This window comes from Pleurodeles waltl, chromosome 4_2 (genome assembly GCF_031143425.1).
Source record: "Pleurodeles waltl isolate 20211129_DDA chromosome 4_2, aPleWal1.hap1.20221129, whole genome shotgun sequence".
Lineage (NCBI taxonomy): Eukaryota > Metazoa > Chordata > Amphibia > Caudata > Salamandridae > Pleurodeles > Pleurodeles waltl.
The window spans coordinates 248,220,019-248,292,107 of NC_090443.1; positions in this window are offsets into that span (position 1 = coordinate 248,220,019).

The following is a 72,089-nucleotide window of genomic DNA, read 5'->3' on the forward strand; positions in this document are numbered from 1 at the left end:
GAGTGGTGTTTCTTCCCCAAGTACCTCCCCTCACTTGAAGAAGTGATTACAGCCATCAAGGCCAGCCCTCGTGGTAAAGCCCCTGGTCCAGACAAGGTCACTTTGGATCTATTTAAAAGCAATCTGACCCGATGGGCCCCTCTTGTTGCCAATGTCCTCAGAGCAGGAAGTTTCTGCACCAAGATTTCTTCTTGGTCTAACTTGCTCATTGTCCCTAAATTTAAGGAGGGCAATCGGGAGGATTTCAGCTGTTATCTTCCATTTCCCTCCTAGACTCCATTGTAAAGATGCTGGGCTCCTGACATTCCGTCTGGAGGCTTGGGCAGAGGAGAGCGGCTCTCTATTGGATATTCCATAGAGGTTCAGGAAAGGGATGGGGACCGAAAAGCAATGGATTAACCTCTGCCTCTTTCTGGGGAAATATACAGGGGGTCATTCTGACCTCGGCGGAAAAAGTCGCTTACCGCCGGCCAGAAGGCCGCCATAACACCGCCGCGGCCGCGGTAAACCGCCACGGTCATTCTGACCCGCAACTGGCAAACCGCAAAAAACCCGACATCCACAAAAGTCCGCCACACCAAAGGTCAGCGGGAAACTGGCGATGACCAAACCTCCACTGTCACGCCAACAGAAATACGCCCATACCATTCCGACCCACAAATCCCTGCAGCGGTCTTTCAACCGCGGTATTCCATTGGCGGTACACACCGCCGCGGTCAAAATACACACACCTTTACAAAACACAACCACATTGGATAATTCAAAATACACACACCTGAGACACATACACACACCACTCCCACACACCCAATTAAATATAAAACACACACCCACATCACCCACAAACCCTTACGACCACAATTGCGAGCGAAGGACAGAGAGAGAGAGAGCACAGCATAGAGTACACCATCACACAGAGGCAAATCACAACATTACCCACACAATTTCCACGCACAAAACACCATACACCACCACACTCACCACACTCTACAACACTTACACCACCCCTCACCTCATCCACACCACCCCATGGCACCCCAAAGACACCCCAGGTTATCTGATGCAGAACTCAGGGTCATGGTGGAGGAAATAGTTCGTGTAGAGCCCCAGCTCTTCGGGGCACAGGTGCAGCACACCACCATTGCCAAGAAGATGGAGCTATGGCAAAGAATAGTGGACAGGGTCAACGCTGTGGGACAGCATCCACGCAATCGGGACGACATCAGGAAGCGGTGGAACGACCTACGGGGAAGGTGCGTTCCATGGTATCAAGGCACAACATTGCAGTGCAGAAGACTGGCGGCGGACCCCCACCTACTCCCCCAGAATTCACAGCATGAGAGGAGGAAGTCTTGCACATCCTGCATCCTGAGGGCCTCGCAGGAGTAGGCGGAGGAATGGACTCTGGTAAGTCCAATCTTCACTACTCCATTCCCCCCACCCCACCTGCATGCCAAATCATACTCCCACCCTCACCCCCATCACACCAACTCCTTGCAAATGGCTCACCATCACATCCCACCCATCCCAAAACCTAGCCCTGCGTGCGTCCCCAAAGCATGGACACCCATCCCCAAAGCATGCCCACTGCACACACCCATCACCCCCACAAGCCACCGTCACAAAAGCCCCCACAAGGGAATGCCAGCACTGGGGGACACGGCCACCCACCCATTACACGAAATGCCACACACAGAAGCAATAACCATACTCTTATACCCCTGCAGGACCCGAACGCCACCACACCGCCACGGAGGGTCCAGAGATGTCCATCCCACCCCCAGAAGAGGCCCCCAGTGATGACAGCAGCTCTGTCTCCCTGGACCCTGATGACCAGCCCGGCCCATCGGGGACCTCGGGACAGTCGGTTCCCCACAGACAGCCACAGGCTACACCAGACCTAACCCCCTCTGGGAACACCAGCACAGCTCCCACCCAGCGGGCCCATGCCTCTGTCCCCAGGACACGTCAATCAGCGGTGTGTCCACCACTACAGGGCACCCAGGTTGACCCACCACCCCAACAACAACAGGGACCTGGGGGCAGTGGTAGTGGGCACACCGTCCAGGGGACAGAGGCCCAGGGAAACAGGGGAACTGGGAGGGCTGCTGTGCGACAGGGGGGGGACAGGCCCAGGGAACCGACTCTCCAAGAGGCCCTCTCCTCCATCATGGGAGCATACCATACCACCACTCCCAGGAGACGATGGCTACGGTACTGGCCAGGTTCCAGGAGATCCAGGTCATGCAGGAGCAACAGTACATGGGGTTCAGAGAGGAACTGAGGAACATTAGTTCCGCAATGGGGACCATCGTCGTGGCCCTAAACCAGATAGTCACCACATTGCGGGACCATGTGGCACCACAAAGGGCCCCTGTCACTAGCCTGGACCAGGAACAGCCTACCACCTCCGCCGGCGCTAGTGGACAGGAGGCCCCCACACAACGACAGGCCACCAGAACCCCACCTCCTGCAGAAGAAGAACCACCCCGCAAGCGGAACCTGAGATCTCACAAGAAGACAGAGTAGGATGCCAAGACCCCTGCCAGCAAACGATACCCCCTGATGTCATCTCACTGTCCCACATTGTCACCCTGTCCAACCTTGAACTGCCCCTGCTCCATCCTTCCACAGGCATATGGACAATGCACCTGTGCGACTGAGAACTGGACTCTGCCATGGACATTACTCCACCATCACCCATCCCCGTTTTACAATCATGTTCCTTAAATTTAGCACTTTAATTAAATCACTTCTTGCACTAAAAAAATCTGGAGTCTGCTTGTATTTTGAACAAATGTATTAGACATAACGGTGCCAAAATGTTCAGTTACATTGTGATGACAACATACCACTGTCACACAGCTGTAGTCCATGGGCAAACAAAGCAGAGGTCACGCAGTGGGGCCCACAGCTCTGAAAACGGAAGGGAAAGTCACAACTCAGTTAACAGGAACTGGGGGGGAACTCAGACAGTAGAGAGGCAGGAGACTTTAAGTAAATGTAAAATGGCGTGGTTGATTCGTACCTGTGTGCTACTGAAAATACTGTTGTATCACTGTGTCCCTGTTGTCTGCGTCGTCCCCGTCGCCCTCCTCCTCTTCACTCTCCACAGGCTCCACAGCTGCTACAACACCACCATCTGGACCATCCTCCTGCAGGAAAGGCACCTGGCGTCGCAAAGCCAGGTTATGAAGCATACAGCAGGCCACGATGATATGGCACACCTTCTTTGGTGAGTACATTAGGGATCCCCCTGTCATAGACGGTGCCTAGGAAGGACAACATGGAGCACAGAGTCAAGCAACCCACAGGTACGTAACCACAGCTTGCACAGTACACGATTCGCTATGCATTGAATGGCTTGTATGAGTGGCAATGCAAGGCCTAGGCCTTTGTGACGCCGTAGAAATTCAGCTATGTGGGCCCTTGAAATGGCGGCTGCCTGACCTGTGAAGTGTGACAATGGGATGTGAGGTCAATGCGCTGGCGTGGCACACCGTGGCGGTAGGCGGTCGAAGACCGCGGCGCAAAGCAGCATTGGTTAACATTGAACCCTATGGGTCTCAGGAGCCAATGACGTTGTGCGCCGGCGGTCGCGGTACGCACCGCCGCGGGCGTGACCGCCATTTTCTACTTGCTTAATCACTCGAGACCTGATCATCCACAGGAGAGGACCTATACTGCAAGTGCTGTTGTGAACTCGGTCTGGAAGAGACAATGGCTGCTGCGACTGGGGAAAGGGCCCCTGCCTTCACATCTGAGGAATTGGATAAACTTGTTGATGGGGTCCTCCCCCAGTATGCGCTACTCTACGGTCCTCCAGACCAACAGATAAGTACACTGGGAGCACGTAGTATGGGCTATGCCTGTGTTGAGTGGGGTGGATGTAAGATGGTGGGGAGGGGAGCGAATGAGGACTGCAACGCACAACAGATGAGAGCATGTGCCACATGGCAAGGTTGGGGAGGGGGGGCCGCGCACATTGACCATGCAGAAAAGTGATGATATTTATTTTTCAACCCTGTACATGTCACATAGGTCAGCGCCCATCAGAAGATCGACATTTGCCGTGCCATCGCCAAGGACGTCCGGGCCCTGGGGGTCCACAACAGACGGGGCACCCACTGCCGCAAGAGGTGGGAGGGCATCCGCCGCGGGAGCAGAAAGACCGCCGAGGCTCTGCTGGGGATGGCCTCCCAACGTAGGAAGGGTGCCAGTCGTCAATTGACCCCCCTGATGTCCCGGATCCTGGAGTTGACCTACCCCAATTTGGATGGGCGCGTGAGGACATCACAGCAGACACAAGGGGGTGAGTATCAGCACATTCCGCTATATTAGCGCACAGTGGAGGCATCTGGGTGGGGGAGGAGGGCTGTGGCTATCTCTAGGCCAGGGCGGTTTCTGTAGGCTAGGCCCCTCCATTAGACATGGCCCTGTGCCCCCGCCCCCCACCTCTGTAGGGTGCTAAGTACAGCTATCCATGGCTCGGGCTCACCTATGTGTGCATTTGTCGTCCATAGATTTGTAGGCCAAGTCACTATAATTGAGTAGTGTACCCCGAGTGCGCGGCGTAGTGCAGGGGGCTTCTGTGTCTGTCCTCTCCGCTAACGGTGCCGCCAATGCATGCACTCAACATGTCTTTCTTTCTTCTCCCCACCCCTTTTTTTTGGTTTTCCTGTTCATGTGTGCATTAGCATCATCAGGCGGAGGAGAAGTGGCATTGGCGCACGAGGGAGCTGCATCTCACATGGCCCCGGAGGGCCCTGCAACCAACTCGGAGTTAACCAGTGAGACGGAGGGCGAGGGGGGCTCCACAATGGGGACCCGTGGAGACGTCAGCAACACCGACACGTCCTCGGAAGGGATCTCCCTTGTGGTGGCGGCAACATCCGTGCCCACCGCAACAACAGGTACAGCTGCCACCCAGCGCACCAGCTCCGCCCTTCCAGCAGCCCTTCAGCTTTCGCCCCGTGCCCGCTCGGGCAGGAAGCCGCCCATCTCCTTCGCCCCTGGCACCTCAGGTCCTGCCCCAGTTACCCCTGCTGCCCTCAGTGCGGAGATCATTGACCTCCTCCAGACGCTCATTGTTGGGCAGTCTACCCTTTTGAATGCCATCCAGGGGGTAGAAAGGGAGGTGCATCGGAGCAATGCATACCTGGAGGGCATTCATTCGGGTCAGGCTGCCCATCAGCAATTGTCCCTGTCTCTAGCCTCCCCCCTCCAACTTCCTCAACCCAGTCCCACTCCCCTGTTCCTCTGCCTATCCCAGACACACCTACAGACCAGCCTGCACACACCTCAACACCCAAGGGCAGCTCATCCAGACATAAGCACCACAGATCACACAAGCATTCACCCAAGCAACATCCACATGCAGACATGCCAACAGCCACTGCCTCCTCTGTGTCCCCCTCCTCCTCGTCTCCCTCCTCCCTCCCTGTGACGTCTCCACTCACACCTGCATGCACACCACCATCAGCCACTACGTCCATCACCACCACACCCACCAGAACAGTCTGCACACGTGCAGTCACCACTCCCACTGCCATTTACACGTCCCCTGTGTCCTCTCCCAGTGTGTCTGTCACTCCCTCTTCCAAGCCACACAAACGCCGGCAGCCACCCACCCAACAGCCATCCACCTCACCACAGCCTCCAGCACAAGCACCTGCACCCAAAGACAGCACACTTGACTCTCCTACAACCACATCCTCTTCCTCCACTCCCATACCCACTGCACCTACCCTGCCCATTGCTCCTAAAAAGTTGTTCCTCTCCAAAATTAACCTCTTTGCATCACCTGACCCACCCCCTCCATCTCGTAAGAGTCCAAACAGCACCTCAGCCACCACAAGCCCTGCACCTACTAGGACCATCGTTCAGGGCTATTGGAGTCCACCAGCTCCTAGGGCAGGAACATCGGCCAGCAGCAAGGGGACAGCCAGCCCACCCCCTGGGAAAAGAAGCAAAAAAGGGAAGGGCCGGCGCGACAGGCCTGATACGGCTGCCCCCAAGGACACCACCCTTGCACCGTAACCTGGCCCATCCACAAAGGGAGGCAAGGGCCCCAGAGATTCGGCCAAGGGGGGCAAGGGCAGCAGGGCGGACAAGTCCGGCAGCAGGCGAGCTGCCCAGGAGGGCCCCACCAGCCCCATTTGGGGTGTGACGGAGGACACCCACGGGCCCAGGAGTCCAGCACAGGAGGGCCCCGCAAGCGATAGCTCAGATGGCGACTGAGCGGGAATAATTGCCCATATCTGGTTCCCTAGGAACACAAGACAAGCACCGCTGAACAGGGCCCCGCCGTGAGAAGCACCGCTGAACAGGGCCCCGCCAAGAGAAGCACCGCTGAACAGGGCCCCGCCGTGAGAAGCACCGCTGAACAGGGCTCCGCCGTGAGAAGCACCGCTGAACAGGGCCCGCCAAGAGAAGCACCGCTGAACAGGGCCCTGCCGTGAGAAGCACCGCTGAACAGGGCCCCGCCAAGAGAAGCACCGCTGAACAGGGCCCGCCGTCTCTGCACTGCTCCGCTGGGCCCTTCCTGTCAAGCACCGCTCCGCTGGGCCCTTCATCTCAAGCACTGCTCCGCTGGGCCCCGCCGTCTCTGCACCGCTCCACTGGGCCCCTCCTGTCAAGCACCGCTCCGCTGGGCCCTTCATCTCAAGCACCGCTGGCCCATTGGCAGGGCCGGATCTGTGTCGGGCAGGGCTTCACGAAGCACTCTGGGCACCATGCCTCCTCCATAACCAGTGGAGTCTGTAATCCACCTGATGGACTGTGGCTTTGCACTCCACAGGATGGTACAGTGGGCAATCCACCCACTCTAGAGACTTGAGAGACTGTGGCTTTGCACTCCCCAGGATGGTACAGTGGGCATGGAGGCCCCTCGTGGATCTGGTGTCGTGGACTCATGTGGCTGAGGTGCCCCCCCGTCCCTTCCCCCTGAGGTGCCTGTGGTTTTATTATCTGATGCCCCAGCAGTGTTCTCTCCAATGGAATCGGGTCTCGTGTGTGGGCTTTGCCCATGTGTTTATGCACATTGGCCCACGAACAATGGCATGTAGCCAATATGTGCCGGACTTTTGGACTATGTATACATTGTTCATGTTGTGATTTATTTATTTTATAAATGTCATATTTCACTTAAGTTCAAATATGCTTTAATATACTTCTATTTTAATGATCATTTTATTTTGTCTTTGAATTATTCCGGGGGGTTTGGGAGTGTAACTCTGACTTGTTGCTCTGCATTGGTGTATGGGGATTTGGGGGGGGGGCGGGTCGCGTATGTGTGTGCCCGTAATCTTTTCTCCTCCCCCCTCCCCTGTGTCGTAGGTGCAGTACTCACCGTTGTCTCCTGCGGCGGCGTTCGTGCTCCTGGTAGAGGAGCAGGTAGACAATCGCTGGTAGGATGTTTAATTCGGGTTCCATGCTGTCCAGATTCCTCATGGAGTGTATAGAGGTGAGCGTTTTCCCGTTCGTGGTCTGTTTCCGCCGTGTTTTTATCGGCGGGGCTCCCGCCCCAGAAAAGGTGGCGGATTGGTGGGTCGTAATAGGGTGGGTGGTACATTGTCTGCCGCCTGTCTGTTGGCGGTGACCGCCGCGCTGTTTGTTTGCCCCGCCGTGGCGGTCGGAGTGTTAAAGTGGCGGTCTGTGTTGGCGGTTCCCGCCAGGGTCAGAATTCCATTTTTTTTACCGCCTGCCTGTTGGCGGGTTGGCCGCCGCTTTAACACCGACCGCCAGGGTTGGAATGACCCCCACAATCTCCAAACAATGCACCCTCCACCTGGGCTTCATGGATTTGTCCAGTGCCTTCGATCGTGTATCCAATTCGAAACTGTCAGGTATTATGGAAGGGTTGGGCATGGATAGATCAGTCATTACCACAATTAGGAAAATGTATTGTGACTCTAGTGCAGTTGTTAGGCTCGGGGGAGGGATCAGAAACCTTTAGGGTGTGCAGGGGTGTTAGGCAAGGAAGCGTCCTTTCACTGTTCTTACCATAGAGGGATGGGGACATGCCCCAGATTGAAAATTGGCAGCTCTATTATACACTGACAATGCCATCATCATGAGTCACCCAAACGTAGCACTGCAGTGTCTCTTGGATGCTTTTACATCTTTCATGGAGCAGCTAGACATTAAGATTACAACTACCAAATCCTTTGTAATGTCTTGCAGTTATAGGCTGGGTCCCAGTTCTGTTTTTAAGCTTCAGGCCACCCCTATAAAGCATGTGACTAACTTCAAGTACTTGGGGGTAACCTTCAATTGCAGGTAGTCCTGGTCTCTACAGTGAGACAACAGAAGCAATCAGCTAGCAAGGAATATTAACACAGTTTTTTCCTCCGCTGCCAAACTGGGCAAAAGATAACTCACTCATATGCAGGTTATTTATGGTGCTAAATGTGTAGGGCTGGCTACCTACGGTGCAGGGGTCTGGGGCTCTCAGGCACTATCACCACTACAGATAACTGAAAATAAATGTTCACACCGCCATTTGGGTTTACTACCATCTATCACTCCTTTCTTCATGCATATGGAGTTAGGGTTTATCCATCTTCAGGATATCCTTAGAACCAACTCACTGCTATTATGAAGTAGGATTTGGGTTAATGAGGCCCTCTCCTTAAACAGACTGCTAATTAAGGACTGCCATCCCTCTTACGGTCCCAAGATATTCCCTGGTTCATGGGGCTTTAAGGGACTTGGTAGTAGCCCTGGGTAGGTGGGACTTTTTTGAGCCTCTGCAATCCTTGCCTATAACACCAAAAAGGACCCTGAGGGATGCATTCTATATGTTTTGGGAGGTAGAGACATGGGCCAAGGTGTCTCCACTTCCTTCTGTTATTCATTATTTGCTTCTTGACTCTCCCTAGGAGCATGCAACCATTCCTATCAAGTGGTGCACAGCACTATCAGCACTTGATTTTGCTCAGGTTTCGCCTTCACATATTTCACTGGCTAGTTACTTTTCCTCAGTACAATGACTGGTAGTGTATCCTCATTCCCAGCTCATGTGATCAGGTGTCAGCAGAAAACACTGTACTTGTACTGTTCTTCTGCACCTTTTATTCTGTTCACAGGGCCATGGTTCTCAAACCCATTGCAATTAAGCACTCCCTGTGTCACTGCACAGAAGCTTTGCACTTTTTACAATCTGTGGGATCAGAGGAGATTGCCTTTACAGTTTATTCTTTCTTGAGCTTCGTGCTCAAGATGACAAAATTGCATGCGGGTGGGCAGACTTTATACTCATTTTAGTCTTGTTTCCTGCAGCTTGTCTTTGGTCACATGACTGGGTGTAGTTTGCAGTTGGGATCTGTGTATTAATCCTACACAGTCACACACAATGGGAACTAAGGTGTGACTTGATGGGTTGTCCTGGGAAAGATGAGAGGGAGGAGATGGACACAGCCTCACTTACACCTGAATAGGATGTGTTCTGTCCACACACAACAGGATTAACAACCTTATATTTCACTCCACCCTGCGTGGAGCCAGGCCAGAGGAGGTAGGAAATTCCTTGCACTTCAAAGCCACAGTCTAGAGGCTTCTCCCACCTTCCAGATCCAGGGCACCAAAATATAAATACTCAACCTCAGGCACCACTATTTCAGCACACTTTGGATCTTTGGATGCTCTGCCAGGAAGAAAGATTGCTTTGCTGCTGAAAGACTACCAATCTGCCTGACTGCTGTTTTGCTGGACTGCTAATATGAGCTAATCTGCTGGCCTCATGCCTGGGTGAGAAGGGTTGGATTTGCATGTCTTGAGCGCATAACACAGAGTGACTCCAAGGGCTAGTTGGCTTGCCTCCTGGTCTGAAGTCTCAGGGACATTAAGGCCCAAATTTATACTTTTTGACACAAAACTGTGCCGTCGCAGTTTTGCGTCAAAAATATTACCGCCAGCTAACGCCATTTCTTTGCGCTGTGCGGGCGTCAAATTTATACTTTGACGCACGGTGGCGCAAACCACAGGTGTGAGTCCATTTTTTTTACTCAAACCACTGCGTCACGTCGTGAAGGAAAACAACGTTAACGTTGCGAAAATGACTGTGAACCGTTTTACGACGTTGCAAACCAGATACGCGACGTTTTTTTACACAATTGCTTCAAAAAGCGCTGCAAACACTGCAAAATGTGCATAGGAGAGCCTAAATGGATCCCAGATGCTTGCACAGACCCCAGGAAGATGACAACAGACCAGGAACCAGCCAGGAGGACCCACAAAAGACCCAGGACAGGGAGAAGAAGAAAATAGTTGCTTCAGTGCAGAGGAGCAAGAAATTCTGGTTAAAGAGGTGACAGAACACCAGAACCAACTGTTTGTCACCTCAAAGTTGCCAATAGGTAGGAGGGAGGCAATATGGCAACAAATTGTTTCAAGATCAACAGTGTGGCAGAAGTACAGAGAACAGTCATTGAGTGCAAGAAACGCTGGCATGACTGCAAGCGCAGGACCAAGGAAAAGATGGCCAGGAACAGGAAGGCAGCACTGCAGACTGGAGGTGGGAGTCCAGCACTGCAGGAGGCCCTGGACCACATGGAGGAGATGGTGGCAACCGTAATCCCTGAGGAGATCGTCACAGGGATTCAAGGACAGGACAGCACAGACTACAAGGAGACAACACACATGCAGGGTAAGTTGCATGGGGAATTAAAATGCACAAATGTTAACTGTAAGCAGGGGGGTGGACATACCTACTACACAATGCATGTAGGTCATGATATTCATGGAGTGGAATGGGTAAAGGGGCACGGCACGAGGGCACTGCCCGTTCTGAGGAAACCTGGGGCACAAGACTACACAACACCAACAACCTTTGCATGGAGGTATGCTGCCATGCCAAGGATGTTGCAACGGTAAAGCCAGGCTAGAGGGCAGGGTACAACGTAAAACTGGCAGCCCGTCACACGTCAGCCAGTATTCTCCCTACAGTAGCTAGGGCCCAATTAACAACCTCTGGCCATACCTGCAAGTGGAATGTAACATTGACAACAGTTGCCACTGCCACCTCTGCTGTGTGTGCAGGTCAAGTAGCTAATGGCAGTAACGTCCCCATGGATCAAACACACCCAAATTAGAGGGTTCAGGATGACAACGTTATCAATCCCCTGAAATCAAGACAAATGTCCTAATCCAGTCAAATGTGATTGTCCAAAGTTTCTACAAACATCAGCCATTGTCATTAACATTAGGAGGTACACAGCACTAATGCCATAGCCATGCTGCATATTTCAGGGTCCACCCTGTGCCTGGGTCACGATAGCTCCAATGACACCATGCAACATCCCAAATGTCACACTGCTCAGACAACAGCATTGAGGGGGAGGACACATGTAACTGGTTACAGAAATACACCTGCACAGTCAGAGGAGGAAATAGAACACTGCTACAACTATCACATTTTGGCCTGAACCAACACCTAGAGGATGTGATGCTGACAAGTCCACAAACTGACCACAATACATGTGACATGCAGGTGGGGCATAGGCCTGGGAGAATGCTAATATGAAAGACATGAACAATGAACAGGAACCAAGATCACAATGTTAAAATAATCGGAAGGCAGGCATGTCACATTACAAAGCCCACAACACAGACACACTAAATGTACCATATCTCATTGCAGAGGACGATGGCTCTCCTGCGTATATGCCTGTCCAGGACTACCCTGATGGCATGGATGACTAGCTGGCAAACATCAGCCAGCAGACCCTCCAAGATGTCCTTGGAACCCTTCAGACCCCACCTTCAGTCACAAGGAGGAGCACAGGTACAGCAGCCATCACAGAGGACCCACCCACCACCCCAATTGTACTACCTGCCAGCTCCAACACAGCTGAGGACCCTGACGACCCTGGCACCAGCTTTGAGCGAACTGTAGTTGGAGTATAGCGGGAGCTGGCCAAGGAGGTGCGGGTGGGATTGCAAACTATGGCAGCCAGCCTAGAGGGGGTGCGTTCGTGCATGATGTCAACTGAAGAACAGGCAGCAGCTATGCAGGGGCGAACAACAACCTTGCAGGAGGTTGAAAAAAGTTTGAAGTAAATCAGCACAGCTGTAACAGAGTTGACACAACACCTATAACAACAATCCTGCCAACGTGTGCACAAATGCAATTTGAACCCCTCAGGGCCGACCTGGCTGCCTACCACTATGATGTGGCTGCTATTCTTAAGAACCAGCAGCTCCTCCTTGCTGCAGTGCTGCCCTTAAGACCCCCACAGTTAGCAGCTACCGGGATGTCTGACTCCACGTCTTCAAACACTGAGGTGTGTGTTGCCCCTTCACAACCACCACCACCAAGGGAAGAGGACACTACACACACATCAGAAGATGAAGACGTGAAACAGATCACCTTCACCCGTAAGAGTACCCGGTAGCACTAGTCCCTGCCACATGGCCACCTATTACCAAGGTCCTGTGCTTTGTGACATGCCAGTCTTGCAACAACTGCACTCAAGCACTGTTCTTCAACCCACTGTTCATCTTGTCAGCCTGCCCTGTGATTGTCTCTCACTAACTGATCGGCAAATCCTGTCCCTCTGCACTGTCTGACACTTCACCCCAGCATGTCCAATGACATGTCCTTTTGCACTTGTGTAGGATCACAATGGAAGATGTCACACTAACGAACTCACAATCATGGACAAGGTACATATAGCACTACAGCACTTTTAAATAAATAGCACTTACACAACAACTTTGTCTCTGTGTATTGTGACACATCAACCCTGATGGCCATCAGTGATGTTAACCTCAGGTCAAGGATCATTGATTGTCTATACACCTGAACTGAACGAATCTTGGCTGATAACTATGCACAGTGGCCTGGATTGTACCATCATCTGCCCTCCCTGAGGGTTATTTCTGAGGAAAATATAAACTATACACCAAAATGCTGTGTTGTACAGAACAACACCTCCTCAAGGGCTGTCTAAGCCAGAAAATAGTGCCTTCAATTGTTACTGAAAGACAAAACTTACGTATGTTACATTTTTCCCAATTTTTACCTAACACACACAAAACAGCATGAAGGGATGTGTATGAGTTTCCATACAAATAAGTAACCGTGCTAATGATTGTTACAAATGATATGTGTGAGTTATGTATACCATACTACATGAGAGCATACTACCACTCACCTTATAAGGATTTGCTTGGACATCAGGCTGCAGCCAGACTTAACACAGTGTCCCCAATACCAAAGCTGGTAGCAAAGTATGTGACATTGAAAACATACAGCACAAAATAACCGCACTTTGGGATCTATAGTAATCGTGAGTGGTGGGTGCAATGGATGGCCGAATCTTAGCTAAGTTGCTTTGGTGTAGCTGCCAATGTAACAGCTCAGTTAGGATATGGTTGCAGCATGGGACACAAAATCTAATTCAAAAGAGCCACTGTTCACTCATGGCAAGGCCCTGATGTACAAGCATTTGACACATACTGTAAAGGGTTACCTAGATATTTATTAAACAGTAAAAACGGACCTAAAACCAGGGGAAACACCTTACCTAACCTAATCTACTCTAACTACACATGACCCACAACTGTCCCTGACTAACCTAAGCTAAACTTACTTAGCACATTTAACAAAACGATCTAAACATCAACCCCCTTAAAAGACGGGACACATGGAGGACAACAGATACTAACCTAAACACATACTATCTAATACTAAACAAATATATAAATATATATTTTGTTTATTTCTTTTTTTTTTTAAACCCCGACCATTGCCTAACGCACACATAATAAAAAACGGTTGAAAAAAGTATGAAACCCCCACCCACTACTACTAACTAAACTAACAGCCTATACTAACCTAACACTAAGCCCCCTAAACCCACTAAGTTAAACAACCAGGAAAGAGGAGGGAGGGAAGGGAATCCTGTCTCAGTATAAGCCTACAAGTTGGCCCTCCTCAGGGTCTTTTTGATGGCACACACCCTCCGGTTAACTTGTGCCACCTCCTGCTGCAGTCTGGTCATTTTCCGTAAGACACGGTCCAAGTTCCTTTGCATCTGGGCAAAAGCTGCAGGGCCTATGGCTGCAGCAGGGGTGGTCTGGGTGCCAGTGGATGAAGAATGGGCCCTTGTCGGTGCCAAGTTTGTAGGCTGAGGTGCAGGTGGTTCTGTGACTGGTCCTGGAGCTGTTGCTGTGGATAGTCCAGCAAAGGTCCCAGCTACTGTTGGTGTCACCTGGGTGGTAGTGGTGGTGCTGGTGGTGGTGGCTGTGGTGGACACGGAAGGGCCTCCTTGGGCAAATGCCCTCCACACTCCGGAGGCTCTTTCATGGCAATACCGTCTTTCCATGTTGCGGTACCCAGACTCCACATCCAGAATGTGGCGCTAACGCATTGCCCTGCGCTGAAACTCTCGAATCTGGATGGGAATCATATTGGCAGCTGTTAAGACAAATAGAAAACCAAACATTAGGTACTTCATTGTGTGAAATGGCTCAAGAAGTAAATCAGACAATACATCTAATGTGCCTGTAATAGCCCATATCATCATACAGATCGCTGATAGTCCCTGAGGAAGTACATGGCAAGCCAGCCTACACATGTCCTATCATCAGACAGCACATCCAAACCCTACAAGATGGGTAACAACTGGAATGACTTTGGCATCATTGTTCTGCCATTTGTCAGGTAAAAATCATGCTGCAAATCCTCCACCACTGACAGGCCAACAAATTTCTATGCTCCGGATGGCAATCTAGGGCCACAAGATCTGCGAGTTGTAAATGGAATTGCCAGTATAGAAGGCATGTGCTAATCATGAGTGGGTATCCTAGGTTTGGACAAGTGATTTACTGATTTACATGTCTGTGTACCAAACTTGGATCATCAGTCCTAGATACACTATTCACAACCCTACGCCTGTGCCTGAGTGAGGGGGGTGGACAAGCAACTAATAATTCCTAACAACAAGGACACCCAGGAAGCTTTAGAAAGCTGTACATGGGTTTGGCCAGCACACCACAGGTAAGGAGGAACTCCAAATAGGATACACCCAAACCTTGGACAAACACATCAACACTTATCTTTGGAAATGCAGACCATTGTCAACATCATTTCCTACCAGTAACCCATGACTAACAACAAACAGGTAGATGCAAGGACACCTCTGGCCATGAGCTGCATGCACACCTAGGCCATTGTACTCAAGTGCTTCATACTCATAGCACAACATGTGGAGCTACATATTGCTAGGAAGTTAAACATATTCATTAGTGAATAGGGAAGCTGAAGTCTGTGGCTAAGACTTTGTTATCCCTATTCTGGGAGAATCAGCGCCTGACTGGCTAATTCACTAATGTGGCCCACTGCTACATTTTCTGATTTCAAGTTTTATCCACATAACTCATCCCTATTCACAATGCTGTGCCTACAGGACTGACCTAGAATCCTGAAATATGACAATATGACAATACGATAAGGAGTGGCCAACTCAAAGATGGGGAAAAAATGATACTCCACTCAAGGAACAAAACAGATGATTGACCAGCGCATCACACCTTGCTATGTGTCCAACACACAGGAGTCAATCACACATCATCAGCAAACACAACACAGAAAAGAAATATCAACACTTTCTGGAGATGTCTGGGTTCGCAAATCGAGCCACCTCTCTAATAGTGTAGGGTGCAGGTCCACCTGTAAGGCATGGAAGGGAGAAATGTGCTCAATGTCTGTGCACTGTATAATACTTTAAAATGCAAATACTATGTGTACTATTAACTCAGAAAGTAAAGCCTCTCAGACATGATGATACTGCATCCTACATATCACAGCAAACATGTACAGACCCGGGGACTCCAGTGAGTGATACACACATATCCGCACACATGCAGTGGCCCTAACTATCATGTGGTGACAAACATGCTCCTTCATTAGTGAGCAGACAAAATCATGGAGTATATTCCTCTCATCATGTGTGTTAGAAATTGGGTTTTTGGTTGGCAGTCAGGTTACCCTCTGCCAAAGCAAGAACCCTCACTCTAGTCAGGGTAAGTCACACACAATCCAAACTCAGCCTGTGCCCACCCTCTGGTAGCTTGGCACGAGCAGTCAGGCTTAACTTAGAAAGGCAATGTGTAATGCATTTGTGCAATAAATCATACAATACCATAATATAGCACCACAAAAATACACCACACAGTGTTTAGAAAAATATATATTTATCGGGGTATTTGCAGGTCAAAATGATCAAAGGTGCAATATGAATTTGTAAAGATATCCCTAAAAAGTGATATAAAGGGGGTCATTCCTACATTGGCGGGCGGCGGGTGCCGCCCGCCAAGCGGGAACCGCCAATTGGCCGCTCCGCGGTGAAAAGACCGCGGAGGCCAATCTGACTTTCCCGCTGAGCCGGCGGGCACCCGCCAAGGGAACGCCCGCCGGCCCAGCGGGAAAGGGCCTGCAACACTGAAGCCGGCTCCGAATGGAGCCGGCGGTGTTGCAGGTGTGCGACGGGTGCAGTTGCACCCGTCGCGATTTTCACTGTCTGCTATGCAGACAGTGAAAATCCTGCAGGGGCCCTGTTAGGGGGCCCCTGCACTGCCCATGCCAGTGGCATGGGCAGTGCAGGGGCCCCCAGGGGCCCCATGACACCCGTTCCCGCCATCCTGTTCCTGGCAGTAAAAACCGCCAGAAACAAGCTGGCGGGAAGGGGGTCGGAGCAGCGCCGCCATGGAGGATTCGCCCAACCGGGGTTAATCCAGCGGGAAACCGCCGGACCCGGTTTTCCTACTGCGGCTTTACAGCCGCGGTCGGAATGGGCAGGGAAGCACCGCCAGCCTGTTGGCGGTGCTTCTGTCATTTTAGCCCTGGCGGTCGCCGACCGCCAGGGTTAGAATGACCCCCAAAGTATCTTAAGTCTTTAAAAAGCAAACAAAGTCTCTTTCAGCACAAAGTACCTGGTTTCTGGTGGAAAATCTCCGCAAAGGGCCGCAGAAGAAGAGATACGTGGAAAAATGGTGTGTGCGTCGATTTCTCCCCTGCACACACGGACTTGCGTCATTATTTTTTCACGCGGGGAAGTCGGGCGTCGTTTTCCGGCGCACGTACAGTTTCTTTCTGTGGTTGCGGGGATTACCAGATGTCCCGGGGTCTGTGCGTGGATTCTCCTGCTTGTTTTCTGGCTGGGCGTCGTTCCGCGCGGCTGTGCATCGAAGTTTCGCTCTCACGGCAGGCACCGCGTCGATTTCCCTTCTGGAAGTCAGGCGGCGTTCTCCTTGCGAGGCACTGCGTCGAAGTTCCGGTCGCCCCGAAGGCGTCGCGTCAATCAGCATCAGTGTGCAGCATTTTTCTCGCCGCGGAACAAGCTGTGCGCCGAAATGGTCGGCGCACGAAGAGTCCAAATGAAAAAGATAAGTCTTTTTGGTCCTGAGACTTCAGGGAACAGGAGGCAAGCTCTATCCACGCCCTTGGAGAGCACTTTTACAGCCAGACAAGAGTTCAGAAAGGCAGCAGGCCAACAGCAAGGCAGCAGTCCTTTGGAGAAAGCAGACAGGTGAGTCCTTTGAGCAGCCAGGCAGTTCTTCTTGGCAGGATGTAGTTTCTGGTTCAGTATTCTTCTCCAGCAAGTGTCTGATGAGGTAGGGCAGAGGCCCTGTTTTATACTAAATTGTGCCTTTGAAGTGGGGGTGACTTCAAAGAGTGTCTAAGAAATGCACCAGGTCCCCTTTCAGTTCAATCCTGTCTGCCAGGGTCCCAGTAGGGGTTGTGGCAGTCCTTTGCGTGAGGGGAGGCCCTCCACCCTCCCAGCCCAGGAAGACCCATTCAAAATGCAGATGCATGCAAGTGAGGCTGAGTACCCTGTGTTTGGGGTGTCTCTGAGTGAATGCACAAGGAGCTGTCAACTAAACCTAGCCAGACGTGGATTGAAGGGCACAGAAAGATTTAAGTGCAAAGAAATGCTCACTTTCTAAAAGTGGCATTTCTAGAATAGTAATATTAAATCCGACTTCACCAGTCAGCAGGATTTTGTATTACCATTCTGGCCATACTAAATATGACCTTCCTGCTCCTTTCAGATCAGCAGCTGCCACTTCAACAATGTATGAGGGCAGCCCCAATGTTAGCCTATGAAGGGAGCAGGCCTCACAGTAGTGTAAAAACGAATTTAGGAGTTTTACACTACCAGGACATATAACTACACAGGTACATGTCCTGCCTTTTACCCACACAGCACCCTGCTCTAGGGGTTACCTAGGGCACACATTAGGGGTGACTTATATGTAGGAAAAGGGGAGTTCTAGGCTTGGCAAGTACTTTTAAATGGCAAGTCGAAGTGGCAGTGAAACTGCACATGCAGGCCTTGCAATGGCAGGCCTGAGACAAGGTTGAGGGGCTACTGAAGTGGGTGGCACAACCAGTGCTGCAGGCCCACTAGTAGCATTTAATCTGCAGGCCCTAGGCACATATAGTGCACTCTACTAGGGACTTACAAGTAAATTAAATAGCCAATCATGGATAAACCAATCAATAGTACAATTTACACAGAGAGCATATGCACTTTAGCATTGGTTAGCAGTGGTAAAGTGCCCAGAGGTCAAAAGCCAACAACAACAGGTCAGAAAAAATAGGAGGAAGGAGGCAAAAAGTTTGGGGATGACCCTGTCAAAAAGCCAGGTCCAACAATGTGTATCCATGAGAGACATGCAAAGACACTTTCCGTGAGGACTGCAATACCAGTGACCCAGACATTGTGACTCAGACCAATTTTAGACACACAGATACAATGTAGAGATATGAACCCGTGTGCATACCTCTTGCCAGCCATCCCTAATTGAAATGTGGCACTACAAACTCAAAATATCAGTCTAAGATGTTACTTGAGGTAAGCTATAACTTGTTACCTATGTGTCAGAATCCAGTTCAGACATGTATCCGAAAACAATTGAGGGACACAATATTTCTGGAAAATTTCTGGATTTCCAAGATATGTTTCCTGATACACTCACCGACCACACATGAAACATATGTTTGAGCCACATTGCCATCATCAATTGACGTGAAGCCAGCACTAATTTTCAGGCTCCTGTTGTGTTTAGAAAGTTAGTCTAGCTGTTGCGTCAACAAATGACGGTGATGTGTGGGAAATTTGTATACCTCACAGGCAAGTGTGGCCCATATCTATACATATTTTGCACAGCCTTTGTGTTGCTGTTTGACACAAAGGCGGCGCAAACTTACAAAATACAATTGTATTTTGTAAGTTTGCGCCGCTCTTGCTTCAAAACAGGTCGCAATTGTAGTGCTAACAAAGTAGAAATATGGCCCTGTACGTTTCACTAGCATTCCACATGTTCCAAAACATTGCCGGCAGAATATGAAAAAATTAGCTACTGTCACTACAGAGCATTTAAACATGCACATTACTCTGATTTGTACCCACCAACAGGGCCACTAATCACAATCCCCAGGTGGTCCAACAGGTCTTGTTCCCTGGCAACAAGGTCAGCCCAGCGGTGCTTCAGCTGGTGGTCATTTCGCAGTGTGGTGTATATTCTCTGCAGATGGTACAACACCTTTGCCCACCGGAGCCTCCTTGCCTCTGTGTGATAGCCTTGGATCACACGACCACCTGCCTCTATCATCAGGGGTAGTAAGTGGCACACCAGCCAAATAAACCCACCCAGCTCCTCCTCTCCCATCCTGCCAAGACGAGGCCTACCCAACATTATTGCACCAAAAATAAAGAGGGGATAAAGGGGTACAAAGGAGAATGGAGGGAAAGTAGGACAGGAAAATGCAAAATAACTAAAAACACAGCCCAACTATACCCAAACTACCACTACCCACAACAGACTCCCAACACAACAAAGACAAATGTTGACAACACAAATGACCAAAAAAACACTCAGACAGGATACCACAGACAGTTATTATACACAAAAAGGCAATTTAAAGACCACACTGGAGTGAAAAAACAAAATGCACAAAGAGACAAGTCTATACACAGCCACACAGTAAGGCAATATCACAGACTGCAAAGTGAAAGTGAAAGTACACCCACTGTACCAAATCTGTAAACAGGATATCCTATTACATCACTTCCTGCCTCAAATGCGGTGCTTTTTTCTTTTTTTTGACGCACATGATTAGAAATAATCCTGCATCCATATTTTTAAATGTGTTTCATACTTAACCAATTTCCGGGGGTACAGTGTGGGAATTACCGCTCAGGGCCAATGGATGTTTCAGGGCATTGTGCGTCATATTTTGATGCATATGCATCATTTTAGACGCATGTGCGACTTTGTTTGACACGTATGCGTCAACATTTCTGTCATTAACTGGATTTGGGTCATTTCTCATTTTTAATGGGACATGACAGTTGTGACAATACAGAGATAGGCTGATTGCACCCACATTGGGCATTACGGTGTATAGGCACATGTGACAGATCATACTACTGTGGAGCATGATCCTCTACTTGGTGTACCGGATTTTCACTCTTCACTGACGCAATAGATGGCCAAATGTGTGGGATACAATTATGTATTACCCAGTTTGGGCATGACTTGTGTCAAGAGAGGATAGCAAGGCAATGCAACTCACTACAATAACTCAGTGCCTATGGGTCAATGTGTGTGATTTGGCTACTACTATTGTTGTTGACCCACTGTGTGAACATCACAAGATGCATTTTTGCAAATCTGCTTGTATGCATGTGGAGTCAATGTGTCCAACCCTCAGATGCAAGGCAGTGTGGAAATGAGAGAGGACATGTGTTAGTCATACACATAGCAACAACTGCTGTGCGCACTTCCTAGGTTTTTTGGAACATAAACACCACCAATGACAAAGCATGCACTCGATAGATAGCAGACGATTGTTCATGTCAGTGTTCCAAAACTTAGCCATCACATGTCCTGGAATGTTGGATACTACTTCCTAGGCACTTATTTGTTAACCCACCATGTGTCAGGCATGGGATCGTACTATGTGGGTACCGTATTTGTGACACGGAGTCCCAAATATAATACACAATTGTAATGTTACACCACAGTTGGAGTCATATAACTGAGCCATGTCACTCCTGTGGCAGTGAAGGACCAGCAGACCAAGTAGCACGTGTTCACATATTACCAGTGGTAAAATGCACAGAGGTGTCTGGTTCATGTGTGTGGGCCAATGTTTAGCCTGTATAATTATTGGGGTCTATGTTGTCACAGTTACGTGCAGGTCTAGTCATGAGTCTGTGGAGCCATTTCCTGTATCTACAAAGTATCCTTCGCAGATCAATAGAAGGAAAGCCAATGAGGATTTGAGAACAAACATGGGGATGGTCTAACCCTGACACTGCAGACGTGTTATGAGACTGTCAACAGGGCAACCTTGATGTGCTGACAAAGTTCATGTCTCAGGATTCTTATAACGGCAGGTTTACTCACAATATTTGTACAAAGGTTGGCCTCTAAAATTCCCACAGCATCTGGGAACATCAATGCCTCTGTGCTGATTAATCTCACAGCTATTCACCACACAAGCCCCATCAATATGTTGGGAGCAATGTGAATCAGCGTGTGGACTGTCAGGGTCCTAACATGTGTAGACATTTCATGCACATTATCTGATGTTGCGCTGGAGGCACCATACCCACTCCATGCATACAGCCATGGTACACTGTCACAATTTGTCACTCATGCATACATGAGACCCAGACAAGGGATAGGCCATGATTCGGCTATTTGGAGACAAGTTCACCCCCATAGTACACTAAATAAACTGATTAAACTGATTGTGCTATACAATGTATTTGAGTATGCATTGTAGACCCACCTGACACAATACCCCAGGAGAATTATGAGGGTTGGGAAAGCAACTATGATACAAATGTAGGCACAAGGAACCTTTAGGGTAACGCAAAGACAGGAGCCAGTCAGTCTAACAGGATGGAGGGTCAATCAGGATCCAAACATTTCACAAGGTAAATACACAGTGGTCAGACTGAGAGTGGTCAAAGGAGGAACAAGACAGTGGAAACGGAAAACTGTGTTTGTCCTGTTTGTTGGAACGTAACACATTAACCCAAGGGCTGTGTTACACTGCTGATTCATACGGCAAGGCATAACAGTGTTATAGATAAAATAGCTGTTTCTATGCTGTTCCAAGCAGCTGCAAGGGCAGCCATGTTCAAATGGCTGGTCTCCATAGAAGTGCTCACAGGTGTGTGCAGCATCAGTCTCTCACAAGTCCTGTAGGTGAGATTCAAGTTCAAAGTGCCAACAGTACCTTTCATATGTGAAGCAATGTACAGGTGATAACAGGTCTTAGAGACTATAAGCCAGTGCATTATTTAACCTGACGTCCATGCAGACAGAAGTACAATGACTATGGCATACCATACTAAAGAGGGAAGCACATTGGATTTACATTGTGAGTCTGGGAGTGTGTAGAGGAGGGATTATCTGGAGACACATATTACCATTCCAGGGACCTCTGAAGAAGGGTGGAGTGAGACCAGGAACATGGGTGTATCTGGACTTAGGACATTGGCTGCCATGTGCAGGGGATGTCATGTGAGCAATGCTAGTCATACCTGGGGCACTTGTGCTATGAATTTGCTGCTTATATGGAAATCTAGTCACAAATAGTCCTTGCAAAGACAGGTGATGTAAGACTTACTGCTGTCAAGGGTCTGGTCATACATTCCTGTTACTAATGCAATAGCACATCCACTGCCTCATGTATGAGGCATTTTTTTACCTTATTGACTGATGGTGTCTTAGTTGTGTGCCATATACTGCAATGAACCATGTTGCCAACATGTATGTGTGAAATAGGTGTGGTCCTCTGCTATTACCCTACAAATGTGAAATGTACAAGATATATGTCATTTACTGTGTGAGTAAATGTGGCTGTACATTCATACGCATCAAACTAGTTTAGGAATGTTCTGTTTCCTAATCGGTATTTCAGCAATGCTCCATGAGGCTACACTCTGACTCTGATAGTTAGAGATATTGTTATGCAAAAATGATTATCCAGACCATGATATAGTGATTAGTGTAGGTGTTTATTTACATATGGTAAGACAGTGGTGATGGGTGAGTAGAGTTAAAATAAATTTTTGGCAATATGTTGTCTCCGACGCAATCCTGCAGCTGTGTTTGAATGGTCCCCCTCATGTTGATGGACAGCCTCCTCCTCTTCCTCCTCTTCAGGCATTTGTGGGTCGGGTTCATATAGGGGAATGTTTCTTCTTACACATATGTTGTGCAGGATGGCACAGGTCAAAATCATTTTGCACACCATTTCTGGTGAGTATAGGAGGCTGCCTCCTGGGATGTCGAGGCACCCGAATCTTGACTTCAGGATGCCAAAGGTCCTCTCAACTATGGTGCATGTCCTCCTATGTGCCTCATTATAGGCACGCTCTGATGCAGTGCTTGGGTTTGCAAATGGGGTCATGATCCATGGCTGGATCCCATACCCCTGATCAGCCAAAAGAGAAAATGAGTGAGAACATGTTGATGTACCTTGCACCGTATATATCACTTTGCATGGCAGTTGTTCTCTTGTGTTGTCTGTGACTCATTGGTGTTTGTGTTATTGTGTGGAATCCTAGGCTTCTAGGATGTACCATCAGCATTGGGTTGTTTCCTTATCTGAACGGGTGTTTGGCTGTTGACCGGATGTCAGCAGTACTTTTGTAGAGTTGCAGCACAGTGTGTACTCCCTTGACTTGTGAAATAGGTGTCTTAACTGGGGGTGAGATGGTACTTCCATACACAGAATCAATTTGACAGTGGTGGTAACATGGTTGCATCTATATACCCTGGACATCCCATACAATTTCACATATGCAATAGAATTATTAAACCATCAGTGAGTGTAGGAAAGTACCATCTTGCCTGGCATGTTACCCCCATATTTCACTGCATATATGTTGTTTTAGTCTATGTGTCACTGGGACCCTGCCAGGCAGGGCCCCAGTGCTCATAAGTATGTGCCCTGTATGTGTTCCCTGTGTGATGCCTAACTGTCTCACTGAGGCTCTGCTAACCAGAACCTCAGTGGTTATGCTCTCTCTGCTTTACAAATTTGTCACTAACAGGCTAGTGACTAAATTTACCAATTCACATTGGCATACTGGTACACCCATACAATTCCCTAGTATACGGTACTGAGGTACCCAGGGTATTGGGGTTCCAGGAGATCCCTATGGGCTGCAGCATTTCTTTTGCCACCCATAGGGAGCTCTGACAATTCTTACACAGGCCTGCCAGTGCAGCCTGAGTGAAATAACGTCCACGTTATTTCACAGCCATTTACCACTGCACTTAAGTAACTTATAAGTCACCTATATGTCTAACCTTCACCTGGTGAAGGTTGGGTGCAAAGTTACTTAGTGTGGGGACACCCTGGCACTAGCCATGGTGCCCCCACATCGTTCAGGGCAAATTCCCCGGACTTTGTGAGTGCGGGGACCCCATTACATGTGTGCACTGTACATAGGTCACTACCTATGTACAGCGTCACAATGGTAACTCTGAACATGGCCATGTAACATGTCTAAGGTCATGGAATTGTCCCCCCAATGCCATTCTGTCATTGGGGGGACAATTCCATGATCCCCCGGGTCTCTAGCACAGAACCCGGGTACTGCCAAACTGCCTTTCCGGGGTCTCCACTGCAGCTGCTGCTGCCAACCCCTCAGACATGTTTCTGCCCTCCTGGGGTCCAGGCAGCCCTGGCCCAGGAAGGCAGAACAAAGGACTTCCCCTGAGAGAGGGTGTAACACCCTCCCCCTTTGGAAATAGGTGTGAAGGCTGGGGAGGAGTAGCCTCCCCCAGCCTCTGGAAATGCTTTGATGGGCACAGATGGTGCCCATCTCTTCATCAGCCAGTATACACCGGTTCAGGGATCCCCCAGCTCTGCTCTGGCGTGCAACTGGACAAAGGAAAGTGCCAGCAGGTGACGTCAGAGGCTCCTTCTGATAGGCTCTTATCTCTCTTGGTAGCCAATCCTCCTTCCTAGGTAGCCAAACCTCCTTTTCTGGCCATTTAGGGTCTCTGCTTTGGGGATCTCACCAGATAATGAATGCAAGAGCTCACCAGAGTTCCTCTGCATCTCCCCCTTCACCTTCTGCCAAAGGACAACCGCTGACTGCTCAGGACGCCTGCAAAACCGCAACAAAGTAGCAAGACGACTACTAGCAACCTTGTATCGCTTCATCCTGCCGGCTTTCTCGACTGTTTCCAGGTGGTGCATGTTCTGGGGGTAGCCTGCCTCCTCTCTGCACCAGGAGCTCTGAAGAAATCTCCCGTGGGTCGACGGAATCTTTCTCCTGCAACCGCAGGCAACAAAAGACTGCATCACCGGTCCTCAGGGTCCCCTCTCAACATGATGAGCGTGGTCCCTGGAACTCAGCAACGCTGTCCAAGTGACTCCCACAGTCCAGTGACTCTTCAGTCCTAGTTTGGTGGAGGTAAGTCCTTGCCTCCCCACGCTAGACTGCATTGCTGGGTACCGCGTGAGTTGCAGCTGCTCCGGCTCCTGTGGACTCTTCCAGGATTTCCATTGTGCACAGCCAAGCCTGGGTCCCTGACACTCTAACCTGCAGTGCACAACCTTCTGAGTTGTCCTCCGGCGTCGTGGGGCTCCCTTTTGTGACTTCGGGTTCACTCTGGTTCACTTTTCTTCTAAGTGCCTGTTCAGGTACTTCTGTGGGAGCTGCCTGCTTCTGTGAGGGCTCCCTGACTTGCTGGGCGCCCCCTCTGTCTCCTCATCCAAGTGGCGGCATCCTGTCCCTCCTGGGCCACAGCAGCATCCTAAAACCCTAACGCGACCCTTGCAGCTAGCAAGGCTTGTTTGCGGTCTTTCTGTGTAGGAACACCTCTGCAAGCTTCTTCACGACGTGAGACATCCATCCTCCAAAGGGGAAGTTCCTAGTCCTCTTCATTCTTGCAGAACACCAAGCTTCTTCCAACAGGTGGCAGCTTCCTTGCACCCTCAGCTGGCATTTCTGGTGCTCCTGCCCACTCTCCACACTGTCGCGACTCTTGGACTTGGTCCCCTTGTCTTACAGGTACTCAGGTCCGGAAATCCACTGTTGTTTCATTGCTGGTGTTTGTTCTTCCTGCAGAATCCCCCTATCACGACTTCTGTGCTCTCTGGGGGTAGTAGGTGCACTTTACACCTACCTTTCAGGGTCTTGGGGTGGGCTATTTTTCTAAACCTCACTGTTTTCTTACAGTCCCAGGGACCCTCTACAAGCTCACATAGGTTTGGGGTCCATTCGTGGTTCGCATTCCACTTTTGGAGTATATAGTTTGTGTTGCCCCATACCTATGTGCTCCTATTGCAATCTACTGTAACTTTACATTGCTTGCATTACTTACTTTTGCTATTACCTACATAATTTTGGTTTGTGTACATATATCTTGTGTATATTTCTCATCCTCATACTGAGGGTACTCACTGAGATACTTTTGGCATATTGTCATAAAAATAAAGTACCTTTATTTTTAGTACTTCTGTGTATTGTGTTTTCTTATGATATTGTGCATATGACACCAGTGGTATAGTAGGAGCTTTACATGTCTCCTAGTTCAGCCTAAGCTGCTTTGACATAGCTACCTTCTATCAGCCTTAGCTGCTAGAAACACCTCTTCTACACTAATAAGGGATAACTGGACCTGGCACAAGGTGTAAGTACCTCTGGTACCCACTACAAGCCAGGCCAGCCGCCTACAGTGATACCCTTAGATTTTGCAAGGTGACAATGTGCAAAACATCTCTGTACGTTGTGAGCACTGACGTGTTAACAATTGACTATTCACTAATTTCACATGTGTGACAAGGTCACTGCAGATCTATTTCTCTGCCCTTGCCAAGTCGACGTTGTAACGTGTACCTATACTACTGAACATGTTCTAGTTCAGATGGCTAACTTGGTTGTGAGGATGTCATTTCGAGTTTCAGAAGGTCAGTATGACAGTACATCTGTTGTGTGTGTGTTAATTTGTCGCAATGCATATATGTGTAGGAATGTGCACTTTCAATATTGTCCCATCAATATGTGTTCTTCGCACAGTCCACTTGCTTCTTGGTAGTGGGAAATGTGAGAGCAGGAGTGATGTGAGATATTGGTACAGCCTCAATGATTGCACGTGACCTTCATTGTAGTCATCATCATCATCATGCTATGTGTGTCATGGTGTTTGACCTGCAGCAAAACACATTACACACCCCTTACACAGTACGTTTTGGTTTGAAGGGTGTTGGATTGAGTGTTATTGATGTGATATTGAAAGATTAATCTTCCCAAATATACTGCCAGTTGGGGCCATGTCTTTGTCATTGTGTTGTTTAAAGGTTTGCCCTTGTGTCTGTGGAGTGGCATCTGTTGTTATTTGGAACTGTCATTTGTCCTTAGGTGTGTCTCCCATTGGGTGAGGATATCAAACATGCCTTGCGATGTCACAACCTCAGTGCGTTCCTGTCCACATGTCGATGTCGTGGTGTATGTGTTGTGTGTCTTAGAGGTTTGCTGTGCAGTGTGTATATAACTGGGTTTCTGTACTTACCAACAAGTAGGCCATTTCCATATCGTCCATCCTGAAAGTGTTGATTGATGGTGCAGTGATGGAAGCTGAATGAATCATGTACACTCCCAGGAGACTTTGTCACGATGTTGGTGATCAAACCCCGGTGATCGACATTGGCCTGCACATTAATGGAGTGTGTGTGCTTCCTGTTGCGGTATAGATGTTGGGTTGCAGCAGGTGGCACAATTCGTACATGTGTGCAGTCAATGGCACCAAGGACGTGTGGGAAGCCATTAATTTGGTAAAACCCCTGTTTTGTCTCCTGCTGCTTCTGCTGTGTGTTGGGGAAGCTGATGTGGCGGGGAGTGAGGGAGATGATGGCATCCAGTACCTTGAGTAGGAAGGTTGAAAATGATGGCTGTGAGACCCCAGCAACCAGGGCGCCAGTGGTTTGAAAGGTGCCACTTGCCAACATGTGTAGTACAGCTAGTAGCTTGATTTCTGGTGGAATGGTGCGGGGTGTCTGCAAGCTGGGTGCCAACTGTGGCTCAATATTGCGCAGCAGCTGCTGAATGGCTTGCCTGTTAAGCCTGTACCTCTGAATGATGTCTTGTTGGTGGAGTCCCAGAAGGGTTGTCCTGGTGCGGAATATCCTCTCCTGCCTTCTGTGTTGCCTTTGGGGTACCTGCTGGTGTTGGGGAAGCTGCTGTTGTTGGTCCTGTGCTCTGCGTCTGCGTGCATGCTAGATGTAAAGCACCTCCATGTCTTCCTTTTGGAGCTCTGCTGTTGCTTCTGTGTGTTTTCATTAAGTACAGGTGTGTTTGCCCCAATTTAACGCCTGCCCTGACCCAGGTGTTATTTTTTGACGGAAATCGGGTTGTGTGTCATTTTCTGCCTCCGCCTCCCAGCCGTACGCCATTTTTGCGCGGTAGCATAAATAAGGCGCACAGGCATTTAAGTCCTTTTTTGGACAGGAACGCCTACCTTGCATGTCATTAACGCAAGGCGGTTTCCCGCATCCAGAAAATTACACACACGGCGGGATTTTTGCATTTGCGGGCTCGGGCGTCAAAGTTTAAATATGGTGATTGGTTTGCGCTGATTGTGCATCAAAATTTTTGATGCACATTCGGCGCAAACAGAGTATAAATATGCCCCTAAATACTTACAACCAACCTTCCTCTGCACCTGGATTCTGCCTTCTGTGAGTTTACTCTGTCAAGTGGTGCCACCTCAGTCCTGGACACTTTGACATGGGCCTGAGATGCTTCACAGTGGAACCCATGCATTATCTCTTCTGAGCACAAATCCCCAAGCAGAACCAACACATTTCCTCTCTTAGTGGTGCAAACTTGACCAGCAGTAATGCATCACCACTGTTGCATGGATTGGACCTAGCACAACAAACTTGCATCACTGCTGCATCCCACATCTTGGGTTTGACGCATCGCCTTCAGAACCGCCGCAGTTAGATGATTCTCTGGAGCAGGTCCTCGCATCTCTCATTGGCGGCAGCCTCACCAACAAAGCTGAAAGCTTTGCATCACAGCTGCATTACTTATTGGAACCGATCCATTGTCTCAACTGCACAATCCAACCCTAACACTGCTTTAACATTGCAAGCCTTGGGTATGGAATCCTCATTGTCGACGCAACAGGACCTCGCACTGCAGCCTCGTCACATCTCAGAACCGATGCATCACATTGTGGGCATGACACGTACCTGCCTCTGATCCATGCAACACACCGCAACCAGGATTTAAACGACAGCAGGCCTAACTAGGTCCCTGTAACTAGCCTGCACTCCATCGCATTTACCTGAACTTGTAACTGTGTCCCAGTACAGCATGATCAGATCTTTCCGATTGAAGCTTTCTATTTTTGGTTGCTATGTTACAGTTTAATCTTTAAAAAAATCATAACTCAAGTTCTTCTGATTGGATTTTTGCAGTTTTTATCTTGTTTTATTTATTAAATTATGTTCCATTGTTCTAAAATGGTGTGGGTAGGGTCCTTTTTGCGGTGTTTTCACTGTATTATTGTTAGAGCTGTTGCACAAATACTTTACACCTTGCCTCTAAGTTAAGCCTGACTGCTCTGAGCCAAGCTACTTCAGGGATGAGCATAGGATAATTTGTGGTTTGCTTGTGCCTTTCCCTGACTAGGAGTGTGGTTGCTGCTTGACCAGGGATCACACCCCAGTCAACCAGTAACCCAATTCCTAACACCTTGTGAGTTTTTTGACTCCCATAAAATGCCTGAAATACCTGGTCATCCTTATCCACTCCACCTTGTACTTGTTGTAATCATGAAAACAGTTGGACTTGTGAACTTCTGCCAACTGGCTCCAAAATATGACTTGGTGAGTGGTCTCATTATGGACTGTAGTGACCATGTATATATCCCACCAACCTGAGAATTTGAGTACAAGCTGTTAGTTGGAATGTAATTCACAGATCTGGGCATATTGAGCTACTTACAAACACGTTCCCTAGGGAATCCCTTGTGGTAAATTCAAACTGTAGTGCATGCCACATTGCCACCTTTTCATACCTCGTTGATTAACTAACCTCCTGTATAGAAGCTGCCCAAATAAAGGTTATACCCTTTTAAAAGTGATTTGAAAAGTTCTCATACGATCTCTGCACTTATTTCTAGTGTGTAAGGGCAACCTTCAGGATTTATAGTAGACTTCTTCCCAATCTATACTCTCAGGCTGTAGACATAACCAGTAGAACGTTCACATGGCATGTACATCTTAATGTCATAACAAGTTATTTTGCTTAGTATATATGGCTTGAACTGTACTCAACCTTTATACAGCACTCCTCAACTGCTATATTCTTTCCAGAAATATATGTCTCTAGAAACCTGGCAAACAAATGTTTAATCACAGGCTGAATTCAGGCTCAATGTTGAACAACTTGTCATGGTCTTAGTGGTCCTAGGGCAATCCTGCAGAATTATCATTGAAATGAAGCATATGGTGCAAGATCGAAAATCTGTCTCTGCTCATGACCACTGAGAAGCAGGGTGTTGGCCAAACCATGTGAGTAGGCTAGTATGCTTGGTTTGTACACTCTTCTCATTTTGAGAACAAGGCCCAGAAATGTTCTCAACTCTGCAAATCGAGTGGGAGACCATTAATGGCTCCTTAGTAATGGCAATAGAGCAACCCAATAACCCTTTGTGAGCTTCGATATTTGTAATCAACAACGTTTCAACAGGGGGATCACTCAATTCATCATTTTTAGTTCCAAGGTCTATTCAAACAAATTAACTATTTATCAGGAAACAACCTATATATCAAAGCAATTTGAAGCCTGACTGCTTTCTGGATTGTCATTCTCTGCAACTCTCTCTCAGCTGCCACTCTCTTTCTCAGCTGTACAGAGATGACAACTGCCGTAATTATATTTCTCAGAATCTCTGGAAGATAGCTCCACTTCAGGTGGAACTCCACTGACTGAAAAATTACTTCCAGATTCTACTCCATGATAGTCTCCCCTAGTTGCAATCAGTATCAGATCTTACCTCAGAGCTGTCCTCTGTTATTTTAACTACGGCCTGGGCAACAATCATCCTCCAAGATGCCATCTATGTTAACAGTTTAAAACTTTCCTCCAGAAATGAGGAGAAGGGAAAGTACACATCAGTGAATTGTTGAGTATGCGTATGATATAACCTCAAATATAGTATTAAAGTGGAAAAGCATAGAGGACTTATCCAAAGATCTTAGTCAAAGATGCTAAAAGACACAAAAAGCAAACTATAAGTATCATTTCACCTTGCCACAGCATAGATCGTGGGACAAGGATTGAGCCAACTCCAGCAATTGCTCATCTAATTCACCATTCACATTTCCCATTAGAGCCATTGCTCATTGTTCCATTGACACTGCTAACTCCAGCCCCTATTCAGTTGCAGGGCTGCCACCTTTCTCCTTAAAATAAACAGTTATTTAGTGGGGTTTTGCTGTTCTGGAAGGAATACATTTAACATTGGCAGGATTCTTTTTAAAACCGTTATATCTCTTTTCACTCTAAGAACACAAAACAAATCCTTCCTAACCAACAATAACCAGTGGATTATCCATTAATCTTTGGTTTCGGAACAGCGTGCTAACTGCTGTAAAGCTCTTTGATACATCGCCAGGGGTAGAAAAGGACCATGTAAGTGCAATAACAATGCAATAACATCAGCGCCGGAATTGGATAAAATATAATCTGGGAATCCAAAAGTGTGTGGTCAAAGTGTGGCAGCAGAAAGTGGGTAGCGTCAAGGGGGATAGGGTCATATAAAGCGGAGTTGACATTCAACTTGTGCAATTTTTTTAAAAAAAACTAAGCTGCTAAGACATTGGTAACAAGGACAAGCACGACCGAAAATCTCTTCTGGCAAACTTAATTAGCCACAAAGAGGCACCATTTTAACATGTCTTTCAGGGTTAAGCACCTCCTGAAGAGATCTTCGTGTCCCCATCAATTTTGATGAGAAATAAATCTGATGATTAACGCATATGGTGGAGGGACCTGTGTTTTGTCCAGCCACAGATTTGACTCAATTATGTTGGATAGAAGGATAATGGGCTTGCTGCAAACCACATCATATGTCCTGCATATCACAGATTTGAATTTAATATAGCTAGGTAAATAGCTTATTACTCTTGACTTTTCTTACTAGAAGCTCATAAGTTGCATTCTTCAATAAAGCAAAGTGATCTTTGACATGGCATCAAAATTCTACATGCAACCTGCAAGGCCTGGGTTTTGTGAGAAAGTGGATTGCTAGTTTGATTGGATGTTGGTCCATCAGAGATAATAATGAAACTAACCTTCTTAGGTCCAGTAAAGATATCAGTTATTTGAACCTGAGGACAACCCCTGTTAGCTATGACACAGAAATATAATAAAAATCATACTCCCATCTATAAAAATAGTTTAATGAACAACAATACACTAAATGAACAGATATCCAATAAGGGATGTCTAAAGTTTTAAATAAAAAAAAGATGAACAAATGCAAAGTGCCAACCACAGGCAACTGACCATGCTAGACTTGGAGAAGTGTAAAGTTTACACTGACCACAAAGGAGCGTGGTTCGGATACGAGGTTCAGGTATGTCCTCGTTAGAAAGTTACCTCCAGACAGATTTATTTTCTGTAGAAAAGAGGTTGTTGATGAGTTGTCAGTGGGGCAATCTGCAAGGTAGTTCTGAGTCAGGAATTGATAACAGCGGGTTGCTAAAGAGGAATGCCCTGGTGCTGTCATCTACAAAGGCAGGAAACATCAGAGAGGGTGAAGTCTGGTGTCTGTGCCCAGAAAGGTCTTGATATTGATCAACTTCGGCTCAGTGTCACTCTTAGTGAAGCCCTTTATATAAGGTCTAAGTGGAACTGACCATGTTGCATTCAACCAGTGATTTGATGGCTTCGGCTCAACCGTGGTCTCAGTCTCCCACTAGCTTTTGCGGTTTGTGCAGGAGAAGTACACTGTGCCACTTATCTGAGGGCCCGAGGACCGAAGGGACACTATTTAAGGTTCAGGACTCACTCCAGTAAGAGCAACAAGCAGGGTGTAGGGCAAGTCCAGGAGCCGCTTTTGTGTTCCAGTAGCTTAACAGGTGGCCTTTGAAGTAAACTTCTTGGTCCTAGGTACATGTGGGAGCATATCCAGCCGTTTGGATTTTTGATACAGATAACAACAGCAGATGCAAGCCTTATTCCAACCTCCACAGGTCCAGCAGCATTCCGAAAAGGGTACTGGGGGTTGCCACATTTATACCCAGCCTGTTGGTGGGGGAAATTCATAGCCACTCCCTAGCCAACGTGGTAAACATTTCCAGGGGTGACCCTACCCACTTTTACAGTACTTCCTGTGTTTAATTGTAAAATATCTCATGGTGTCCCTCTCCACCCAAAACCAACATGGCAGAACTTTCTGTGCAGAGCTTGCTTCTTGTGCCCACCCAGGGGTGTGGCTATGATGATGGGCAAGCCTTCACTGGTAGTCATTTCAAACAGTTCTAGGGTAGCTCTCCTTTCCACTGGATGTGGAGACAAGTTGGCTATGAAGAAAGTATTAGAGGGAATCTTGGGGCATGAGCTATATCCACTAATGACAGAGTAGGAATCCTTTGAAGTTAACTTCCTGGGGACAGAAGGCCATCCTGTCAGTGGAAGATGACAGTGAACACTGGCAGAAAGGAATGTTTGGATCAGACAAGAAAAAAAACAACTTTCTAAAAGTGTCATTTTCAAAGTAGTTATTTAAAACCAGACTTAACCCTTACATTGGATTTTAAATTACTATTAAAATGTATCCTTGCATGATTTTTCTAGCTACCCCATACGGGAATTAAGCATTATAAGGTGTTATAATGTAACTCAATGCTTTCACATGGAAGAGCCAGCGGCACCACTGTGAATATTAACTTTGGAGGATTTTCACTCCCAGGACATGTAAAACATGGAATACACATATTGTACTTTTCAATACAGTTCACCCTGCTGTTTTGACACTTAGAACCTTTTTCTGAGGTGACTTATAAGTATCAAAAAAGAAAGTAAGAAGGTTTAGGCCTGGTATAATGTTATCAAAAAAAGAAAGTATGAAGGTTTAGGCCTAGGATAAAGTTTGCTTTGCAAGGTCGGATTGGCAGTTTTAAGACTACATACCCAGGCTGCAGTGGCAGGCCTAAAGATATTCTTTGCATTGCCGCTTTAGAGGTGGCATAACATGGCATGCAGTTCACCAGTGACATTTAGGGGGTCATTCTGACAGGCCGGCGGTGCCCCGCAGGGCATTCTGACCGCGGCGGTTCGGCCGCGGTCAGAAGATGCAAACCGGCGGTCTCCCGCCAGTTTACCGCTGCCCTTAGAATCCCCCATGGCGGCGCAGCTTGCTGCGCCGCCATGGGGGATTCTGACACCCCCTACCGCCATCCTGTTCCTGGAGGTTCGCCCGCCAGGAACAGGATGGCGGTAGGGGGTGCCGCGGGGCCCCAGGGGGCCCCTGCCGTGCCCATGCCAATGGCATGGGCACGGCAGGGGCCCCCGTAAGAGGGCCCCGAAAAGTATTTCAGTGTCTGCTAAGCAGACACTGAAATACGCGACGGGTGCAACTGCACCCGTCGCACCCCTGCAACTACGCCGGCTCAATTCTGAGCCGGTGTCCTCGTTGCAGGGGCATTTCCTCTGGGCCGGCGGGCGCTCTTTTGGAGAGCGCCCGCCGGCCCAGAGGAAATGTCTGAATGGCCGCCGTGGTCTTTTGACCGCGGTGCGGTCATTCAGCGGCGGTACCCTGGCGGACGGCCTCCGCCGTCCGCCAGGGTCAGAATGAGGCCCTTAATGTACAAGACCTGGGTACAATTTTGTGCCGTAAACTAGGGACTTTAAGAGTAAGTTAGATAATCCAATCAGGAGTGTAACCAACTTTGATATGCTTTAGATGTCAGAGAACATATACTTGGCAATGGACAGCCGATTCCTAGTAAGCAGAGAACAAAAAAACAGCAACCAAATCTGGCATAAAATGGGGTGAGCATGCAAAAAGAGGTGTTTTTCCAATAGGTTTATAACCTTATGGTTTTATTTCTCAATTTGTCATTGTACTAAGATTGCTAAAAAGGGTTTATTTGGGTAGTAACAGTCTAAATCTCATACCGCAAAAAACTGCATTACATTACAAATCATGACTTTGCATTTCTCCCAGCCATGCAATGTACGTATCACGGCTATCAGTAAGAACACTTTGTGACTCCTACACCTTGTAATCCTAAATTGTCTTTAATAAAATGAAAGGCTACAGGGCAACTGTTTGTCTTTTCCCTGGGGATGCTGATAGAGATTCTCTCCTTGGAGCCCTATCTCCCCCTCCAGGTAAAAACAAACATTTTGGGAAAAAATGATGTCTCAGAAAAATGAAATTCACTAATGCTTTAGTGGATTTTTGCTAATGGATCGGGGAACCTCCATAATCCATGAGCAGATATTAGTTTGAGTAGGGCATGTCTAGAAAGGAAAGGTGGTCTGCTTTATTTATATTAATGCCTCCCTTAAATTTTGGGAGGCCACCTTGGGGAAAATATCTTCCACTAGATACTCACAGGAGGAACTCACCTGCTCCTTTCTCTCTGCTCTGGTGGTGGTTTGTGATATCAACAACACCAAAGATGGAGGGTGGGTTACCAAAGTAGAAGCAATTCCCCATCTGCCCTCACTTTTGAAAGCAAAAAAAGGAACTGTCCTGTGCAAGAATCCCTGAGCGTCTGTCAAGGGATGATGGCCACACTGGAAACGTTTGGGGCTTAATGATGAGAAAGTCTGAGCTTCGTTCTTGCTTGTCCAAAGTAAGGGCCGCTCCTCCAAGAATCCACAGTGCCACCCTGCAAAGAATAGTTCAGATTAAATATATCAATTATATCTTTAACACAGTCAAGAGAAAAATTCACAAAGGGAAAACACCTCTTTGTCAATCGTTTAGATCTTGGTTGACGACGAACAACAATTCAGAAGAAAATAGCAAGGTACCAGTCTCTTCCTGACATCATGGAAAATGAACAAGTTCTCTGAACAGACCACCATCTTAGAAAAGCAGTCCATAAGGCTTGTCCATTTCCCTTCCCTTTAATTAGTGTTGTCAGCCTAACACACAAGGAAGCCCAAAATTATCATCCTTTGTCCACTGCTGCCCTTCCCAGCTGATACTCCACACTGATCGTGGAACACCTCTCCAGGTGAGCATAACTGTGGAACTGCTGTGCTGGACCTTGAGATTGCCCAGCCATGTTTTACCGGCACATCCTAAATCATGCTTCCTGACTGTGCATATGTACACCGTCGTCTACTTGATACTCGCAAGTTCTGGCAAGTTCATGAAAAAGGTGTAACACCAGGGCAAGATATTGCATTCACTTGTTTCTTCTTAAAATTATTTAGACTTTCTACCTCGTCAATTCAATGTGATTTGTTTGTGATGTCTTCAAATAGGCGTGAAGGCAACATCTGATCTACAAGTGTGGGGTGTTCAGCCGCGGTAAAGACGTGCAGACAACAACGCGTAATATTTAGACAAATTTGCTGAAAATGAATACTAAATTGCTACCAATCCAACAAGCCTGGATTTCGACCAAAAACATGGATGTGACAACCTCTATTCATCCTTGGTCTAATTATAAGCCATAGTTATCCTTCAAGATTTCTCAATTTTCAAACTCTAGCTGAAATCCATGAGCACCATAGTGGGCCTTTTACACCCAGGCAATAAGAGCTGCTTTTACGATTCGTTTTATCAAAATACCCTTGTGCCCAGCGACAAATCATCTTGTAAGGTGAATTACTTTGATAAATGAATGATGTAGACCAATGAAAACATATTTTTATCAGATAGATAGTCTCAGGTTGTTTTAGGTGAAATTCACGGACCTACAGCAATTTCATTTTACAACATACTCCTAGCAGCCACATAAAAATGTTAGCTCGATAAGAATATTCTCTTAATAGTAATGGCGCCTTTAGAAAAGACCATGGTGGAACTTCAAAATGATGGTCGCATTGGGAAAGGAATCTTGGACCTGTGCGAAAGAAAGGCACAAAGAATATGTTTTGAATAAAAACACCACAATGTTACATTTCTCATACATGAAATACTTTCTTCGCTTTCTTTTACTTGTATCATAAACAAAAACTCAAATATGTGCAGGATCATACCAGTCCACAGAACAATCTAGAAGTGCCAGAAGGTCTGGTTTGACAGGTCACATGCAGCCTGTCTTCACAAGATTGGTACTGTCCTGGTTTGCAAATGTGAGCCACTTTTCAAGATAATTGATTTGCTAGTAGGGGACTGTTAGAAATGGGGTCCTCGGTGGGCAGTCAGGTTACCCCTTGTCCAAGCAAGGACTCTCCCTCTAGTCAGTGCAAAGGAGAAACACACCTGGTTAACTCACACTCACGCCCCTTGGTAGCTTGGCATGAGCAGGCAGGCTTAACTCACAAGCAATGTGTAAAGTATTTGTACCAACACACACAGTACTATAGTGAAACACTGCAAAAGGGATACCACACCAGTTCAGAAAAATAGGCAATATTTATCTAAATCAAACAAGACTAAAAAATGTCCCCGAATGGCGTTCTGTGAGTGGATTTTAAGCTCTTGTCTGCCAACTTCAACTTTCAAGGGCCCAGGAACTGTATAGGACACCACTTGGCAGGGGTCTCAGCAGAGAGTCCAGATGTTAGCAGAGGAAGTCTTTGATGGCCCTGAGACTTCAAAACAGGAGGCAAGCTCAGTTCAATCCCTTGGAGATTCTTCACAAGCAGGAATATACCACAAAGTCCAGTCTTTGTCCCCTTTCACAGGCAGAAGCAGCAACTGCAGGATAGCCCAACAAAGCACACTCACTGGCAGGGGCGGCACTCCTCCTCAGCTCTTCAGCTCTTATTCTTGGCATTCTGGTCTAACTTTCAGGGGTTTTGTGTCCAATAATTATACCCCTTTCTGCCTTTGAAGTAGGCATACTTCAAAGGAAAGTCTCTGTTGTTCACAAGAACCTGTCTTGTCCAGGCCAGGCCCAAGCCACACACCAAGGGGTTGGATACTGCATTTTGAGAGGGCAGGCACAGTCCATTCAGGTGTAAGTGACCACTCTTCTGTCCACTCTAGCACAGATGGCTCATCAGGATATGCAGGCTACACCCCAGCTCCGTTTGCCTCAATGAATTCACAAACAGCCCAACTGTCAAACTGACCCAGACAGGCAATCCACAAACAAGCAGAGTGACAGAATAGTTTAAGCAAGAAAATGCCTGCTTTCTAAAAGTGGCATTTTCAGACTAACAATCTAAAAACCAACTCCACTAAAAGATGTCTTTTTTTTAAATTGTGAGTTCCGAGACCCCAAACTCCAAATTTCTATCTGCTCTCAAAGGGGATTTGCACTTTAAAATTATTAAAAGGCAGCCCCTATGTTAACCTATGAGAGAAATAGGCATTGCAACAGTGAAGACTGCATTTAGCAGTATTTCACTGTTAGGACATGTAATACACATCAGTACATGTCCCATCTTTAAAATACACTGCACTCTGTGCATGGGGCTACTTAGAGCCTTACCTTACAAGTCTACATAACTGTCCTCAGCAAACACTGACTGTTTAGGGCTTTGCTGTATAGACATATCAGAAAATACATGTCTATCTTACCAATATACAGCTCCTTGCCACGGGGCTTCATAGGCCTGCCTGAGAGAAGACTTACATATATAGTTAAGGGACTAGTGGACTTTGACCTTAGGAGTAATGGCAAAGTCATGTGTGTAGTGCGTGCACAACCTCTTAAGTCTGCAATGGCAGCTGAAAGAAGTGTTTTCCCTTTTTCAGGCACAGAGTGGCACAACTGGTGCTGCAACTCTTGTGTGGACAGCCAATCTTACATGCCTGTGGTACCTGTGTATCATATACTAGGGGCTTACAATGAAGGCAGCACATTAAGGGTACCTAATTAGATATATCATTTCAAAAATTGAAACAACACTGCCACTGTGGTCTGGATAACAGGTCTCAGTGCACTCTCAAAGTGGAAAACTAGCATCTAGCAGTCCAAAATGTGAAAAATGTTGGGGGGAACCTGCAAAAAGCCATTTTCTTTACAACCTGTTTATACAATGTATTCATTATTTTTGTAAAAAATGATGGTCTTTAAACAGATCACGTTCCATCAAATTGAGATGTTATGAGTGAAATTCACCAAAAATCACATGATTATTCATTATTACTGGGTGTTCGATCAGTCAGTCTTAGGGTGGCTTTCCCCCAGACTTTTTGCCTGCCTCACCTTCTTTTTCCTGATCACATTTTTGCTGACCTTAGGACTCTGGGCACTTTACCACTGCTAACTGGTACTAAACTGCATGTGCTCACTCCTTACAACATAGTAACATTGACTTATACCCCAATTGGCATGTATAAATTATTTAGATGCCGCTGGTAAAGTTGTACTAACTGTGCCCCTACGCTCCTGTAAATTAAATGCTACTAGTGGGCCTGCAGTACTGGTTATGCAACCCACGTACGTAGCAGTGTAAATATGTTTCCGGCCTGCCATTGTAGAGCCTGGGTGTAGGAAAGTACCATCTTCCTGGACTTCGTGATTGCGGAGATGCCATTATAAGTGTGCACTAGATATAGGTCAATACATATATTTAGCTTCACAATGGTAACCCCGAATATGGCCATGTGAGGTGTCTAGGAACTGGAAATTGTATCCCCAATCTAATCCCACCAAACACGTCTTTTGCTTGAGCCAAGGCTTGTTGGCGGAATCCAATGACAAAAACCAGCCTGCATCCATCCATTCGACGTCGGATATCTCTTGCACCCAGCAGGAATCTGCAGCTATCTTCTTTGGTGCACCTCTGACTTTTTCTTCTAACCGGAGAATCCACTTTTGCACCTTCATCCACGTTAGCAGGGGCTCCTGTTCTTCCTGGACTCTTCAGCTGTTCATGGACTTGGTCTACTCTCTCAGCAGGTCTTCAGGTCCATGAATCCTTCGTTGGTGTCTTGAAGTCTTGCTTGGTTTTTGCATAATTCTTTATCACGACTTCTAGTGTATTCTGAGGAAACTTGCTGTACTTTACACCTGATTTCCTGGGCTCTGGGGTGGGTTATTCTATTTACTTTGGTGTTTACTTACACTCCCAGTGCCCCTCTACACACTACTCTTGCCTAGGTGGGAAACCAACATTCGCATTCCACTATTTTAGTATATGATTTGTGTTCTCCCCAGGCCCATTGTAAACTTTGGTGATTTCACCATTTGCACTACTTTCTGACTGTTTACTTACCTGATTTTGGTTACTATTGTATATTTTATGTGTAATACTTACCTCCTAAGGGAGTATAGCCTCAAATATATTTTTGGCCTTGTGTCACTGTTATTTTTGTTAACACTGAGTGTTGTCTTTCATGTTTGTGACTACTGTGTGACTACAGTGGTATTGCAAGAGCTTTGCATGTCTCCTAGTTCAGTCTTGGCTGCTCTGCCTACAGCTATATCTAGACAGCCTGGCTTCTAGACACTGACTACATTTCACCAATAAGGGATAACTGGACCTGCGGTACCCACTACAAACCATTACAGTCTCCTACACTGGGTGTGCAGTTTTAAAATGATATGTTGACCAGGTAAAATAAGCATTTTGCCAGGCCCAAACTTCTTTTTTAATGCATATGTCACCGCTAGGGTGGGCCCTGGACAGCCTAGAGGGCAAATTGGCCATGTCCTTTTAGGTTTTACATGTCCTGGTAGTGGGAAATTCTTACATTAATTTCTTACTACTGCAAGGCCCATCTCTCCCATAGGGTAACAATAGAATTACCTTATTACTAATGTTTCCCTATGGGAACAAGTTACTCTTCCATGTTTGGTGTCTCTAGAATTCCAATTTAAAACCATAATGTATGATGAAGTTAGATTTTAAATTGCAATTCTGAAATGCCAGTTTTAGAAAGTTGGCATTTTCTTGCCTTAGCCATTTGGTGCCTGCAGCCTTTCTCTGGCTCACATGACTGGGTGTGGGTGACAGTTGGGATTTGTGTATTCTTCCTAGACAGCCACAGACAATGTGGATCTCAGATGTGGCTGGATAGGCCATCTCTGGCAGGATGGGAGGAAGGAGCTGTGCCCAGCCCCACTTCTACTTGGATAGACTGTGTCCTGTCTCCACAGAAAGGGCTACATACCCATTGTAGTTAGTCTGGGCCAGGGCAAGGAATGCAAGACATCTGTGCTCTTCAAAGGCATGCCTCTAGAAGCTTCTCTCCCACTTCAAAGGCAGAACTGGGTTTAGATATTTGTACTCAGACACCAGCTCTTACACTTCTGAACCTGTGGATACTCTGCCAGGAAGAATGATTGCTGTGCTACTAAAAGAACTTCCACTCTGCTGGACTGCTGTTCTGAAGGAACTGCTGCCCTGCTGTGCTGACCTGCTGCACTCTTGCCTGAGGAGGAAGAACTGGACCTGCAACGTCATCTTGAACCCAAGAATCCAGAGACTCTCCAAGGGCTAGTCGGCTGATGTGAGTCTTTCTGTCTTAAAAGGCTCCCAACATCCTGGACCCAGCTACATAAAGTTCCTCGCACCCAAGTGAAGCCTCTCAGGTTTGTGGTGTGGCTCAAGGGTGCAAACAAGAAGCTCCAGCATTGCCCGCCTGTGAACCCAGCTGGCTCTATCTGATTCGCCAACAGCCTCCCGTGATGGTCTCCCTGCTCCTCACTGTTCTCTTCAACATGAACAGAACTTTTGGCATGAACTTGAGAAGGTTCAACTTCAGTGGGCCTAATCTGGTGATGTAGCTAACAAGTGCTCCATTGGGGTCAGTCTTAAAGTCTGTCTTTGACCCAGTCCAGCACGACCAGATATTCCTTGTTGGCACTTAATTCTTTTTGCCACAATTTTACACTTTTATCATTAAATATTTGCAACTCCAGTTCTACTGATTGGATTTTTGTCATGTTGGTGCCAAATAGTTTATTAAAATGTATTCAATGTTTCTAAATTGTTTTGGGATTTTTCTTGTGATGTGTTTTCACTTTATTACAGTTTGTGTGCTGCATAGATCCTTTACACATTGCTTCTAGGTTAAATCTGACTGCTTTTGTGCTAAAATACGCAGGATTAAGCACAGATTAACTCAGTGACTGTGGTTCACCTTAGGCCTGCCATGCATGTGTGCTTGTATGATTCTTGTTAATGCGAGGAGATTTTGTGAGTGAATGCCTTTGTGCAAATAGATATCTACATGTACTTGAAAGTGAAGTGCTTGTTCTCATGCTTCTCTGTGCTGAGCCAGTATGTGAGTGGTGATTGTGTAAGTGGATATTGCTTGAGCGCTGTAGAAGCATGTTTATGGTGAGCGTAGGGAGCATAACTTGTTACAATGAGTGGGTGAAGAGCCCTCTGCTCTGAATGTGTACTTGTGACTAGTGTGTATCTATGTATGTTGAGTGTGCATTTGATTAAAGCAGGTAGGCAGGCAAATGGAATGTGTGGGTGTATATTGAGGAGTACAGTGAAGGAGAAATTTGAATGTTGTTTGTGGGTTATAACATGTTTAATGGATGATTGAACTATGTGAGTGAAATACGGGACAGAAACCTATGTCTGAATTGATACAGTGCCATTTTCAATGAAAGGCCAACATATTTTTCTGTACGTTTAGTGTATCTCCTTTTTGTGTTTTGGAAACAAGGCTCTTGTGAGCTGATCGTGCACAATGTCTTAGGAGGTGGTTATATTCACTTGGGAGACAGCTGAATAAATGTAAATGTTACTCATTAAAAAGAAAACTACTTAAAGCTGAATCTGCCAAGACACACATTTAATTTGGTTGAAATTACCCTTGTACAATAAAGAGAATATTGTGAGATGCTAGGAACATGCCAATCAATAGATTCTGGTATCAGTGTTTTAAAAATGTGCACATGAACTCATAACTACCCTGTGTAAAATAGCAGTAGCATTTCAAGATTGGTGAACTTAAATTGAATTATCATTTTTACTGGAAAACAGCTCGGTAGACACCAATAGAAATTACGCTTAGTTACTGAGGTTTATAAATATCTTGCTTAACAAACATCCTCTACAATGTGAACATTTGGCAAAATATTTTTTTCTAAATTAGAAAGGGCTGCTAAGCAGTTTCCGCTCCCCTGTCTACGTTTGCAGAAGACTCCTCGCCTTCACATGAATAAATAATGATTCTCTTTTGCCTATTTTAGTAGGGAGACTGGGGGTCTTAATTGGGATGGATTGCTGTTCAGCTTGGTTATAGTTAGGGGTTAATAAAACATTTCAGTTCTTGAAAATGTGTGTTTAAAATTGAATTATGTATTCCCTACAGTGAACTACATTTGCAACGTGCCATCTCAATTAAATATTAATGACAATAGTGTTAGTAGTGTTATTATGCCTTACATATGAGAGAGTCATCTTACTTGGCTGGGAGATCTGACTTTTCTGGGTTTGGAAATGCACTCATTGCTAGTGTTTGGTTGTGCGTTTATATCTAAAGAGCATCTCCACCAGGCAACATGTCACCAAGGTCCGACTGGCCGATAGTGCAACCTGCCAGTGCCCAGAGAACTGGTCTGACAGATTAGGGTGTCGGCAGTTTTTTATCAGTTTGCAGGCTTGTTTAATGACCAGCTGGGCCTTTTTCATCTATCTGGTTTGCTAATGGGGGGCACTTTTATTTTGTTGCCCACGCCTATTATCTGTCCCAGTCCGACCCTGTATGTTACCAAACCTACACACATCCTGGGCAGCACTCAATCTCATCATCACTTCTATGCCATTCATAAACTGCTTCCCCATGTGACGATCCATGCAGAAATGAGCAAGCACCCTGGTAGGTAATGAATTAGGAGATAGACGCACTTCAATTGTGTTCCAAGTTCCAGGATCAGGAGAATTTATAATCAGGAGAATTGATAATGTATCCTCACTGTAGAATCCCTGTCTCTCTCCTAAAATATTGACTTGACTGTATCACAAAATGACTATTGTACTGACATTCGGCAATGGGCTTCTGCAGCACACCATTAAAATGTACTTGAATTGTTGAGATGGCAATAGCCTCCTCATGATGTGTTTACTCCAAACCTAAGTCCCCGACTGTATGTGAAACTGGTGGGCTAACTTTTTTTTGGGATGTATCATTATGGTAATCTCGCATCTATGCTTATGCCTAATCCTGTTCCTGCTACTGAGAGGTCAAGAAACACATATGTTACCCGGAAGGGTGCCCAAAATGTGCACTAGTGGAGGCATCAGACTACTGTAAATGCCCTGGGTGTATTGCGTAAAGTAATGGCGGCAACAAACCATTCTGGGAGAATCTTAAGTGTGACTAGCCCTCTTTTCCATTGTCAGTGAAAGTGTGCCTTACTGGCCCCTCTTGTCTCATGTTGTGTTGCAGTGTGAAATCCAGAAACGTGAGCTGATTTTCCATTTGAGTGTTAAGTGTGTGGGTATACAGTGAGTGTTTGCACCTGTATGGTAAGAGAACTGTGTATGTGCTGTGATCCTAAATACAGACGTCAGAATGATGTTATTGGGATCCATTCTGAATGCGCATGTTGGAGACTGAAGACAGCTTCCTCAGTCAGAGAAAGTGCACTACTGCATTTGTATGCCTAGGAGGTGGGGATCCAGATACTGAAGCGAAAAAAGATGCAAACACGGTTACATCACTCTTGTTTTGATTTCTGTATGTCTTACTTTCGAATTCATATTTGTACTGCACCTAAATGTATATATTCTTAAGTTATTATTGAAGTGTTACATACTCACAACTCTAGCTATTTCACTGACGTCAATATTGCAATTGTCATAATTGAATTGTACCGAGAAATGCACTTCACCACTCCCTTGAAGTAGACTTTGTCTTCCCCACCATGGCTATCTAGATTGTGAAGGAGGCTTTGTCGGGCTCACTGGCTCTATCACAGACCGATTTCTCAATGATGTGGTTAATAGGCATCACTAGGCTTTTCACTTTAACATGTGTTTTTTGGCCTCTGCAACGTTGTTTACTGGGTAACATACATGCATCTAACCTTGATATCTAGCTGCCTCTAGGGATGTTCATGGTCTTCCAAGGACTCTCCATAACCATAGCTGAAACAGAATACAGAACAAGGCCTTTCGTAAAGTAGGGGGAATGTGAGGAAGCACTGCATTTGCCCATACAGTATAGTGCTCTGTCTCTTCCAGCACTTTTCAACCTTGTCAGGACTGGGAGCATGCCACTTTTCCTTCTATTTGTTAATATGCCACGTTGAACCCTTCTGCCAATATCTCATTAATTTCAGATAACGTTGTTCTGTGCTTATACAAGCATACAAAGACATTAAAAAAACAACACTCAGCTCAAGGGTAGAAGCAGAAGGGCAAATAATAGTCAAAGTAATCTTGGCTACAAAAGAAAATTAAAGATTCTCTGGTACCTCAAAAACGACAGAAAGAAGTCAAGAATACAGCTCAATGCAGAACTATATACATGTCATCAAAAAGAAAAATTACCGGAAAATATTTTCAAAATCTGATGTGTCTTGCTAGTGTGCAACTGAGCTGAACTTCCCTCTAAAATCCAGCATTGCACCTCCTTTTGCACCTACTCAGCATCAACACTTCAGCTCCAAGCCGCAAATTCTTCCAATTTAGGGACAGAGGCAGGGATCGTGATTTAATTAAGTAGTGAGTCTGGTATTGGTATAAGTTCTAGGAGGTGTCGTCGAAATTGATGTATATTTGACCACATGGAGCCTGATTTCTAACTCCCTTATGATGACCCCATGTCACCTGAATCGGCAATGTTGAGATTTGCCTGCTATAACTGCCACTTGTGGTCCTCCTTCATATGTTAGTGTTTCTCGCTGGCAAGGTTTCCAAAATGTTCAAGTAAATTGGTGGGACAAGTCAGTTCCACATCAAAACATCATAAGAGTGTTAGAGAGTTTGTACATTTTACAGAGCATATGGCTAGTGGTGAATTTAACCTATGGAACTTTACAAAATTAATGCATTTTACGGAACGTTCAAACAAGATGATCCTGCTTGTGGCATGATTAAAACATGCATAGACTATCACCAAGCCTGTGTCCCCATGCACCTTCAACACCTCTGGTAGCGCTGCCAATGCACTTCGGATGAATGCCTTACACCCTTGCGATCGTATCCATGGGATGAACGCGGGACCAACATTGTTGGTACACTCTTTTCAGAAGAATAGTTCCTTATGCACTCCAGATTAAGTCCCTCATTACAACCGTGGTGGTAAATCCCGCTTACCTCTGTGCAGAAGACCGCCAACACACCGCTGAGGCGGCAGAATTCCACTAGAGCTATTACGGCTCACAGCTCGGAATCCGCCAAAATCCAGACACCCACACAAGTCTGCCACACCAAAGGTCAGTGATAAACTGGCGATAACAAAACCTCCACCGTCACGCCAACAGGAATATGCCCATACTATCACAATACACAAATCCACGCTGTGGTCTTTCAACCACGGTATTCCATTGGCGGTACGCACCGCCGCGCTCAAAATACACACACATTTACAAAACACAACCACATTGGACAATTCGAAATACACACACCTGACACACATACACACACCACTCCCACACACCCAATCCAGTATAAAACACCCACCCACATCACCCACAAACCGTTACAACCAGAATTGCAATAGAAGGCCAGAGAGAGACACCACCAAAAACAACACTAGCATCCACAGACACACAACATCATCACTCACACACATCCACATGCCTCAGTCAACACACACAAACACATCCCGTCACACATCACAACCAACACCACCTCACACATCACCCACACCACATCATGGCACCTCAACGACACCCCAGGATCTCTGAGGAGGAGCTCAGGGTCATGGTGGAGGAAATCGTCAGGGTAGAGCCACAGCTATTCGGATCACATGTGCAGCACACATCCATTGCTAGGAAGATGGAGCTATGGCGCAGAATCGTCGACAGAGTCAACGCAGTGGGACAGCACCCCAGAACACAGGATGACATCAGGAAGAGGTGGAACGACCTACGGGGGAAGGTGCGTTCTGTGGTCTCAAGACACCAGATTGCAGTACAGAGGACTGGCGGTGGACCCCCACCCCCTCCCCCACAACTAACAACATGGGAGGAGCAAGTCTTGGCAATACTGCATCCTGAGGGCCTCGCAGGAGTAGCAGGTGGAATGGACTCTGGTAAGGCAACTCTTAACTATGATATCCCCCACCCTACCTGCATGCCATCACATACCCCCACCCTCACCCCCATCACTCCAACACCTCACATATGTCCCACTATCACAACCCACACATCCCAACACCAAGCCCTGCATGCAACACCAAAGCATGGACACCCATCACCAAAGCATGTCCACAACAGATACCCACACAGACCCCAAACCAAATATCACACAAGGACCTAGACAAGAATGCAAGCACTGGAGTACAGGGTCACTCACCCAATGCACACAATGGCACACACAGATGCAATAATCATGCCTTTACACCCCTGCAAGACCCCTACCCAACGTCACCCACAGTGATGACAGCATCTCTGCACAACTGGATGAAGATGACCAGCCCGGCCCATCTGGGACCTCTCGACAGTCGGTTCTCCTGACACTGACACAAGCCACCACAGAGCCTCCCCCCTCTGGAAACACCACACACACCCACCCAGCGGGCCCATCCCTCTGTCCCCAGGACACGTCAAGCAGCAGTGTGTCCACCAATACAGGGAACCCAGGCAAAACCACCACCCCAAGAAAATCAGGGACCTGGGGGCAGTGGTTGTGGGCACACGGTTCAGGGGACAGAGGAACAGGAAAACAGGGGAACTGGGAGGACTGCTGTGCGACAGGGGGAGGACAGGCCCAGGGAACCCACTCTCCACGATGCCCTCTCCAACATCATGGGAGTGTACCATCATTCCCAGGAGACTATGGCAACGGTACTGGCCAACTTTCAGGAGACCCAGCTGCTGCAGGAGGAACACTATCTGGGGATCAGGGAGGAACTCAAGACCATCAACACCACCCTGGTCACCATTGTAGGGGTGCTGCAGGACCTTGTCAACACCAGGAGGGACACTGTGGCACAACAAGGGGCCCCTGACACTAGCCTGGACAATGAACAGCCCACCACCTCCACCGGCGCTAATGGACAGAAGGCACCGCCACAGGACCACGACACCAGCACCCCACCCCCTGCAGATGGAGAGCCACCCCGCAAACTGTCCCTGAGATCCAGGAACAAGACAGAGAACATTGTCAAGACCCCCGCCAGGAAATGAGACCCCCCTGAATGTCATCCTTCTGTCCCACTTTGTCACCCTGTCCATCCTTCAACTGCCCTTGCTCCACTTCCTATGCCCCTTTGGACAATGCACCTGTGAAACAAATAGACTGGACTCTGCCATGTACATTCCTACACCATCACCCCTGATCATTTTACAACCCCCTCCACTTATTTGCACAAAAATAAACACACATCAATCACAAAACATTCTGGAGTCAGTCTGTGCTTTCACAAATGTGTAATTGCAGTAACTATGGAATATAGCAATGTCAATTTAAATGTCAACATACCGATGTAACACAGCTCTAGTCCATGAGGAAATATAGCAGAGGTCACAAAGTGGGACCCACATCTGATAAATGGAAAGGCAAAGTGACAAGTCAGGGTCCATACACTGGGTGAAAATGACAGACTAATGATAAGTCAAACAATACTATGAGATGTGGGAGGCAGTAATATCTTCTTACCTGTGTCTCACTGGAAATATTACTGGATAACGTTGTTTCTGTTGTCGATATCCTCTTCTTCTGCCTCCTCTTCTTCACTGTCCACAGGCTCCACAGCTGCCACAAGACCTCCAGCTGGACCATCCTCCTGCAGAAAGGCACCTGTCGTCGCAAAGCCAGATTCTGCAGCATACAGCAGGCAAAATGATCTGGCACACCTTTTTTGGTGTGTAGTAGAGAGAATCACCTGTCATATGGAGACACCGGAACCTGGCCTTCAGGAGGCCGAAGGTTCTTTCTGTAATCCTCCTAGTTCACCCGTGTGCCTCATTGTAGCGTTCCTCTGCCCTTGTCCTGGGATTTCTCACTGGGGTCAGTACCCATGACAGGTTGGGGTAACCAGAGTCACCTGAAAATATTGAGGGACAATTTTAGACACACACTAAGCCGTAGGGACAATCCCAGACAACTATTCACAGGGTGTAGGGTCTTTGTCCTAACCTATTAGCCACACACGGTGCATCTGGAGTTGCCCCATCACATAAGGGATGCTGCTATCCCTCAGAATGTAAGTGTCATGCACTGAGCCAGGAAACTTGGCATTCACATGGGAGATGTACTGGTCGGCCAAACACACCATCTGCACAGCCATCGAATGGTAGCTCTTCCGGTTTCTGTACACCTGTTCACTTCTGCGGGGGGTACCAGGGCCACATGTGTCCCATCAATGGTGCCTATGATTTTGGAGATATGTCCCAGGGCATAGAAGTCACCTTTCACTGTAGGCAAATCCTCCACCTGAGGGAAAACAATGTAGCTGTGCATGTGTTTCAGCAGGGTAGACAACACTCTGAACAACACATTGGAGAACATTGGCAGGGACATCCCTGATGCAATGGCCACTGTTGTTTGAAAAGACCCACTTGCCAGGAAATGGAGTACTAACAGGACCTGCACTAGAGGGGGGACCCGTGTGGGATGGCAGATAGCTGACATCAGGTCTGGCTCCAACTGGGTACACAGTTCATGGATTGTAGCACAATCAAGTCTGCAGGTGACTATTACGTGTCTCTCAATGTTGACAGATCCACCAGCTGTCTGTACACTGGAGGATGCCGCCATCTCATCACCTGCCCCAGCGTACGTGCCATATGGACGAGAACAGCGAGCAGAGAGTCAGCCAGCACTGAGGTATTACAAATTGTCATTTGCACACATTTATTAATCCACAATGTGCCTGTTACTGTGTGTATGCAAGGCCTAGATAGGTGTGATGCAGTTATTATTAATGCCATGTGGTACCCTGAAATGGCGGCTGCTTGACCTGTTAGGTGGGACAAGGGGATATGAGGTAACTGCGCTGGCGTTCAACACCGTCGCGGTAGGTGGTCGAAGACCGCTGCACAATCCTGCATTGGTTAACATTGGACCCTATGGTTCCCAGGAGCCAATGACAATGTACGCCAGAGGTGACGGTACGCACCGCCACGAACGTGACCGCCATTTTCTGTCTGTTCACTCACTTGATACCTGATCTTCGACAGGAGAGGATCTACACTGCAAGTGCTGCAGTGACCTGGGTCTAGAAGCGATGATGGCTCATGTGTCTGGGGAAAGGGCCTCTGCCTTCACTTTGGAGGAGCTGGAGAAGTTAGTGGATGGGGTCCTCCCCCAGAACACGCTACTCTACGGTCCTCCAGACAAAAAGGTGAGTACACTCTGAGCATGCTGCATGGGCAATGCCTGTTTGGAGTGGTGTGGATTGAAGATACATGGGGTGTGGGGGACCGAGGCCTGCATGAGCGGATGAGGAGTGTATGTGCGTCAGGGCAAGGGTGGGAACGTGGGCCAATGAATATGACGGTCCCGACGGGTAAAGATTATCCTTTTCCCCTGTACTATTCCTCTAGGTCAGCACTCACCAGAAGAAGGATATTTGGCGTGCCATCGCCAAGGACGTCCGGACCCTGGGGGTCCACCACAGACGGAGCACACACTGCCGGAAAAGATAGGACATTTGCCGCTAGAGCAAGAAGATGGCGGAGGCCCAGCTGGGGATGTCCTCCAACGTGGGAGGGGTGCCCGTTGCACCATGACCCCCCTGATGTTCCGGATCCTGGCGGTGGTGTATCCGGAGTTGGATCGGCGTTTGAGGGCATCACAGCAGCCACAAGGGGGTGAGTACAGTCACAATCATCTGACTCTGTGCGCATTATGAGGTGTCTGGGTAGGGGAGGTGGCCAGTGGGTTCCCCTAGTCCAGGGCGAGATTGCTAGGCAAGGTCCCTTGTGAGGCAGGCTCAGTGGCACCCCAACCCCACTATTGGTTAGTGCCATCTACACCTAGTCAGGATCCTGTGACTTCCATGTGTGCATCAAGCGGGCATAGGCCTTGTACCCCATGGGCATGTGAATAATCTAGTAACTATAAGCGCATGGCGTAGTGCAGAGGTCTGCTGTGTCTGTAGTGTCCGCCAATTGTAGTGGTGTTGCATGCACTGAACATGTCTTTCTTCTGTCTTTCCCCCCCCTTTTTGTGGTCTCCCTGTTCTTGTGTGCAATAGCATCATCAGGCGGAGGAGCAGTGGCACCGGAGCAGGAGGGAGCTGCATACCACTTGGCCCTGGAAGGCGAAACAACGGAGTCTGAAGCCACCAGTGGGACAGAGGGTGAGGGGAGCTCCACGGTGGGGACAGGAGGTGACAGCAGTGACAGCAACTCCTTCTCTGATGGGAGCTCCATTGCGGTGGCGGGCCACTCTGTGCCCCCGCATCAACAGGTACAGCCACCACCCCCTACCAGCACCGCCCTCCCAGCAGCCCCTCAGCTTGTGTCACGCTCACCCAGGCGGGTGGGCATCTCCTTCACCCCAGGCACCTCAGGCCCTGCCCCAGTCAGCCCTGCTGCCCTCAGTGAGGAGGCTATTGACCGCCGGAGATCCCTCACTGTTGGGCAGTCTACCATTCTGAATGCCATCCAGGGTGTTGAGAGGCATTTGCAACAAACAATTGCATACCTGGAGGACATTCATTCTGGCCAGGCAGCCCAACAGAGAGCATTTCAGGCTCCGGCCTCAGCACTGACAGCAGCCATTGTCCATATGTCCAGCCTCCCCCCTCCAACTTCCTCCACCCAGACCCAATCCCCTGTACCTCAGCCTATCCCAAGCACACCATCAGACCAGCATGCACACACCTCAACACACAAGGGTGGCTCAGGCAAACATAAGCACCTCACATCCCACAGGCACTCACACAAGCACCATACCCATGCACACATACCAACATCCACTGCCTCCACTGTGTCCCCCTCCTCCATGTCTCCCTCCTCCCTCCCAGTCTCATCTCCACTCACACCTGCATGCACTACATCTTCAACCACTACCTCCATCACCAGCATGCCCATCACCACACACCGCTCACGTGCACTCACCACCCCCCTACCATTCACACATCCCCTTTGTCCTCTCCCATTGTGTCTGTGAGCCCTCCTCGCAAAGTACACAAACGCAGGCACACACCCACCCAACAGCCATCCACCTCACAACAGCCTCCAGCCCATGCACCTTCACCCAAATTCAGCAGACGTACACCTCCTACAACCACTACCTCTTCCTCCACTCCCAAATGGCTAATTTGGCTAATACTGACCTCTTCCCTACACCTCCCCCCGTCCGTCCCCTACGGCCAGGCTTTCTTGGTCCCAACCTTGCACCTCAGCCACCACATCCCCAGGCACAGTGGTGCCAGCAACTGCGGGCTATTGGAGTGCGCCAACCATCAGGGCTGCCAGCGTGCCACAGAGTGAGGGCAAGGACATTCTGCCACCTGCAAAACTAAATTAGTTGCCCACATCCCAGAGGGAGAAGCAGAAAACACCTGCCACCAAGGGCTCAGGGAAAATGAAAGGCGATAATGACAATACAGCTGCACCACCATCCAGGGTGGAGAAGGGTCAGAAACTAAAGGTCAGGTCAGGAGAGGGCATGGTGGCACCGACTGAGGGACTAGTGTCACACCTTCTATCCACGTCGACTCCAACTTGTACGCCGGAGAAGACCGCCACCTGCCCTGCCACTTGCACCGCCACAGAGCCCGTCACCAGCACCGCTGCCACAGAGCCCGCTGCCAGCACGACCGCCACAGAGCACGCCACCAGCACCGCCGCCACAGAGCCCGCAGCCAGCACCGCCGCCACAGAGCCTGCAGCCAGCACCGCCGCCACAGAGGCCGCAGCCAGCACCGCTGCCACAGAGCATACCGCCAGCACTGCTGCGACTGACACCGCCGCAAGCACCGCCACGACTGACACAGCCGCAAGCACCGCCAGTGGCCCCGCGACATCCTGAGCCAGTGGCACCACCGCAGACATGGCTGCCATCCCCAGTGGTCATTCGTCCGATGAGGCACTCAGGGCACCAAGCCCCCTCCAGAACCAGTGGAGAGATACATCCACTATCTCTGTCCTTGGCAGGATGAAGCACTCTGGGCACAAAGCCCCCTCCAGAACCAGTGGAGAAACACATCCACTACCTCTGTCCTTGGCAGGATGAAGCATTTTGGGCATAAATCCCACTCCAGAACCAGTGGAGAAAGGCATCCACTTGTGATACTGTGGCTTTGCACTCCCCAGGATAAAGCAGTGGGCAACCCACCCACTTGAAACACTTGAGAGACTGTGGCTTTGCACTCCCCAGGATAAAGCAGTGGGCACCCCACCCACTTGAGAGACTGTGGCTTTGCACTCCCCAGGATAAAGCAGTGTGCAACCCACCCACTGGAGACACTTGAGAGAATGTGGCTTTGCACTCCCCAGGATAAAGCAGTGGGCAACCCACCCTCTGCAAAAGACTTGAGAGACTGTGGCTTTGCACTCCCGAAGATACATCAGTGGACATGGAGCCCCCTCGTGGAGCAGTGGCATCGTGCGTTCATCAGGCTGAGGTGCCCCTCCTCCCCCTCCCCCTGAGGGGGATTTTCTATCCGAAGCCACTCCAGTGTTCTCTCCGTTTGGAGTCAGGTATCATGTGTGGGCCTCGCCCATGCATTTTTGGCCCAGTGGTCCACGGACAATGATAGGTGCACTATCCGGACTTGTGTAGTTGGTGTACATAATTGTATATACTGTATTTAGAGTTGTGAGTACTGGATTTTTATTGATTGCATTTGTTGAAATCAATGGCCAGATGTAGGTACCAAAACATTAGCGACTCGCAATTTGCGAGCATGTGCGACTCGCAAATTGCGTGTCGCTAATAGGAATGCAGGTATAATGTCCGTGTACAAATTGCGACTCGCACCTGGAGTCTCAACGCAGATAGCGAGTCTGCTGTCTGCGAGGTCGCTGTTTGTGACCGCGCAAAAAACGGACTGGCAATTTGCGAGTGGGTGTCGCAAATTGCGAGTACCATGTAAATTGATTGCAGGTGCTGCAGAACACTCCAGAAACCACTCCAGAACACTCTGGAAACACTTCCTGGCACATGATGATGACATCACAGCCAGGAAGTTTACTAATACACCTGGGAGGAGGGAGGACCACACCCTTTTTAAACTGCTGAACAGCCAACAGGAGGAACAGCAGCTACAATGGCAGAAACACCCAGAAAGAGAAAACTGAAATTTTCTGAGAAGGAGCTGGAGGTGCTGACAGAAGAATGCTGTCAGCACTATGATGAACTTTTTGGAAAGGCAGCCCTCAATGTGCCAGACTCAACAAAAAAACAACTCTGGCTGGAAATTCAGGCAGAGGCCGCCGTAGGTCATAGACTAAACCCTGTCCCTGATGTTGGGGCACATGACGGCAATGTGCCCCATGCATGGTTGGCTTTTTGAAGTACATGAACAGTTTGTCATTGTATATAGTTCCATTTCTGCACATATTAAATAGTTTTTTGATTCCACTTAACAAATTGAGTTTTTGGTCAATAGGCGGATATGTTTGAATTTGACACGTACCTTCCAAAGTATTGTGTTGCGATGTGTTGCCGTCTCAGTCTGCCTTGATTTGCGATGCTCCGATCCCCATGATGGCGATGTGGTTGCTCCTGCTCTTCATCCTCAGAATCAGGGTCTGCAGGGGTGAGAGGTAGCCCATTTCGGGTGGCAATATTGTGCAGGATGGCACATGCAACAACAATTTTGAATGCTGTAATGGGGTTATACTGGAGGGCACCTCCACTGCGGTGGAGGCATCTGAACCTTGCTTTCAGCAATCCGAAGGTGCGTTCAATCAGGTTCCTGGTCCTCTTATGTGCACTGTTGTATCGCCTCTCGGAATCATTGCTGGGTGTTAAGAACGGAGTCATTATCCATGGCCGTAGTGCATATGCACTGTCACCTGTTGGGCACAAACATTACACTGTTAGAAAGTCCTGGTTGGTGTGCACATTGATCTGTGTGTATGTCTACAAGGTGTATGCAGCTCTACCTAGGAGGTATCCGTCTCCAAACTCCCCACGTTCCAGGCGTTGGTGTTTCCCACTGTGCCTAAAAATTTATGAGTCATGGGTACTGCCTGGAAATTTTGCGACAATGTCAGTTATGACATAATGATCGTCACAAACAACCTGAATATTCAGTGAGTGGGTACACTTTCTGTTGCGGAACAGATATTCCAGGTTAGCAGGGGAGCATATTTGAATATGTGTCCCATCTACACACCCTATGACATGGGAAAGTTGGCAATCCAGTAAAATTCCAACTTGGTGCTGTTAATTTCTGCCTCATTCCTGGGTAGGTATATGAAGTGAGACATGTGTGTGAGTATGGCATCTAGGAATGCCCTGAGGAACCTTGATAGTGCACTTTGAGATACCCCACCTGCCACAGCAATGACCCCCTGATAGCTCCCCGAGGCCAAGAGGTGCAGTGAGCATAGCACTTGCACATGCGTAGGGATGACACAGCCGCGCAGAGTCTGGCGTTCTAGCTGTGGTTTTAGTAATTCTATTAATTCTAGTATGGCTGCGCTGCTAAGTCGGTATTTGTCATATATCTCTTCCTCAGTTTGCTGAAAAAGAGTCTGCCTTGTTCTGTAAATCTTCTCCTGTCTCTGGCTCCTCCTCCTCCTCTGCTGGGCTGCGTGGGCTCTCCTCCTCACTGCTATCAGGTATATCTCCGCCATCTTGAGTAACCCAGATGCCTTCTGGGTCTCCTTTTATACTTTGGTAATGATTACCACCTGCTCTGAGTTAGTGGTAAATGGGACATGCAAACTGGGCTTTTTGCAACTAGTCGCAATTTGCGAGTTGCAATTGCATATGGTTTGCGACTCGCAAATTGCAACTTCCTATTTAAATGGGGTTGCAATTTTTGCGAGTCGGTAACGGCTCGCATCGCTTTTTGCGAGTCGGAAATGGGATTTTTGCATCCCATTTCCGATTTTGCGGGGTCGCAAATAGCGATTCGGGCCATTTGCTACTCGCAAAACTTTGCTACATCTGGCCCCAAGTCCTTTTGTCCTTGCGTTATTCAAGGGGGTGTGGGGGTGTATATGTAATGTTGCAGCATGTATTTGTGTGTATGGTGTTGTGGGTGAGGGTGGGGGTGGGGGTGTTGCATGTTGTGAGTGTGTGTCACTCTCTTTTCCCTCCCCTCCTTCCATGTGTTGTAGGTGCAGTACTCACCGTGGTCGTTGCCGCCGTCTCTGGAGCTCCTGATAGAGGAGCAGGAAGACCATAGCCGGCAGGATGTGAAGTTCTGGCTCCATGGCGTCCTGGTTCCTCATGGGGTGTGGAGAGGTGAGTGATTTCCCCTTCTGTGTACTGTTTCCACCGTATTTTTGTTCGCGTTGGTTCCACCCCAGAAAAGGTGGCAGATTGGCATCTTGTGATAGGGTGGGAAGTACATTGTCTCCCGCCTGTCTGTTGGCGGTTACGGCTGCGCTGTTTGTTCGTACCGCCATGGCGGTAGGAGTGTTAAAGTGGCTGTCTATGTTGGTGGTTTCTGCCGTGGTCGTAATCCCATTTTTTTTCAGCCAGCCTGTTGGCGGTATTACCACCGCTTTAACACCGACTGCCAGGGTTGTGATGAGTGCCTAAACGCCAATTTTGATTTACGGAACATATGGATGACAGAACCTAATACACATTCAGATTTGCAAAGGTGGTACACAATGGATGATTCCAGACCCTTGATTACATGGGCCTATGTGCAACAGCTAGATGCAGCACGATGTAAACTCTGCACACAGTGGGAATCAGACTTACAGCGACAACTTTGTGATACAGAAGGTGCGCGGAGTGGGGGGCTTTTACAGGGCTCCATTGAATCCAAGACCAACAAATATCTCTGAGATATGGGAGCTTTTAATCACATTCTGCACGGGGCCCCTTCATTTTACACAGTACGTTTACCCTTTCTTTCAAACCAAAGATAATTGAAACCTTGTCGATATACTGTATTCTTTTATTAAGGAGAGGACTGACGCTGTTCGCGAAATTCTATTACACACTTATATGTGCGAAAGGAACTGTGTTGGTAAGCAAATTAAGCTGTGCAGTGACTTGAGTAAAGTATTGGACAACGGGTATCATGTAGCAGAAAGAGGGAGGTTCAGGAAATCTTTGTATAAGATAGTTTAAAGGCATTAAAATGCCATATGTACTGACAGGCAAGAAAGTCTCTGAAATATAGAAAATGATACACAGTAATCACAGTTATGAAGTTACTGTATCGTTTTTGTACGTAAATGTGATGTACTGTAAATGTAGGTGAAATGCAGCTATTGTGCAGATATGTTATTGTGTTCGGAAAGAGTTGAGTTATCCTGATGCATGTGCTACGTTTGTGAGCTCATGTTGTGTTGAGGCCGATTTCGGTCTATTTAGGTCCTGGTATGGTACAGAATGCTGCTTTTTAAATCACTGACCAGATGCAGCAGCAAGTGTCTGAGGGCTGATCAAATGTTAATTGCAGGGCACACTAGTGGTTTGTCGGCAAGGATTTCTCTTTTGTGCTAAGAATACTCTCAGCAGCTACTTGCCGAGTCTGAATTTGGCTTTGTGAATCAAAACATTGGTAGAAAAGCCCTGATCTACCCGTTAGTCCTCCCAAAAACGTTTTGGTCTCTCTCTATTCAACCAGGTCACACGTTTATATCACTGATACCTGATGATGCCCTAGGACGAAAGACATCATTACAGCTTTCTGACAATTCGCTCAGCTAAGAGGAACATGATGTTTGGTCTATGGCGTGGGTTTGGCCTTTACCTACGCAAATTATGATTTCTCTAGTTTCTATATTGACAGATCACACCAGACTTATTCATAGATTTAATTCTAAGATTTTGATAAACTGACAAGATTAGAAACGCCTGCAGATGTCTATCAATTTTGGAACGATTTTGAACAAAGACAGCCAAGACACCATTTCATTGCATACAAATGTTTTTCAAAGATTAGCGTAGCTATAATTGTCTTTGATAAATGCAAACTCAATCTCTATTCACACGATTTGTAATGCATAATACTTTTAATAATCCATTGGACAGTTGATTTCTTACGAAGTAGCAGACTGAACTTAGTTTGGTCCAGATCTGCTGTTTGCTTTTCATGATTTTTACACTATGATCTGGTTGGATAATGTAGCTGGAAGTGCTGGTGGTGGTCTTGGTGTGAGTTTGACGGATTTTATCTTCAGTTGAGCACTTCCTCATTAATTGCAACTTTTAAATCCATAATTTTGAGTTTTAGTATGTCTGTCACAGAGTAAATTACAATTTTTGTTCATTCTGTTGATATGCCTTCCCTCTAAGTTTGAAACTGATTTTATACATGTCTGGCACTCACTATGCCTAGTTCAAAATGAATTAAGTAGGTGACTTTCAGCTCTGGTATCATTATTCCCATGACTAGATAGCTGTGAATTTGTTGGAAGCACTTGAGCCCTGCGATTTTGACAAACACCACTGTCAAGACTCCTAATAAAAGTCAAATCTTAGTTATAAACATCTGGGTGTTAGACTAATGAGTGGCTTACTTGCTGAATGGCCAGGTCAATATCTACTCGTATTCCAACTAATAGGTAACGGACCTGTCAAGAACCTAGTCAATTCATCACCTGCCTCATACCATAGTTTTTAGATAAATAATCACAAACAATTGTGCGGGAGCATATTAGGCCACTTTACCTGGACATGGTAGTCCAATATTATAGCACTTACATACTTACCTCCTTGTTTGATGAGAAAAAGATCAAGTTGCAATCAATGTAACAAATTTCAACCCTGACTGTCATTGGAGCTAAAAGAAATTCAAACAAAAGTTAGGAGGCGAGAGCAAGCCTGTCAACGAATACTATTTTGAGTGCTAACAAGGATTTCCTGAATGAATAGACAAAGGTACTTATAATTCCACCAACGCATTCTTTAAAATTATTAACAACATTTCCAGTCCCAAAGCACCTATTGTGTCGGGTGGCATAATGTGACACAGTTCATGATCCACTTCAAGATATTAATGCTAAAATTAGTTGTATGACTTCTGAATCTGATGAGGGCAAGACTTTTAGAGCAGAAAAACATCTGACCAAGCAGTCTAAGATTTCTTTAACATTTTGGGATATTTCCTTCAAGGAAACTATCTCTTTCTACAGACACTTGAATCTTGCATTCTATGTGCAGATGGTTGTTAATAACTAATCTCTTATGTAAGAGATGTTTTAAACAGCTCCTTCATAGAAGGTGCACTCCCAGTAGGGCAGTAGAAAGCATAGGTCCCCGTCCTAAAAAATATAGTGTTTGCATGACAGATCACAAAATGTACTTGACCAGCACAAATGGTCTTTGGCTGCTAAACATCTTGGAAACAACAGCCACGATACAAGTGCATACTGGGGGATACTGTATCTTGGAAGACAAAATAATGGACATTCAAACCCACAGGGGCATTGAGACTGCCCTGAGTGATATTCAGACAAAGACATTGGACACACTGAATTCAATGCAGCCTTGTTGATGATAGAAGATCTGTCAGCAGCTTTTGTAACCCTTAAATATCCAGTATTGCTAGACAGTTTTGTATCAGGGACATGTTTAGTAGGAAGGACTCTCTCTTTTCAGGAGGAATGCTCAAGGTGACTGCTGAACAGGAATGCGCTTAAAGAGGGGATTGTGGGATTATATCGCCTCCTCTGGTTCCAACTCTGATGAAGAGAAATAAGTGCTTGTCCCCAAAACTGACTGTCACTGGGCCCCACCTGCAACTACCATCTCAAATGAAGCAGCACTGCACCTTGTGTCTTGTGAACCATTGATCTATTATGATCTTCAGAAACTTTTGCATAGTGTGACTTTCACAATCTCCAAGGGCATATTCATGCATCGTGGTGTAAGGGAATGTTGTTCAATGGAAATTAGTCCCAGAACAGTGCTACAGTTCTTTACATGAAGTGGCCCACTTTCTGCTGAAACCTGTGCCTCAGGTTTTTTACATTACCATGTTGTTGTTCCTGTAGCAAAGATACCCTAGGCAGCTATTGTCATTTTGTCACAGATGGGGGTACACAACAGAGCCCATAGCTGTGCTCTGAGACAGACTGAATAGAACCGGTGTGCCTAATGAGAACTCCCTAGCTTTATTAATTTCTATACTGTCATTTTTTATTCTTTTATGTAGCGTGATTTTGCAATTGTAGATAAATTGATCAACCCTCACCTGCGTGCAGCCATATTGTAGTATGACTGTGGCATTTTGAATGCCATAGAGCCTAAATTAATTCAAGCATTCCATCCATCAAATTTTGTGAATTCATTTTTCTGAGAAAGCCCCCTAGATACCACAACTGTACCTAGATGGAGGTCTAATTTTCATTGTGTTGTAGGGATCAAGCTGAGCTTCACAGGTAAGGCACAACAACAAGGAAATGAGTTTCAAGTTCCATGCATTGTAATTCAGACAGGATGTTGCAAAGCCGTTTGGACAGGACTGCTCCTTCTGGAACAAGACCAAGGCTGCTTTCAATTGGATAGGGTTCTGGCGGTAGTGGGGCACTGTTAGAAATGGGGTCTCTGATTGGAAATCAGATTGCACTCTATCTAAGCAGGGACCCTCACTCTAGTCAAGGGAAAGGAGATGCACGCTTAAGATAACCCCTGCTCGCCCCCTTGGGAGCTTGGAACATGCAGTCAGGCTAATCTCAATGGCAATATGTAAATCATTTGGACCAAAACACACTGTAATGCAGTGAACAAAACTACAAAATGGACACCACACCACTTTAGAACAATAGGCAATATTTATCTAAATCAAACAAGACGAAAACAACAAAAATCCAACATACACAAGTAAAGTTATGATTTTTTAAAGTATAAAGAGTCTTAATCCATAGAAAACAATGGAAATGTTGTTGTTACACAAAGTACCTGGTTTGTGTTAAAAATAAAGCCGCACGGGCGAGCGTGGTTCGGAAAAGTCAGCAATGCGTCGATTCCCTACTCTCAAGTGAGGCCCTGTATAGTTTCTACTCTGGTCGGGCAGGCGATGGATCATTTTTCTCTCCCGCAAGAGAGCAGTGTGTCGATTTCTGGTCGGGGTACCTCGAATCCGCTCAGGTTCATGATGATTTTGACGCCCAGTGATGATGCGCGTGAAATCCGGCCGCACAGTGATAGAAAAACTGTGCTGGGATGGGTTGTGTTGTTTTTACCTATGCGTTGCAGATTGTGTGTTTAAATTTTCCTTGCACGGCTCCCTGTGCGTGGATTTCAGTCCTTTTTCTAGCAGCTTAACCTTTCAAGCGCCCAGGGACTGGACAGGGCACCCCTTGGCAGGGCAGGAGTCTCAGCAGAGAGTCCAAGTGCTGGCAGAGGAAGTCTTTGATGATCCTGTGACTTCAAAACAGGATCATCAAGCTCAATCCAAACCCTTGGAGATTCTTTACAAGCAGGAATATACCTCAAAGTCCAGCCTTTGTCCTCTGTCAGGCAGAAGCAGCAACTGGAGGCCAACCCACCAAAGCACAGTCACAGGCAAAGGGGCAGTACTCCTCCTCCAGCTCTTCGCTTAGGCAGAAGTTCCTCTTGGTTACAGAAGTAATCTGAAAATATGGGGTTTTGGGTCCAATACTTATACCCCTTTCTGTGTTTGAAGTAGGCAAACTTCAAAGGAAAGTCTCTGTTATTCACAAAATCCAGCCTTGCCCAGACCTAGCTCCAGACTCACACCAGGGGGTTAGAGACTGCATTGTGTGAGGGCACAGCCTATTCAAGTGTAAGTGACCATTCGTTCCTCCACTCTAGCCCAGATGGCCCATCAGGATATGAAGGCCACACCACAGCTTCATTTGTGTTACTGTCTAGTGGAGATTCTCAAACAGCCCAACTGTCAGTCAGACTCAGACAGGGAATGTACCAGCAGGCAGATTCACAGAATGGTTTAAGCAAGAAAAAGCCTACTTTCTAAAAGTGGCATTTTCAAACTAACAATTTAAAAACCAACTTTACCAAAAGTCATATTTTTAAATTGAGAGTTCAGAGACACCAAACTCCAACTCCATCTGCTCCCAAAGGGAAACTGCACTTAAAAGTTATTAAAGGCAGTCCCCATGTTAATCTATAAGAGAGATAGGCCTTGCAACAGTGAAACCCGAATTTGGCAGTATTTCACTGTTAGGATATGTAAAGCACATCAGTACATATCCCACCTTTAGCCTACCTTAGGGATGTCTTACATGTATAAAATGGAAACGTTTGGGCGTGGCAAGTGGGTACACTTGTCAAGTCGAATTAGCAGATTAAAACTGCACACACAAACACTGCAGTGGAAGGTCTGAGCCATGATTACGGGGCTACTAGTGTGGGTGGCACAACCAGTGCTGCAGGCCCACTAGTAGCATTTGAATTACAGACCCTGGGCACCTCTAGTGCACTTTACTAGGGGCTTACTAGTACATCAAATATGCCGATCAGGGAAAAGCCAAGTACACATACATTTTACACAGGGAACACTAGCACTTTAGCACTGGTCAGCAGTGGCAAAGTGCCAAGAGTTCCAAAAACAGCAAAACAAAGTTGAGCACACAGTCAAAACATGGCAAGCAGAGGCAGAAAAGACAGGGGAGACCACACCAAGGATGCCAGGTCTAACAGACACTGAGCAAAAACAATGGACTGTACAGCAGCCAGAGTAATTGCCAGTGGTGAAATTAGTTCAAGCATTTAACCTACCATCTTTTTTGTTTAATTGTTTTCCTCTTGCCTGTCATGTCTGTTGGCTTCTACATAGTGATTCTCTTTTACATTCCTAAAGAATTGTGTGCATCAGAATAGAAGCATCCACAAAAAATGTAGTTTACATTAGGCTGAGAGATTAATGGAGAGATTAGTGGAGATTTTTGTCACAACTTTACTTCATGATGAGATTGCCATGCTTTTATGAGGGCACTCTCAAAGCAAATCTACAAATTAAACATTGAAAGGAAATAAATTATATTTCAATTTCTTCCAGATGTCTTTTAGAACTCTTGAATCTGATTATGTATTGAACTACGCAGGAGTAAATTGGTGACATCCTTTTCTAAAAGGATTTAAGAGTCAGGGCTTTTACTTTGTTTTAGTCCTGAAGAGTAGTGCATATTCCCTTGGATCAGATAGTACTGAAAACACCCATCTATCTGTATTATCTAGTCCAGATGAGACATCGCCTGCTGTTAGAGGGACCATGTCTGAGTGCTGGGTAAAAGCCCTATAGAAGGTACATCCCTCTGAATTTGACTGAAAGATATCCCTTCCATTTCAATATTAAAGAGAGGTAGGGGCAACATCCTTTACCGTATTAGACTACTTAAAACATGAAAAAGGGGAAGGAGTGTGCTTTTCAAACCTGGCAGTCCCATACAAAGGCCCATTCTTATGGGAAAGTGATAGAGTGCGACGCTGTGCCAAAATTGTCAGTGCCAGACTCCCTTAATTTTCACAAGGAAGGGATGCACTGTATTTAATTGAAAACGGCGCACCCTTGTGTTGTCCCCTGCGCTGGCGCTAAATTTAGCTGCCAAAGCAGGCATCATTTTAACACCTGTTCAGAGCAGACGTTAAAAAGATGTACCCATGTTAATCAATGGGCCTCCCTGTGCTTTGCTGCACTAGCGTCAATATTTTTGATGCAAGTGCACCAAAGCACCACAATGGCATCAACATTTTTGACACTTTTGTCCTCAGGACTTCCATGGTGTGATGTATTGTAAATACGGTGCAACCATGGTGTCATTAGGTGGTGCAGGGATGACGCAAGAAAAGTAGCGCATCTGGACTTGTGTGCCACTTCTTGTAAATGGACCCCTATGTCTACAAACATTTGCACACTTTTGGATCAAGAAGAAAGTCCAAAATGCCTTGACAAATAGACCGATAGGTTGTTTTCTCATTCTCCAGGTTCCTTTATTACTTTAACCTGCATACCACAGATGTGTTTTTTCACAAGGGAACGTTTTAAAGACCGCGGGATGACTTGGAATACATAGCACACATACTAGTGACTGTGGGGTCCCTGCAAGCAGGGTGCGAATGCTGTTAGTTTAAAGACTTGCCTCCCAAAACACAGACACATTTCAAAGAACTTTTAGAAATTTTAAACAGACCAGATATCTTCACTTTAGGCTCACGCAAGCCTAATTCACTGTAGTTGAACTTTATTCGACCTCAGTTTGTGACCTTTCCTAGTTTGGAAGAGCATCCCTCATCAATTTTACAAATGAAAAACCTACTGACCAGTAACGGCTCGCGGGCTGTGGAAGGTTGGGGTTGGGGGAAGCGTGGGGTGGAGGGAGGGAATAAACATTTTATTTAATTTAAAAAAAAATCACTTACCTCCTCCGGTGCTCCTATGTCCCTCAACGCTCCACGCTGCAGGCACAGGCTCCCAGCCTGCCCTGCGCCAATCCTGACACTGCTCAGAGCAGCATCAGGATTGGCTGGGAGCGCCCAACCAGGAACTGTGTTGCTTGGCTGGAGAGAGCCTACAGCTCGAGACAGCTGGCCAAACACATATGCCCTGTGAGTGCACATCACCCCCGTGGCCCGCCCCTTTCAAAGAAAGCGGTAATAAACATAGTTTACTATTGTTTTCTTTAAAATGCAGCTGCTGCTGGTGGCGAAAGGGTTACCCTCCTCCCCCCAAATGGAGGAGCCGCCACTGCTACTGACACAACTGATTCAGGACATTTGATTACATCACACACAGCATCAGCTGCTAAAAGCACCTTTCACAGCCTGGTAATTTTGTCTGCCTTCCTGAACTCGGGAGCTCTTCCTGACTAGAACTTTGCCACAACAACCACTGGCACTAGTTGAACTTTATAAAAAAATGTATTAACCTTATTCATGGGGGTATATTATAAACCAATCACTCACAAGTCTGACTTGCTTTTTCCCTAGTCTTCCTAAAAGACTCATCATGACATTCATTTGTTAATGTTTTCAACATTAGCCAAGGAATATCTATTTATCTATCTATCTATCTATCTATCTATCTATCTATCTATCTATCTATCTATCTATCTATGTATCTATCTATCTATCTATCTATCTATCTATCGATTTATATGATGAGGTTTGAGGAAACCGATTTTAATTGAAAATGATTTGATAGAATTTTTTTGTTTTCTCTTCATAGTGTTATTTTTATAATGATCTTCAGTGGTAGTTATCTTTAGATATTTATAACAAACTTGATGTATTAATTCCTTTCGGTATATGTTTTGAATTTATGTTCTTTGCCCCTAGCACCTCCCTAAAAGAATGTGTTTATAGCTGCCAAGTTTTCAGATTGCTTATTTGTGAGATTTGCATAGTTTCAAAGTACTTATGGGTCACTTTCAATCAAAAATGTGTGACACTTAAAGAGAGACTTGCGAGTAAAACTAAGCAGTGAAGTCCATAGAAAGCGACGAAAATCAAAAACTACACCTGTTTGAGTAAAGATCTTGAAAGTTGTCACCAACCTACTGCCATTATTTTACAATAACAACTTACGTATTTACTGTGCTATTGGTTGCAGACAGGGACCTCGCAGCACGATAAACATAAAATGTACCTATTCACCACTGCACCAAAGAAGGATTCAATTCTGTTTATTTCTGATTACACACACACGCCCACACATACACACACACACACGTACACACATACACACAGACACTCACACACACTTGCAGTGAATACCTGAATTAGGTTTTATAAGGCAAAAGAGTGAATTTTACATCTATGTTACTTTATGTGGAATTACCTGTGCATATGAGATACATTGTGAAATTCATTGTTATATAATAAAGAAGCACAAGTCATTATTCCCCACTGTGCCAACCAGGATTCAATCCTATTTCTCTCTAGTTATGTGCACAGACATCTGCCATAATTGTATTAACTCTTGAGGCTTTATAATGTAAAAAAGAGCATTTTTCACCACTCATAACATTACTTGCATTTATCATTTATTTCAAGGTGTATGTGCCATAATTTCATATGCAGTTACTTAATTTGAAAGACCAATGGAAATAGTTGCACTTTGTTCAGTGCTCTGCTATTGGACTGACTCATCTATGCCAACCAGAGGTAACTCCCTAGCCAGGTTGAGCCAGGAAAGAATATCTTCGAACTAGGGCTGCTGTGCTGCGAAGACCTGGGATGCAGAATGACATGTGCCAGGTGATCCAGCACTAGGCCCTATCTGTGAATCTGGGGTACTATGAATCTTTCCTTCTCAGTTCCGAGACAGGATGAGGGCATGCATCAAATTATTCAGAGCAAGCACAATGTAACTCAGTGAGCAATAAACTAAGGCCCCTATTTCTATTTTTTTACGCAAACCTGCGTTAGCGCATGTTTGCATAAAAAATTATAGCGCCAGCTAGCGCCATTCCAAGACGCCGGCTGGGTGCTATATTTATGGAATGGTGCTAGCCTGCACTAAGGCCCTGTTAGCATCCTTGGAAAGGATGCTAACAGGGCTGGGGAGTCGCAGGGGGAACCGGGGCTTGTGCACCAAATTATGGCACTACACTGTTTAGAGGCAAAATAAATGCCTCTAAGCAGTGTAGCGCCATTTTCTGGGACACATCCCCCATGGACATGGCCCCCATTAGGGCCAGCACCATGCAAGGGGCCCCAAGTCAGGTCCCCGACCGGTGTTGTGTAAAGAAATATATATATATTCACCCGGACTTACCTGGGATGGGTCCCCCATCCTTAGGTGAACTCCTGGTGTGGTGGGGGTGGGCGGGGGTGTCCCTGGGGGCCAGGGAAGGGCAACTGTGGCAATTTCTATGATCTTTGACCATGGAAATATGCCTACAAGCTTAGCACCATTATTTAAGGCCCCCATACCCTGTGCTGGAATTTAGCAGGGAGGGATAAATATGGTGCACAGGCCATATCGTCTTTTTCTGGACAGGAACGCCTACTTTGCATCTCATTGAAGCAAGGTAGGTTCTCCCCTCCAGAAAACGACGTAAACTCCATAACTTTGGCACTAGAGGTGTCTAGCGCCAAAGTGTAAATATGGAGTTAGGTTTGCGCTGAATTAGCGTAAAAAAATGACGCTAATTCAGCGCAAAACGAGTATAAATATGGGCCCAGCTCTCAGAGACTATCTTAAAGTTTCAAAGGGTTTTATTAGAGACTCAAAGTCAAACTTGCATAAATGAGTCTCAAAATCATAGTATAGATGTACAAAATCTCCAAAGGAGACTTGAAGCATTGCAAAATGTTAAATTTTACAAGTATATGAAAGACTAGTATCTCAGTGGTGATAATGCAGAATATCAGAAACGAAGACTGATGATTAAAATCTAAAATCAAATTCTACTGCCTAACCATTGAATCTAATTTCTTAACTATTCTAAAACTGAAGAGTTCAGAGAAAAAGGGTCAGAAAACAGAACTCCTGTTGATGTTTCCGTTAAGAGAGGTACAACGGTAGAAAGCCACATGCTATATCTCACCTGGTCTGCTCTCAGGAAAGGACAAATGGAATCTGGCTCTTCCACTAGCTCAACCACACAAAAATCTCAATCCTTCCTGAGGCGTACATCATTGTGAAAACATCCTTACTGAAAAACAAGTCTTTAAATTAAAATTAATTGACATTTAACTTTGTGAAACTTTCTGAAGCCTTCTGCTTTGACTTTGTACCCCCTAGCACTTTCAAGAATTTCAGAACGGTTATGACCATCATCCCAGGTTACTCCCTCCGTCCTTGTGGTGCTTCTTGCAGATCTTCTTCTCTCTCGAGGACAATAGGCACCTCACTAATTTGGTCTCGGATCCTGACATCTGCAGATTTTAGAAAAACATGCAAAAGCAAACTTCACATTAAAAATTATGCACATAAAAGTATGTGTGGGCTTCTCTCCTGCCTAGCTAATGAAACACAAATATACTTTCAGTTTAAATGAATTCTATACACTGCTTAAAATGGAATACAAAATAATTATATAGAATGATACTTCTAAAACATTTCGACATAAACATGCTTTCAAAATCGTGATTAGATATAGCTTGCTTGAAAACATTACATCCAACTGTGCACTTTATTCAAATGTATTGCAGTGCCTCATTTCAATAAAAGCGTCTCTTCACAGTATGTAGAAAAATAAATACGCTTTCACTCTCTGAAAGATTTTCCATCCAATCCATAAAACTTTTGACACTATTGAAATGACCAACAATGGCCTCAACATACATCCTACAACTCCACTTCACAAGTTACCAAACCATCTCCCTATAGTAGAAAATCCATCTCCAATAGCTTCCCAAGCACCCGTTGCTTCCAACTCTTTCAAATCCTTTGTGAACCCTGGAATATTCAGAATATACTTCCGAAAATCCGAACTTTTATTTGGAATATAGGTATAGCATTGCTGAACCTTCAAAATCTGGCAGACTCTGCCCTCTTTTGTGAGCAACAAATCTAGTGCAAGAAGATTTTGCAAAACTATTGATCTTATCACTACCATCTCTGTGTTTATCAACAATAATGAATTTGCTGTGCTAGTAGCTAACTTATACACTATCGTAGACAGCTTACTTATCCCCAGATCATTTAGAATCACTCCCACTTTATGAAAGCAATGCACCAAAAGTATCTCCCACTATTTCTGTGGCATTAGCTCCTCCCTTAGGGCCAGATGTAGGTAGGTTGAAAATTGCGACTTGCAATTTGCGAGTCCGTGCGACTCGCAAATTGCAAGTCGCAATTTGCTATGCAGAAAGGTGTCTCAGACACCTTCTGCAACTCGCAATGGGGTTGCAAAGACCCACCTCATTAATATTAATGAGGTGGGTCGCAGTTTGCGACCCCATTGCGAGTATGGGCACTCACGGGTTGGTGGCCTGCTGGAGACAGCAGACCACCATTTCCGTGACTGCTTTTTAATAAAGCAGTTTTTATTTGTTCTATCTGCAGCCCGTTTTCCTTAAAGGAAAACGAGCTGCACTTAGAACAAAAACCGAAACCTTTTGTTTCGGTATTTTTCAGAGCAGGCAGTGGTCCATAGGACCACTACCTGCTCTGAAAAATTGTTTTTGTGATCATTCACAAAGGGGAAGGGGTCCCATGGGGACCCCTTCCCGTTTGCGAATGGGTTACCATCCACTTCAAGTGGATAGTAACTGCGAGTTCATTTGCGCCCGCTTTTGCGGTCGCAAATGAACTTGCATAACGGTGCGACTCGCAAATAGGAAGGGAACACCCCTTCCTATTTGCGAGTCGGAAATGCATTTTGCGAGTCGGATGCGACTCGCAAAATGCATTTCTGCATCGCGGAGAGGCTTTTGCGCCTCGCAAACTGCGTTTTTCACCGTTTGCGAGTCGCAAATCCTTTCCTACATCTGGCCCTTAGTTCCATATTTCATCTCTCACATAGGATCTTTCAGATGTTCCACATGATAGATCTTCAGAACTACTATTGCAAGATAATGTGTACCATGCCATCCTTTCAGCAATATAAAATATGCATACTGTCCACTGACAAAACACTCCAGGAGTTGCAGGATCCTTTCAAGCCTAAAATAATTCTCTCTTTCACCTGATATCACAAAGATGCTCACAATCACGCTTCTCTATGAAAAATGGATCTATATAGCTCTGATAAATATGTATGCACAACTTCCCTTTCTGCTTTCCGTCTAAGGTTAAAGCTGGTAAACTCCTTTGCACTGGATGATCTATTTCCTTCTTCTTTCTTTGATGTTGTGACCTAAGGTCTCTTTCTGATTTGGATTTAGTTTCTAATTCAGTTCTTCAAACCTGAACTAAATTCAAGAGTTTCTTCTCAATCTCAGTCATTGAATAGTTCAAATTGTGCCTTTGTGCATTAGCAGTGTCTAACAGTTTCAGTGGAAAGCAATATTTCCCCCAAAGTTCTGCTCCTTTAAAATAAGGATCCTTGTTTAACTGCTTTCTCAAAGGAACTTCTGGCAACACAAGGTCATAATTTGAAAAATGATATTGAACGTTTCCCTCAATGTAAAATATACCTAACAACAGACTTACCAACGTTTGTGCGATATGATGATATGTAATTCCTTCTGACACAGAAGCCGGTAACTGTGTACAAACATAACAGTCCCTTGTGTTCATCGTATAAACATACTCATATAACAATGTAAAATATACATTTGCTGAATAAACTCCTCTAGACTTATCTAAGTGTAATGCTTTCACCTCCAACATATTAGTCTTGAGGACTAATAGTTTTCGAGGAAACGTTAGGGGATAGCTTCTCTACCGGACTGGTAGGGGGAAAACGCTCCTATTGGCAACACTAGTAATACTATTAGAAAAATAAGTGATAAAGCAAGTAACATGCATCTACATTTATTTTTCTTACTTGGCACATTACGTTTTTTGAATCAGATCTTTTTGTTTTCAAATATGTACAGTACCAACAGCAAGTATTGCTTCATCAATTTCATCAATGTGAACAGCAAACAGAGTTCAAATGTTCAAAGTTTGGTTAGCAGTAATGCACATATCTTCATGAGACTTCCCTAGCCCTACTCCATGTTCTTCTCAGTGACAACCCTTATTCCGCTTTTACTCATGCCTAAGTGGTCTTATCAGTTCCCTAACTCCAGTCAGTGTAAATATGTTTAATTTCTACACAAACCAAGCTCATCAATGACAATGAGAATTCAATGTGGAGTTCAACTACTATTTTAAGTCCGTGACAGACCATCTAACCCAATATGTTGACCTCAAGATTGCCAGAACTCTTTATCTGTGACTGTGTCATTTGGACCTTCTTAGTGCACACCTTTGTTTTCACTTTCACTCAGGTCTGAACTTTGTGCTTCTTCAGCAATCATTGGTGGCATGTGTTCTTTAGACCCACTCACTTTTCCCCATTCTTGTCCTCTGGGCCAATGGTCTCCAGCTCGCTTTCTCCCAGCACTAGTCTCTGCTTCAGGGTCTTGTTCTGAGGCCAACTCATTCACCACAGGACAAAATTCATTTTTCTCTGTTTCGGTCTCAGTTGTGACTTGTGTAAGACCCCCTTCTGCTTCACCAAGTGCTGTTTCAGGCTCAGTTTGGCCCCCAACAGCTTGGTTAACCATCCCCTGATGTCTTCCTTATACCACTGGATCTTCTGGAATAGGTTCTGTTGTATTGAGGAGACACTCAACTTTGTGAATATGGAAAGAGTGGATCCTGTTGGGGAGACCTCTACACGTCACAGCAGTTGTGGTCACCAGGATCACCTGTGTGGCCCACTCCAATGAGGCTCCAGACACATTTTTCTTACACGTTTCTTCACCAAGACCCAATCACCGGGATTTAGGTCATGGCACTGCTCTTAATGTGGAGGAGTTGTGTGCTGCTTCAACCTGATGAAACACAAAATGCACCACATCAACTAGTCCGCTGCAATAGTCTAGGACCATGTCATCAGTATGTTCACAAGTGCATTTGCAAGAATCACTGTCAGTCACCTCGCCTTCCCATTATGATCTCATGGGGGGACAATCGAGTCTTTCGATCAAGTACACTCTGAAGGCTTATCAACACGCGAGGTAAAGCATCAGGCCATTTCAATCATGTCAAAGCACACACTTCTGCCAGTCTGGATTTCAGCGTACCTTCACCACAAGATCAAAAGCCTCCGTTCTGAAGATGCATTGTAATCACTGTTCCATCTTCAGTGCTGCCCACATCAATGTTAGAACCTCAATGTTAAAATGAGTTCTTTGACCTGATTCTAAAGAGGTTGGTATACTAAATCT